This window comes from Phaenicophaeus curvirostris, chromosome 27 (genome assembly GCF_032191515.1).
Source record: "Phaenicophaeus curvirostris isolate KB17595 chromosome 27, BPBGC_Pcur_1.0, whole genome shotgun sequence".
NCBI lineage: Eukaryota > Metazoa > Chordata > Aves > Cuculiformes > Cuculidae > Phaenicophaeus > Phaenicophaeus curvirostris.
Window position 1 is genome coordinate 1,493,969 of NC_091418.1, and position 54,353 is coordinate 1,548,321.

The 54,353-nt window shown below is 51.5% G+C and overlaps 6 protein-coding genes and 1 non-coding gene across 11 annotated transcripts; 4 read left to right on the forward strand and 3 right to left on the reverse strand.

Moving 5' to 3' along the window:
• Positions 1–5,516: 5,516 nt before the first annotated feature.
• Positions 5,517–9,804, forward strand: DUSP26 (dual specificity phosphatase 26). Of its 2 annotated transcripts, XM_069877520.1 has the most exons (5): positions 5,517–5,759; positions 7,304–7,618; positions 7,716–7,988; positions 8,372–8,580; positions 9,045–9,804. In XM_069877520.1, the coding sequence occupies exons 3-5, from the start codon at positions 7,810–7,812 to the stop codon at positions 9,242–9,244; spliced, it is 588 nt and encodes a 195-aa protein (XP_069733621.1). In that variant the 5' UTR covers positions 5,517–5,759; positions 7,304–7,618; positions 7,716–7,809; the 3' UTR covers positions 9,245–9,804. The 2 variants fall into 2 exon arrangements, with proteins under 2 accessions (XP_069733621.1, XP_069733620.1); XM_069877519.1 differs by lacking the exon at positions 7,304–7,618 and having other exon boundaries at positions 5,518–5,759.
• Positions 9,805–12,000: 2,196 nt separating this feature from the next.
• RNF122 (ring finger protein 122) lies at positions 12,001–18,100 on the forward strand. Its single transcript, XM_069877658.1, has 7 exons — positions 12,001–12,074; positions 12,704–12,755; positions 15,138–15,294; positions 16,156–16,201; positions 16,513–16,554; positions 17,146–17,228; positions 17,307–18,100. The coding sequence occupies exons 3-7, from the start codon at positions 15,185–15,187 to the stop codon at positions 17,419–17,421; spliced, it is 396 nt and encodes a 131-aa protein (XP_069733759.1). The 5' UTR covers positions 12,001–12,074; positions 12,704–12,755; positions 15,138–15,184; the 3' UTR covers positions 17,422–18,100.
• An 808-nt stretch (positions 18,101–18,908) lies between these two features.
• LOC138731663 (small nucleolar RNA U13) lies at positions 18,909–19,005 on the reverse strand. Its single transcript, XR_011339186.1, has one exon. It is a non-coding gene; the product is annotated as a small nucleolar RNA U13 (small nucleolar RNA).
• A 342-nt stretch (positions 19,006–19,347) lies between these two features.
• TTI2 (TELO2 interacting protein 2) lies at positions 19,348–23,459 on the forward strand. Of its 2 annotated transcripts, XM_069877604.1 has the most exons (7): positions 19,353–20,124; positions 20,679–20,865; positions 21,341–21,433; positions 22,119–22,303; positions 22,377–22,520; positions 22,957–23,119; positions 23,305–23,459. In XM_069877604.1, the coding sequence occupies exons 1-7, from the start codon at positions 19,430–19,432 to the stop codon at positions 23,383–23,385; spliced, it is 1,548 nt and encodes a 515-aa protein (XP_069733705.1). In that variant the 5' UTR covers positions 19,353–19,429; the 3' UTR covers positions 23,386–23,459. The 2 variants fall into 2 exon arrangements, 1 of the variants encoding a protein (XP_069733705.1); XR_011339177.1 differs by lacking the exon at positions 23,305–23,459 and having other exon boundaries at positions 19,348–20,124; positions 22,358–22,520; positions 22,957–23,094.
• Positions 23,394–27,472, reverse strand: MAK16 (MAK16 homolog). Its single transcript, XM_069877635.1, has 10 exons — positions 27,406–27,472; positions 26,479–26,528; positions 26,212–26,321; positions 26,044–26,108; positions 25,773–25,924; positions 25,286–25,340; positions 25,120–25,194; positions 24,642–24,752; positions 24,302–24,358; positions 23,394–24,033 (listed from the first exon to the last, which is right to left on the reverse strand). The coding sequence occupies exons 1-10, from the start codon at positions 27,418–27,420 to the stop codon at positions 23,851–23,853; spliced, it is 873 nt and encodes a 290-aa protein (XP_069733736.1). The 5' UTR covers positions 27,421–27,472; the 3' UTR covers positions 23,394–23,850.
• A 1,379-nt stretch (positions 27,473–28,851) lies between these two features.
• Positions 28,852–38,890, reverse strand: SLC18A1 (solute carrier family 18 member A1). Of its 3 annotated transcripts, none has more exons than XM_069877596.1 (16): positions 38,685–38,889; positions 37,541–37,736; positions 36,945–37,305; positions 36,228–36,286; positions 35,904–35,987; positions 35,531–35,623; positions 35,136–35,225; positions 33,858–33,901; positions 33,687–33,747; positions 33,454–33,549; positions 31,237–31,315; positions 30,881–30,932; positions 30,630–30,693; positions 30,424–30,543; positions 30,120–30,253; positions 28,852–29,808 (listed from the first exon to the last, which is right to left on the reverse strand). In XM_069877596.1, the coding sequence occupies exons 2-16, from the start codon at positions 37,662–37,664 to the stop codon at positions 29,695–29,697; spliced, it is 1,575 nt and encodes a 524-aa protein (XP_069733697.1). In that variant the 5' UTR covers positions 37,665–37,736; positions 38,685–38,889; the 3' UTR covers positions 28,852–29,694. The 3 variants fall into 3 exon arrangements, with proteins under 3 accessions (XP_069733697.1, XP_069733698.1, XP_069733699.1); XM_069877597.1 differs by lacking the exon at positions 38,685–38,889 and adding an exon at positions 37,968–38,029; XM_069877598.1 differs by lacking the exon at positions 35,531–35,623 and having other exon boundaries at positions 38,685–38,890.
• A 3,909-nt stretch (positions 38,891–42,799) lies between these two features.
• On the forward strand, positions 42,800–51,582 carry ATP6V1B2 (ATPase H+ transporting V1 subunit B2). The gene is made up of 14 exons (XM_069877605.1): positions 42,800–42,952; positions 45,554–45,609; positions 46,302–46,400; positions 47,009–47,102; positions 47,197–47,274; positions 47,789–47,928; positions 48,059–48,160; positions 48,466–48,563; positions 48,814–48,937; positions 49,373–49,523; positions 49,883–49,965; positions 50,061–50,165; positions 50,308–50,437; positions 50,545–51,582. The coding sequence occupies exons 1-14, from the start codon at positions 42,853–42,855 to the stop codon at positions 50,685–50,687; spliced, it is 1,503 nt and encodes a 500-aa protein (XP_069733706.1). The 5' UTR covers positions 42,800–42,852; the 3' UTR covers positions 50,688–51,582.
• The last annotated feature ends 2,771 nt before the right edge of the window (positions 51,583–54,353 follow it).

Below are 54,353 nucleotides of genomic sequence, written 5' to 3' on the forward strand. Positions count from 1 at the left end.
GTACTAGCCACTGTTTGAGAGCAAACCCTGAGCTCAGAAGGAAAAGGAGGAGCTGATTTTGATTCATTTCACTTGCAAATTTAATGCTTTGCCATTGTTACATCTTTAGGAGCCCTATAGCCTGTATGGGATTTTAAAAGCTCTCTGTATTATCTCTCTCTCCCTTGTCCCATTCCTGCTCCCTCTGAGCCTCCTCATTCCCTATTCAAGGCGCCTTTGTGCTCCGAATGCCCGGCAGTCGCAGTTGCATCTCTCTTCATCAACAAAGAGAAACCTTATCTTCTGATGGACACCTACAGCACATTCTCTGTGACATTTAAATCTCCCTTTGTAGCCAACTCAGATATTTTTGCTGTTAAAAGAAGACCGTGTGGCCGGGTGATTTCATTACTGCAAATGTTATTGCAGTGAAAGCCTGTTTAAGACATAATGTCACTGAAGGGAAAATAGGATCGAGCAGCAAGTGTGGCCTGATGGAGGGTGCTGGGATTCATCACAGGCTGAAAGAAACCTCTCAAATATCAGACCTGCTAATGGAGCAGCTTTTTTCTTCATCAAATCAAACCAGCCACTTCCTCAAAGCCCCTAGGCTAGGAATTAGAAAGAAGATTGAAAAGCATTAGGCACCCAACTCTCACTGACTTTATATTTGAGCTCCTAAGCTGTTCTTGCTGCTTTAGAAATTACAGCTGGGCTGCTGGGGTTCTTAGTGACAGAGACCTGATGAATAGAAATGCATTGTGTTAACAGCAGACCCAGACCTCAGAAAGACATCACTGCTGCGCATCCATGTTCATAATGATTAGTTCTTGATCCAAGAACATTCAGGAAGAGAAATAATCACAGACAGGTCCCAGCCTCCCTGAAGCCAGGGGGAATTTGCTAGGGACCTGGCCCCCGTTTCCACCCCAGCGCAGATATAATTCCTTTTTTTTATTTTTTCCTCCCAAGTAGATTTCCCTAAGGCTTTTTGGATTTGCAAGAGCAATATGTTGAGCTCCTAGAGTCAGAGGTGATTGGCACTCAGCTCCCTGAGTGCGTGGCTTTGCACACGTGGATTTGAACCACGTTGTGCAGATGTGGTTGTTCGTTAGAGAGCAGAGCCCTCTAAATGGACCTACACTGCACCCCCAACCCTGTCCTTGAGGCACTGGACATGGAGTGATAGGACGAGGGGCAGCGGCTTTGAAATGAAAGGGGGAAGGTTTAGACTAGACATTAGGAAGAAATTCTCCATGATGAGGGTGAGGAGGCCCTGGCCCAGTTGCCCAGAGCAGTGGTGGCTGCCCCATCCGTGGGAGTGTTCAAAACCAGATTGGAGCAACCTGATCTAGTGGGAGGTAGCCTTGGGGTTGGGACTGGATGGTCTTTGAGGTTCCTTCCAGCTCAAACCATTCTATGATTCTATACTGGTTTCTAGTGTGCATTGGCTTTTAGTGTGCTTTTAAAGATTGCTTTGCTAGGCAAGATAGACGTGCCCTTCATCTTAGCCTTTAAGAGGTGTGAGTAGCTCGCGCTCCCTGTTAATGGTGATCCTGAACGTTGACTGTTCTCCCTTCTGGGGGTCTGGATAGTTCTCTTCCATTTGACATCTTCCCAAGCTCTGCAACACGATGAGTGTCAGGTCAACAGTGAACTTCCCACCAGCTTCAAGAAGGTTTGGACCGTGCCCCAGCCTGCTCTGCTAACGAGATATGACAAGCTGGAGTGAACAGTTAGGGAGCATCAGGATTTCACAGCCTATTTTGCCAGCAACTGATTGTTTTTTTTCAGCTGGTTTTTTTCCTCTGATATTTTTTCATCCTTGTGCTGTAGCATCTCAAATCCATCCCAGTCTGATTCTGACATTAACAAGAGAGTGGATGACAGGCAAAATGCATCCATGAGCAATTCAGAGTCTCCCCGCTAAGTAATCATAAACACTGTAAGTTTGCAATGAAGCCAGCAGCTGCCTTTCTCCCCCTGGACAAGGGCTGCTTCCTTACAAATTGAGCTGCTGCAGGTTTTACAGCTGTCGGACAATGAGTTTGGTGCCTGTTATTTCCTCCTATTTGTGGGTTTTTTCTCTCCTTTTTCTTTCTTTTAATGGAAAATATCTCTGCATTGCCAGAACGCCAGTGGTTCCTCCAGCAGTGAATCAATGTAGCCAAGCGCTGAAGCTTGAACTTTCTGGCTGGTGCTACTGGAATGGGCACAGAGGGGTTGTGTTGCTTGCACATCCTCTCTTCCCAGGGTTTATTGCCTTTGATCCCATCTCTTCTAGGGAAGCAGGTATTTCTTTGGAGGCTAGGAGGGGATTCAACAGCATGGAACTTCTGTCCCAGAGGTGCTGAGGGTCAACTGGCTGGGGAGGGTGGGCTGGACCTGGGGGGAGCCCCCAGCAGGGTGCTCCTCTTAAGCTTTCCAGTTGCTTTTCAGACTGTTAGATCGTGTACAGAGCCCCAAAAGACATCTTTAATGTAAGGTAGGCAGGTAAAGAGAAAAGATTAATCTTTATTACTTCATTACTTTGGTAGAGCATTGATCCTGCCCTGGCCTGACTTTTCGCACGATCTTAGCCTTTTCAGATACATTTTCTATGATAGATTCCAAGGCAGCCTGCATTGAACTCCACCTTTACAGTGCTTCATCCATGGTGTGGTTAGGGAAGAGCCTGGATCTGCCTCCCCAGCTGTAGTTCTTGCCCCCTCAGATGAGCACACAGTTCCTCCTGGATGGTTTCAGTGCCAAGTAAATCACATTTGCTCAAACCCCTTTTGGTAGGTGGCGGTAACGCTGCTCTGTCATCCTGTGCCATCCAGGTGGCTTTTGGACATGCAGAGTTTAGTGTGCAAAGTGATTGATCTCTGATCTTTAAAACAGAGCTGTGAAAACCACACTGCATTTGCATGCGTGGGGAGTATGAAGGCAGGAAACGGCAGCTCTGAAACTTCCTAACCCCTGCCCTTTATTTCCTTGTGTTGAGTTTTCCGTGCCTGACAATGCACGCAGTGGTGATTTATGCATAACCAGAGCAGCCTCCAGTGGCTGGATCTGTGAACTTTTCCAAGCAGGTCTTTATCTTAGCTCATGTGTGGGTTTTGCAGACCCCAACCTTGATTCCTCCCTGCTCCAAGCTCAGCCTAGGAGAGGGGGGAGAGCTGAGAGCTGCGGGTGCCCTGCTTATTCTGCTGGGAGCCAATTTCATCCCTAATTGAGCTGAAAACAGCTGCTCCGTCCTCGCTGCCGCAGGCCTGCTGTGCACAGCAGTTTTTGACAATAGCTGAGATCTAGAGCTCTCAGAGCTGCCTGTGCCAGCATCCCACCCTGTTGGAACAGTAGCTCCCCCACAGCAGGCAAGTTTTCCAGCCAGGGGATATAAGAAGTCTTTGCCAGCTCCATCCTTCAACTATCCAGCCCTACAGGTGCTCCCTGCTGGTGCCCGTGCCTGGGGGAAGACAGACCCTACCCCTCTGTGTCTGTAGCCAAGCTCCCGTGTAATCGTTATCTCCAAGGACTTTCTCAGTTAGTGGGTTTGGGCATCATGGAGTGATAAAGCTTACAGAGAAGTGAGATTGCAGAACACCTTTGTGTCCTAGCCTGCAGCTGGATGCTGCCCAGAGAGAACAGCTTTGAGAAAATCGGTGCCAGGAGGAGAAAGAGGTTTGGGGTTAGAACCGTCCAGAACAGAATGCAGGGTTCCAGGTGGGGCCTCACCAGAGCGGAGCAGAGGGACAGAGCCCCCTCCTCTGCTGGTCCCACTGCTCCAGGGTTTGTCTTTTAAATTCTCTCCCCGTACTTTGGTGATGAGTTCTCAGAGTGGTTCTTCCTTCTCGGGGCCCATCAGGGCAAAGCAAGCGAGAGAGGACTCTGAGCTAGGGGTGGTTGGGAGGTGGGGAAACTGAGCCAAGATGTTTGTGAAAATCCCAACAAAGCCCAAGTGCTGTTTATGCCCCCACCAAGCCCCCAGCCCCAGTGTTCCAAGTGGCCTCTCGTCTCTGAGGGCAGGAGCTTCAGGAGCAACGGTCTGAGTTATAAATCCTACCAGGGAGCAAGGAGCAACTCTCTGTCTGCTACAGCACTGATGTTTATGGAAAACGAGGGGAGGAGGTGAGGCACAGAGGTCTGGTTTGTGTCTAAGAGACTTCTTTTATAAGAAGACAGATTGCTGACACTTTTCCTTGATGCAGCTGCCCAGGCATTTCAAAGCATCTGAGATTTCATTATCTAAGAAGCAGTCACTGCCTTTGTTGGGGACTTCTGGCTGCTTTACGAAGCAATTCCAGTATTATTGTTGGAATAAAAACATCACAACTACTAATCCTCTGTTTAAATGACCAGTAAGTTCCCTGCAGGCAATGCTCTGCCAAAACATTTATCCACCTAATTTTATTTCATGTTATTCTTTTAAATTCCGATTTATCCTTTTGTGATGGGCTTTGTAGGCACATTTTGTAGAAGCACATTTTATGGACTCCTGGGAAGGTAATTCCTTGGTGAGAGAAGGGTAAAGCATTTCTTCTTAAGATCTTATCTCAGTCTCCCATCCTCGAGCATCAAACCCTATCCCTGCCCACCCTGATCCAGAGCCCCTCCCCAGCTTTCCTGGAGCCCCTTTCAGCACTGGAAGCTGCTCTAAGGTCTCTCTGGAGCTTTCTCTTCTCCAGGCTGAACAACCCCAACTCTCTGCTTAGCCTCCTATGGGAGGTTCTCCAGCCCTTGGATCATCTCCGTGGCCTCCTCTGCACTTGCTCCAACAGCTCCGTGTCCTTCCTGTGCTGAGGACTCCAGAACTGGACCCACGGCTCCAGGTGGGGGTCCCACTAGAGAGGAGCGGAGGGGCAGAATCCCTTGCCCTGCTGGTCCCACTGCTTTGGATGCAGTCCGGGATGCGATTTCATCTTCTCAGGGCCTGTGTTGTTTGGCCTGGAACAGCATGTTTCGATTCCTAGGCTGTTTTTCCCACCACCCTCCTACTTTCTCATCTGATTAAAACTTTTAAATTGAAAGCCGCCACTTCAAAAGGCGAATATTCTGTCCGGAAAATGTTTAACTGACATATTGCAGCGTTTCTGAAATGAACGGTGTCGTTTAGAAAATGTCAAAACAAAAAGCTTCAATCTCTTGAGTTTCATGGAGTTTTTTTTTAATCCTCACAGAAGAATGTACTTGCTGCCTTTGACAGGGATTTGTCTAGTTTTGAATAGGATTTGAATAGTTTGGCATCTTACTATGTGCATCCCCTCTCACCCCCCAGGCTTAAATGCAGAAACTGCCATGAAGCCCTGGCTCTGCCAAGGAGACCCTGGCAAGGGGGGAGGACGAGGTCAACTGTAATAAAGCAATCATGAAGAAACATCCTCCAGAACAAGACGTACGATGGGGTAACCGTGTCATCGGCACCACTTTATTGTCTTTTTCTTCTCTCCTCTGCGCGTCTGTGGCTTTGGGTTTGCTGGAGGAGGAGTGTAAAGAGCTGGCAGGAGAATTTTGATGTTATTGTTGCTGTTGTTTTTGTCTGCGTAGTAATGGACATTGATGTGCGGCTCTGTGCATGCCTGCATGCGATCTCTGTGTTTGTGCCTGTCTCCCTCATTCCTCCTTTATCCATCCATGCACAGCATGATATAAACAAACCTGCCTCTGGACATGTCATGGCTTAAAATAGATGTTCATACATCAGCCTTTCTCCAGCAGCGGCGGCAGCAGCAGGAAGACATGGCCGACTGGATCTGACTACACCACTTGCTTCGAGCTGAGAAATCTCAGCCCTCGCAAAGGTAGAGTAACGGGGTGGGCGTCTCCTCCCTCCTGCCTGTCTGTCTGTCTGTCTCTGCGGGGCTGAGCAGCCTGCGCTGCTTCAGCGATGCCTCTCTGCATCCTGGCAGGCTCCGGCTGCTTCTCCCCTCCCTCTGAGCGTGGCACGACTGGCCGAGGGGCTCCAGAGGCAGCCAGGAGTGGGGGATGAGCCCCCAGGCTTGGCTGCCAAAAGAGGGGGTACAGACGATGTCTGTGAAGGTTCTGGGTGCCAGGGGTGCTTTGGGGGTCCGTCCTGAGGTTTTGGATGTTGGGCACTTTCTCTTCCCCTCCAGTGCTTTGTAGGGGCTGGCGTGGTGCTGGGCTGGGGGTGGGATGCTGGAAGCCACCTTCGGGATGGGTGTGGGTTGCTGTTTTTCCAGCCAGTGGCAGCAATAAGAGGGTCTGCTCTTTGGCAGGTTCCAGCCTCAGACTTGCTTTTTACAGCCCCTTCTGCTGTTTGTTCCCTAATGCTTCCCGGGGCTGATGGCATGTGGCTGTGCTGCAGCCAAGGTCACACAAGGTTTAAAGGCCCCAGCGCACGGCCATGTTGAATACCTTTTCCAGGTTGGATTTGCCAAGTCTGAATTCCCAGCATTGAAGGAGTCCAAAATCCATCAGGGCAGATGAGTTGAGAATCTGGCCCGTACCCTGCATGCTGGGGGAACGTGGTGTGCTTGGTGCCGGGCAGGGCTGACCTCTCCTGTGCCAGGAAGGTTCTGAACTGCCCCCCTGGAGCAGGGAGTGGGGGAGGAGACATCCAGGAGTCTCTCTGGACTCCTCCATGCCCTTGCCATGTTTTCCTCCTCTGCACATTGCTAAGAAATGGCTGGAGGCTTCTTCCTTCTGCACCGTTGGCTGCTGGATGCTGCCTTAGGCAAAATGTCAAAGCAGCTGGACATCAGACACGCTCTGATCCAGCCTGGCCAGCCTAAAGTCGCTGCGATTCCTCCCCTGAGTCCCAGAGGCAACTAGCCCTTACTGAGCTGCCAAGGGAGCTGTGATGGGATGCTCCTTGGACACCTTCCAGGGCAGGAGCAAATGATGGTGGGAGAGAGAACTGTATTCTCCTGGGGTGGGGGGTTCTGTCAGTGGGGTAGCAGCAAACGAGCAAAAAAAGGCAGCTCTGAGGAGCGACCGGCCGCTCTGCATGGATGTGGCTGTCTAGGGAGGCTTCTTGCAGCTGTGTACAAGTATCAGCATCATCTAAAGGTTTGAGAGCCCGGCTTTCATCCTAGAGGATACGCTCTGTAAAATGAGCTTTCTCATCCCCTGATGTTAACTCTTCCCACCCCAAACCAGTCCTTGATGTTCAAATGCAGCGGCAGGGCTGCTCTTCTTGGAAGGGTTAATCCTGCCTTTCCCTCCCTACAGGCTTTTGTGCCTGGTCTGAAGGAACCTGGGTGCTGGCCAGACTCTGTGTGGTGCCATATGGAATCCTCCACCTGTTTTTGGGGGGGGTGGGGGGTCCTCCCCAATCCTGGTGGCTTGCCCAGACCTGGCCGCCTTTCCTTGCTTCTGCTCGCAGGTTGGCAGCAGCAGTTGTTGAGCTGGCATTGTCCCGCTGGCACGGCAAAGCCCCAGAGCCAGCGCAGAAGGAAGGTGGTCCTGTGTACAACATCTCTTGCCAACGTGGCCTCAACCCAAAGTCGTGGGGCTGGAGCAAAACCTCAGCCTGTGGAGACTCAGTAATCTGGCTGCATCTCTGGCTTCCCTCGCCAGCCCTGGCATCATAAACTTCTCCCCAGCAGTGTGGCTTCTCGGAAGGGAGCGTAGGCGAGACTCTTGTCTCACGCTGGGAACTGCTGGGTGGCTGATTTGACACAGCCCAATCCTCAGGAAGGTGAGAATTGGCTGCTTCGGGGCAGAATGGCTCCAAAAAGGGATGGAACGAGAGGTCCCCAGTTCTTCTAATGGCATCTCCACTGCTTCCCTGACAGGACCGTGGGTGGCAGCAGCAGCAGAAGCGACCTCCGGGCCACTCTCCGGCCTTCACGAACCCACAGGTATGCCTTGTGGGTCTCGGCAGCCCCAATGGCTTTCTTGTCCAGGTTCTCCAGGAATGGCACCAGGTCGCCGAGCCGAGGCTCGCGGGAAGAGCGCAGCAACCACCCCATCCTCAGCGTCTTCGAGCTTGAAAGGTTGTTGTACACAGGAAAGACGGCTTGTAACCATGCCGATGAGGTTTGGCCAGGACTCTACCTGGGAGATCAGTACGTATCCAAAGGGGACAAGAACCAGGGGGGGTCAGGGCTGGTTTTGTGACATAGAGAAATCTGGGAGGAGGAGGCTGGGAAGCGCGAGGGAGAGAAGGGCACGATGGGTGTGGTGCATTGGGACAAAGGGAGGGGAAGGACATACGGCTGGGCGAGGGTGTTCAGAGCGCTGTTGTGATGAGGTAGGAGGAGATGATGAACCCGTGGAGTGAAGGACTGTGAGGCTGACTTAACGTTCCAGAATCTTGAGTCTAGTATTTTTCCTTTGCATCAGTCTTTCTCAGATGTTAATGTTTGTCCAGGGCAGCCCTTATGCTCTCCTTGGAAACTTGTCTTTAATGAGTCTTACGGATTTCAGCACCATTTGTTACTGCCCGCAGAGATATAGCGGCCAACCGTCGTGAGCTGGCTCACCTGCGCATCACCCACATCCTCAACGCCTCTCACAGCAAGTGGAGGGGGGGTGCTGAGTACTACGAGGGCACAGGCATCCGCTACCTGGGCATCGAGGCCCATGACTCGCCTTCCTTTGACATGAGCCCCTACTTTTACCCTGCAGCTGACTTCATCCACCAAGCGCTGAATGAAGGTGGGTGGTAAAGATTTCTGGGAGAGAAGTGGGGAGCAGGGATGGGAAGAAGCTGTTCTGGGGCAGGTGGGAAGCTGGATTGACATCCTATTGCTAAGCATCCTAGAAAACAAAACTATTTCTATTATGAGGTGGTGTCTTCTGCACTGGGTCACCTTCTCCAAAGAGCAAACAGGCTTGATGAGAGCTCTGGCCTCCCAGGCCACAGCCTGAACCTGTGTCCTGAGCTGTGGCTGATCCTTTTCGGCTGGTTTTGGGAGATAATGATACTCTGATATATTTTGCCAAGAGGGAAACCTCAATACATCATATTCACACCATAACTTGGACCCTTCATCTAACTCCAGAGGCTGCTGACCTGAGCCACAGCTCCAGGATGCTCCACGACAAACAGTTGGTTCGGCAATATTGTTTTAACTGGGATATTTGCTCTGCTGTGACGCAGGCCTGTGTTTCACCCGCAGGAAGGATCCTTGTGCACTGTGCTGTTGGGGTCAGCAGGTCAGCCACCTTGGTCCTCGCCTACCTCATGATCCGCCACCACATGCCCCTTGTAGAAGCCATAAAGACGGTCAAGGACCACCGTGGTATCATCCCCAACCGGGGTTTCTTGCGCCAGCTGGTTGCCCTGGACAATGCCCTGAGGCTGAAGAGGAGTGCTTGAAGGAGGACGAGATGGGTTGTGTGGTGGGAGCATCATGGGTGAGGTGCTCACCTGGCCCTGGTGCCTGCTGAGCAGCAGAGATAAGGCTTTCCTCGTGGTGCAGCTGCTTGGGTAGATAATGGGTTACACACAACTGGCCCCTCAGCAGAGGTCCCCAGACACGCGAGCTATTCCTAGAGGTAAAGCATAGGCCCTCAACTTGCAATCTTGCCACCTAGGTAGACCTAACGTATAGCCTCCTTCGCAGCCTGCTCGCTCCAAGATGCCTCCAGAGGGTCTCAGCCCCATGTTTCAGGTCACTCTATCCCTGTTGACTCCAGGAAGGCTTCAAGGCTTCTTTCTCCCAGGTGACAGCTGCATTTGCCAAGCCAGTCCTGTCCCTCCCTCCCAGGAGACTGAAGCTCTGTGTGTTCTTTGTTTCCCATTCATTTTTGGTCTGTGTAGCGATGTGATGTAGGTCTGGTGTGTGGGCTCTGGCAAACAGCCCCTCTGTCGTAGTGTTTGGATGTCCTCCATGCCTAGTGTCAACCTGTACAAATAAAGACAGTGCTAAGGACAGTCTGCCCCCCTTTGTGTGCTTTGGGACAGAATTTGTGTTCAGGCTGGGACCGGGGAGAGCATCACCTGGAATGCTCTGGGTTGAGGTGCACCCACGTCCTCCCAGATCCTCAGTCCAGGGCTGAACCTCTCGGCCCTCACCAGTGCCTGTGCTGGGCCTCCCCACTTTTTTTCTGGCAGTAGTAGGGACAGGAAGGGAGGCTTCTGGTGGAAAGCAGAGCCGGGCTGGCAGTCACCAAGGTCCTTCTCCAAAAGGCAGCGCAGGCACCCAGCACACACCCAGGCTTGCAGAAGGGCTGGCTTTCTGCTGGGGCTTGTGGAAAACACCTTCTCTGCTTGCAGAGCCAAGCCCCAGGGGGGTGGCCAGGGCCAGGAGTGAATGTCCGTGGTGGCACTGGCCCCACAGGTGCCAGGCTGCTCCTGCAGCTGCCAGCGCCCATTGTCTGCCTGCTCTTATTATAGCCCCATTCTTCCTCCGCTTCCTGAGAGCGCATGGAGCACCACTTGGTTCCCGGCTATATGTTGTGCTGACATCATGTAAACAGGCCCCAGGAGGAGCCCGGAGGCTGAGCTGCTTGGCTTGGGTCACGCTGAGACCTGTGGTCTTGCATCCTCTGCCTTGGTAGCACCAAGCGGCCCTGCTCCAGGAAGCCCAGCGTGCAGTGAAGTGGGAACTCCACTGTGATGCCCAGTTCCTGGGCTGCGGACTCTGCTCTTACAGGTCCCTGAGGTGCCCCGGGGTGCTCAGGGCATGGCACCATCCCAGAAAGGCACCGGGAGGAAGAACGAGAGACCTGGGGCCAAGCCCTCTGCAAGGGCTGCAGCTGTGGGGGCAAGGAGGAGCTGGCACTGGGCGATGCGCTGGGGCTTGTGCTGTGTGGCAGTGCTGGGGGTGCTAAACGTGCCAGAGGCTTCCACAGAGCAGGGACTGCAGCTTGACAAGGTCCTAGGGGGGTGTAAAATGCCTCCTGTCTGATGTTGTAATTCTTTGCAGCTCCCTTTGTGCCTCTGGCTGCTCATCAGCCCCCGAATACCGAGCGTGGCTGTTTGACAAAGCCAGGATCAGGAAGGCTCAGAGCACGGGGGCAGATCGTGTTTGGAGGATCAGTGAGCTAATCCAGGGAGGAAAACCACCAAGAGAGCTAGTGATGTGCTGTGCCTTACTGGGCTCCTGTGTTGGGAGATGGAAGTGTAGCGTGGGAAAGCAGCCTGCTTTCAGGAGAGCTGTCAGCACAGCAACAGCCACCGGCAGCAGGAACCTGCCTGATCACCGGGCCTGTTGGTGGAGGAGGACACAGAGGTGCTGCCATCCCTGACCCACAGGCTCTGTAGTTTGGATGGAGACACTGAGCACATCCAAACCCGCCCCCTGCACAAGGCTGGGAGCCACCAGGAGCTCCGTGTGTTCCGGGATGTTCCTCCAAAGGGCTGGTGTGTACACAAGGAACAGGCTGGGTGCCAGCCAGGTAGGATGTTGGGCAGGGAATCCAAATATGGGACGTGTGCAGAGCATTTCTGCCAGAGGATAGGGCCGTATTTGAGCAGAGCCCCTTGCTTGTGTAGTTCTTCATGGGAACAGGCACCCCAGGGATGCGTGTGGCAGGGATGAGGATAATGAAAATTGTGGACCTCAAGGTCCATCCAATTCCACCCCCTGCCATGGGCAGGGACATCTCCCACGGGATCGGGTTGCTCAAAAGCCCATCCAGCCTGGCCTTGAACATCTCCAGGGATGGAGCAGCCACCACTTCTCCAGGTTGAACAATTCCAACTCTCTCGGCACAGGAGGTGCCCCAGCCCTCAGATTATCTCCGTGGCCTCCTCTGGACCTATTCCAGCAGCTCCGTGTCCTTGAGGACTCCAGAACTGGACGCAGGGCTCCAGGTGGCATCTCACCCCTCCCTCCCCTGCCGGTCCCACTGCTCTGGATGCAGCCTAGGATTGATTCCTGGGCTGTGAGTGCACGTTGATGGTTCCTTGTTGAGCTTCTCCTCCCCCAGCACCCAAGTCCTTCTCCTCGGGGCTGCTCATTCCATTCTCTGCGTTTGCGCTGGGCTTGCAGGGCTGGGAGCGGAGCATCCCTGCTCGGGTCCCGGGATGCGGTGCCGGGTGGCCGTGTCCCAGCCCGGGTTCCCCCGGTGCTGGGCGGCTCCGGGGCGGGGTTTGCGGGCGGGCAGAGCCTTTCCCGGCCGCCCACCCCATCCCATCCCAGCCCTGCTGCTGGCCATGGCCCGGAGGAGCCGCTCCTGGATGCCCTCCCAGCGGTGCCGCGGTGAGAGCGGGGTCCGGGGGGGAAATCTGGGGAGGAGGCGGCTGGGATGGGGTCCAGCTCCCCTTCTTCCTTCCCATGGCACATCCCTTCAGCCTCTCCGCAGGGCTTGGGAAGGCTTCTCCTCCCAGCCGGTCCCTGCTCTTTCCATCCAGCATCTCCTGCTGGGGAAGGAGGGAGCAGGACCCCATCCCTGGGATGGAGAGAGGGGAGCCCAGGGCTTGGTCGAGCTCTGCTTCCAGCAACAAAACCAATTCCTAAGCGAGTTTACTCTCCTTCCTCTTCGTTGCAATGAACCCCTCTTCCACGGGTCCATAGAAGTGCAATAAACTTCATTTTAAAGGACCCCAGACCGAGCCCTGGCTCCACGCTCTCCCATTTGCCGTAAGGAATTCTCGGGAATGCGGAACCGAGTTTGTTCATGTGAAGGGTTTGGGGCTAAATGAGAAGTGGTTTATTTTTATGACTAAGTAGTCGAGAAGCTGTGCTGGGAATTCCACCCTCAAAGCCCTGCCTGAGCAACAAAGACTGGGTTGGCTGAATTTATGAAAGGGTTACAGCCTTTGAAGCTAAATATAATGCAAGCAGTGGCTTCCTCTGCCCTAACGCATACCTCGTGTGTTCTTGTGCAGCTCTTGGGAGGAGAAGCCGCTGCTCCTGCAGACACTCGGCCCTGGACGTGTGGTGAGTTCCATCAGGTGGGGTGCAAGAAGCTGCTCCTCATTTCTTTAACCCGGCTGCATTAAAAAAAAAAAACATCCTAAATAAGAGAGACTTTGCCCTTGGAGGCTCTGAGCAGCCACAGCTTCCCAAGGAACTGAGAACAGAGTCTGTCCTTGTTCAAAGGCCAGGACGTGGGTTCAGGAGAGGAGCCATGGGCATCGGACTTGTACATTTTGGCTTTAAGTCCCAAGCTCACAAATATTTAAATCAGCAGAGTCCTGCAAAATTGCTGTTAGAACTGAATTGGTGTGAATAAGTCTGAGACCCAGTAAAGAAATCATATTTGCAACCTAAATACCTTCACGGACAGCAGATACCATATTGCCTTGGCATTCCAGCTCCTCTCTTGCATCAGATTTTCCTCCTGTCACTCAGGAGGTTCAGGGGATTGGCAGTCACCAGGTATGAGCCAGGTAACTTTATCTGGAGGGGAGCTGGTTATTCCCCAGGGAAAATGCTTGGCTCGGGGGCAGCTTCTGCAGGAAGCCTGTTCCAGCATCACAGCAAAAATTATATGGAAGCTGCATTCAATTTTCTGATGCAAAGCCCACCACTTTTGTGGGGGAGGAGAAAGAATGGTTTTATTTAATGACCTGTTGAGTTTTCCATTTGTTTTACTGCACTAGAATTGGGGTGCGGGAGAAGCTCCGCTCAGCAAAAAACCCAGTGCCTGCACAGTACGGGTGGAATCTTGTGTTTATCCTGACTTGAAATACTAGAGAATACTGCAAACTCACTGGGAAATACTGCAAATTGCTGATTCCAGAGAGCCAAACCGTGCCGTGTTGCTGGAGCAGGAGGCTTTGCATTCACTGAGGTGTCGGCCAGGTTGCATAGAGGGGTTGTGATGTTTAAATCATGGTGAAGGGTTTGGGGCGAGGGGAGCAGGGCTGGGATCAGCCTATTTGCTATCTCAACCGTGTCTGTCTGCAGCTTCCAGCATGGGGGTTTAGGCCAGCTCAGCATTTAAATCTGCCAGGGAACTGTCTGGGTTGGAAGGGGAGGAAAAAAAACTCTTAGCCCCAGTGGGCTGATTGCATCTTTGCTGCTTCTGCTTGGAGAAGGGAGGTTGGAGCCATGTGGCCCCAAGAGACTGGCCTCCAACACTCCCTCTCCCAGCCCTGTGCTGGCCATACCAGGATTGCTCAGTCATTTGAAGCTTGGAAGAGCGCTGAGCTCTCTGACAGCGTAATATCACTTTTGTCAGGCAAGGTCTGCTCAGCCTCCTGCATTCACCACGCTGGAAATGCTGCTTTGTTAGACAGGGAGGAAACCAGACAGACCAGACCTGGGATCTCACCATTTGTGCAGAGGTTTCTGCTGCTCGCTCTCTTCATTTCTGTGATGGAGGGCAAATTCCATCCTCTCATGAGAAACAGGCGGAGGAGTTTAGTGGGCTGTAATTAAACCCAGAAGTGTTCCTGTGGGAGCTTTGTGATGAGGAACAGAGCGCAGGAACAGAGGGCGCTGAGGGGAAGGGGCAGGGGGAGACACCCCATGGAGCACAGATGGGGTTGGGGGCTGCTCTCCTTTGAAGTCCCATCTGAGTGAGAGCTGTGAGGAATCAAAACTCCAGCTCTTGTGGGGTCATCACAATTTCAAGACGCAAGACTTGTGGTTTAGAGCCAGAGCCTGACTTTGCATCAGCGCCCAGCAGAGGCAGCTGCACTGGGTCTGGGATTTCCCTGCCTTCCCCTCCTTGGTTTGGTGGGGATGTCCTGAGGTGTCATCAGCTCTGTGTGACACCCTTCTCCTCGTTCCCTCCGTGCTGTCAGCTGCACCGTGGCCCAGGTGTGCTGACGTGTGGCTGATGTGTGCTGGCATCCACGGTTTCACTGGGAAAAGGGATTCAGCCTCTATGGTGCCAAACGTGCTCCTGCACAGCTTCTCAGCGTTGAGGACTAACCAGCTGCTTGCCACTTCTGGCTCCCACACAGCAATGACAGATGCCAACTGTTCTTGTTTTTTCAAGCTCTTCTTTTGCTCTGTCCTTCCCTAAATCCCCTTCCAGCCTCCATGTGTTTCTCTGGAGATGGAAGCACAGGGCCTCCTTTTCTCCCAGGCTGGGACTCTGCCTGGGGTGCGTTTGTGCTGATGGAGAAGGATTTCACGGCTGTAGAAACGCAGCGGTGTCTGCTGCCTGACCACACTGAGCTGCTTTAAGAGGGAATCTCCAACTTACAGGCCAGGAAATGGTGTCTTGGCGTTGGTTTCTGCCCACTCTGCAAACTCCAGAGGGCATGGAGTCAGCCCAGGCTCTCTCTGCTCCCACAGCACATCTTCTTCACCTCTTTTTCCCCCTTCTTCCATTCAAACTGCTGACTTTTCTCCTCCTCCCTGAAGGGTTCTCCTGCAGTCTGGGGTGGATTTACATCACTAAACCCTGCACGATGCCTCCTATCACATTCCAGGATCTGCCACTGAACATCTACATGGTCATTTTTGGCACTGGCATCTTTGTCTTTGTGCTCAGCCTCATCTTCTGCTGCTACTTCATCAGGTGAGCAGGGGGACGTGGTGATAGGTTAGCATCCCCAGGGCAGCCCCTGCCCTTCCCAGCACCCTGTTCTTTTGTCCCACAACATGGGAGCCCCAAGGAGCTGCCCTGAGGATCTGGGGTCGGGCGCAATCACGGTCCTTGTGGCTGGAGCAGGGCAGGAAGCGCAGGAAGGGGCTCTTGTTTTTCAGGGGACCAGGCAGAGGGATGCATTGTGTTGGGCAGGGAAGGAGCGGTGCTGCACGGGAAAGGATGTGTCTTTACATTACACTCACCATTCAGGGAGGGCTATTTTTAAACCCAAAGCCAAGGCAGCAGCTGGCGTTCCTGCAGGGCGGCTCAGTTGTTCCCTGTGGGATGCTCTGGCTCCGCCAATGTCCCATGCGTCTCTCAGCCACTTTTGGAATGACAGAAGCGGCCTCAGTGCCTGGGCTGGGGGAGAAGCTCTATACGAGTTGTCCCCATCTCCCCATCCATGTCTTGCTGGGTTGCTATGCTCTTTCTTGGACTCTTCATTCACCCGAGCCAAGGTCACAGTGGGGCTGGGAGCTGCCGACAGGCGAGTGCTGGAAATACAACACTTCCTGCACCGAGAACAACTTCCTAAGGCAAACAATCGGGGCGGCCGGCTCTTATCGCTCCCCGCTGCCAATTCCTGCCGGCACTGGCGGCAACGCGGGGCCCCGTGGTACGGCTCTGTCTGGGGCACGGCCTTGTGGTGCTCCTGCTTATCATCAAATCCTGGTTGAGAACGGTGCATTCCCCTTATTTTAAGTGCATGCTGAATATTTGTGGCCACACCGTTTAGATATGACCTTTGAGGATGCTGTAAAACTGACCGTGCCTTCTTCTCTCCCTCTCCAGCAAACTGCGGCACCAGGCTCAGAGCGAGAGGTTTGGGTACAAGGAGGTAAAATCCGTGGTTGTTCCCTGCATGGATCCACAGTGGGAAATGGGAATAGGTGGGTGGGGATACAGTGAGGGCTGATGCTGCTCCTCTCAGCTGGGTGCCTCCTGTATCCCTGGTTTCAGAGCAGTGGTGGCTGCCCCATCCCTGGAGGGGTTCAAGGCCAGGTTGGATGGGGCTTGGAGCCCCTGATCCAGTGGGAGGTGTCCCTGCCCATGGCAGGGGGTGGAATTGGATGGGCTTTGAGGTCCTTTCCTACCCAAATCATTCTATGATTCTGTGCTGTTAATCCTTTGCCTCTTTTTCTCTGTCAGGTGGTTTTGAAAGGTGATGCCCGAAGGCTGAACGTGCACGGGGTGAGTGGTACCTCCTCAGGGTTGGGATGGAGTTGGGATGGAGCTAATGGGAATGATGCTCTGGGGCACGTCCCCTCTGCTCCACGCAGTGGAAGGTGGCTCCAATCTGTTGGAGCAAATCCAGAGGAGGCCACGGAGATGAGCCAAGGGCTGGAGCACCTCCCATAAGAGGCCAGGCTGAGAGAGTTGGGATTGTTCAGCCTGGAGAAAAGAAGGCTCCAGGGAGACCTTAGAGCAGCTTCCAGTGCTGAAAGGGGCTCCAGGGAAGCTGGGGGAGGGGCTCTGGATCAGGGAGGGCAGGGATAGAATGAGGGGGAATGGATTTTAGCTGTGAGAGGGGAGATTGAGATGAGAATTTAGGCAGGAATGTTATGCTGTGAGGGTGGGGAGGCCCTGGCCCAGGTTGCCCAGAGCAGGGGTGGCTGCCCCATCCCTGGAGGGGTTCAAGGCCAGGCTGGATGGGGTTTGGAGCCCCTGATCCAGTGGGAGGTGTCCCTGCCCATGGAAGGGGGTGGAATTGGATGGGCTTTGAGGTCGCGCTGGGGTTCCGTGCACCCGTCCTCACCCCCCGTCTCCCTCCCCACCCTGCAGCAGACCTGTGCCGTTTGCCTGGAGGATTTTAAAGTGAAGGAGGAGCTGGGGGTGCTGCCGTGCCAGCACGGCTTCCACAGAAAGTGAGTACAGCTCCCAGGCGCGGAGAGGGGGATTTTCCAGACGTAGGTGTGCATCCCACCCATCTCCCTGCCCCGCAGGTGCCTGGTGAAGTGGCTGGAGGTGCGCTGCGTCTGCCCCATGTGCAACAAACCCATGGCAGGTCCGGCACAGTCCCGTGCCGGCATCGGCATGCTGCTGGATGAGCTGGTGTGAGCATCCCTGCTGCTCCCCGGAGAGATCCTGCCTGAGCCATCGCTGGACCGTGGCTCCCTGGCGATGCCCAAGCCCGGCATCACCTGAATCCGTGCATCCCAGGAGATCAAGCAGTTCCCTGTGTCGCTTGGACTTGCGCATCCTAGGTGACTGAATGGTCCCTGGCATCGCCTGGGCCTGCACATCCTGGGGCATCAAACACGCCTGGCATCACCTGGATCCACACATCCCGTGGGGTCAAACAGTTCCCAGTGTGACCCGTGCGTTGTGGGGGAATCAAACAATTCAGCATCACCCGGACTCGCACATCTCAGGGGATCAAATAGTCCTGGCATCGCCTCGACTCATGCATCCCAGGGATTGGGCAGTGCCTGGTATTGCTTGGACCCACACATCCCGGGGGTTGAACAGCTCATCCCAAAGGACACCATTTTAAAGGATTTGGGATTTCCAAGTTGGGATTTTCAACTTGCTTCGCTCTGGGGGTTTATGGGGGTTTTTACGCTCCCGGCTGGCAACCAGACAACTGGGAATGCTGCAGCCCCCAGGTGGGTGCTGTGTCCCCACCCCTTTCCTTCCTCCTCTTTTGCCACACAGAGTATTTTTGTACCTGATTCCCACAAGGAATGGGAAGCAGGCATACGGTTTGGTGTAAAACAACAATTAAACGGACAACATATTCAGAGAGTAGTGGTCAATGGCTCAAAGTCCAAGATCCGTGACAAGTGATGTCCCTCAGGGGTCCATACTGGGACCAGTGCTGGTTAAATATCTTCATCAACGATAGAGACAGCGAGATCGAGGGCAGCCTCAGCAAGTTTGCAGATGACACCAAGCTGAGTGGGGCAGTTGGCACACCAGGAGGATGGGGTGTCATCCAGAGGGACCTGGACAGGCTGGAGAAGTGGGGATGGGAGAACCTCATGAGGTTCAACAAGGCCAAGGTCCTACAGCTGGGTCAGGGCAATCTGCGGTCTAAGTAAGGATAGGGGATGATGTGATGGGAGCAGCCCTGAGGAGAAGGACTTGGGGTGCTGGTCGATGAGAAGCTCAACATGAGCCGGCAACGTGTGCTCACAGCCCAGAAACCCAACTGTGTCCTGGGCTGCATCCAGAGCAGCGTGAACAGCAGGGAGGGAGGGGATTGTCCCCTCTGCTCCTCTCTTGGGAGATTTCAGCTGGAGGGTTGTGTCCAGTTCTGGAATCCTCAACATGAGAAGGAGATGGAGTGTTGGAACGGGTCCAGAGGAGGCTACAAGGATGATCTGAGGGCTGGAGAACCTCCTGTGTGAGGACAGGCTGGGAGAGTTGGGGTTGTTGAGCCTAGAGAAGAGAAGGCTCTGAGGAGACTTTACAGCGACCTCCCAGTGACTGGAAAAACGTTACATGAAACTAAAAAACCCCTTCTCATCGACACCTAATGCCAATTTTTTTTCGTTATGCTTTCATAAACGGGACGCAGGGCGGCTATCACCGACCTCCCGGGCGCTCAGAAGGGATGAGGCGCCATGTCGTAACTGAGGGCGCACCCGTCACGCAGCCGCGTGAAACCCCACTCATCATGCGCTATTGAACCGGAAGGATCAAGAGCTATTTTGGGCGGGCTCGAACCCCACCCTGTGCCACATATCTCTAGGTCAGGGAGATGACAAAAACCATTACACTTTTTCCAATCTATCATCATAATATATTTTTCACCAACGTATCCCGCTCTCACAACTACTTTTTATCCATCTCCGCGCGCAAAATCGCTCTTTCTTTCCCCCAGCCGGAGCTCATTACTAATGCTAATTTATTCGCGTTTAGCCACGCCCCGGTCTGCGGCTGCCTTTACGGCAAGGGCGGAGTTTTGCGACAGCGGCGCGGCCAGTGCGGAAGTGGTGGAGAAAGAGGAGCTGCGTGGGTGTTTGTCCTCGTCCAGCGGCGCCGCCACAGAGCGGAGCGGGAGTCGCGGGGTGCGAGGGGGAATTCGGAGCCGGGGAGGCGGCCCTGAGGACGGGGAGCGGCCATGAAGGCGGCTGGGGGCCCTGAGGGAGACGGGGTCGGCCCTGGAGCGGCCACGGAGCTCAGCGGCCTCGTGCGGGCCCTGAGGCTGGAGGGGCCTGGAGAGGGGGAGCAGCCGCCCCTCGCGGTGCCCCCAGCCGAGCGAGTCCTCCTGCAGCTCCGGCAGCTCCTCTGCGAGGGGCCCGGCTCACCAGGCATCGTCCGAGACCTGGGAGCGCTGGTGGAGGCTGCGAGCTGCCAGTGGCTCCTCGGAGGGCTGAGCCCCAGCACGCTGGGGGGGTTGGTGGCGGCGCTGAACGCGTATGCAGCACCCCCAAAGCAGGAGCAGGACTCGGTGGATCTCCCCGCTAAGGACAGTGCGAATGCTGCTGCGGCTGAGAGAGCGGGGGATGTTGGCTCCGTGTTCCTGCACCTCCTTGTGAAGCTGGAAGCTGCCAAGAGCCAGGAGTCTCTGGGTGTCCCCGTGGTAGGTCCAGTCCTGTGCCGTGTGGTGGCACACGTCTATATCTTTGCTGCCACGCACATTGCAGAGAGGCCCTGGACGAACGCGAGGTCACGGGCAGTGGCACAGGAGGTGCTGGCGTTGCTGGTTCAGGCTGCAGATTGTGAGTCAGAGGCTGAATTCCTTCGGGGAAAGAGTGAAGATGAGGAGGGAAGATTTGCAGTAGTGATGGGGCTCCTGAAACAGGAGCTGACCAAGTGAGTAGGAAGGGGAGGGCAAGGATGGAGAGGGTGGTGTGTTTGACTGGTCTTTGTCTAGGAAAACCTGGAAACTGGGGCAGCCACCACTTACGTGGGCAACCTGGGCCAGGGCCTCCCCACCCTCAGCAAAAAGTTTCTGCCCAAGATCTCATCTCAATCTCCCCTCTTTCAGCTGAAAACCATTCCTCCTCATCCTGTCCCTGTCCTCCCTGATCCAGAGTCCCTCCTCAGCTTTCCTGGAGCCCCTTTCCGTGCTGGAAGTTGCTCTAAGGTCTCCCTGGAGCCTTCTTTTCTCCAGGCTGAACAACCCCAACTCTCTCAGCCTGTCCTTGTATGGGAGGTGCTCCAGCTCTCATATCATCTCCGTGATCTCTGGAATTGCTCCAGCAGATCCATGTCCTTCCTGTCCTGAGATCTCTAGAACTGAACGCTGTATCCCCAGTGATAGAAGGGGAGGAATTGATCAGAACTCACTGTCATGCTGAGACCCAAATATGTAGATGAGCATTCCTTGGTTCCAGCATTTGCTGAGCCTACGTTTGTGTTCCTAGAGACAATTGGAAGCGCAACCCTGCCACGAAGTTCGTGTTCTCCTGGACGCTGCTTCGAGTCACACGACCCTGGCTCAGCCATTACCTGGAGCGTGTCCTCCCACCGTCACTGCTCATCTCTGACGACTACAGGGAGGAGAACAAAATCCTCGGTGTGCGCTGCCTCCATCATATCATCCTCAACGTGGTAAGGGATTTGAGAAATTGGATCCCTTTCTGGGTGTTGTTTGAAGGAAGGGTGGACTGGACACCTGCTAGGATTCCTGACATCCTGCTTCTGCTGCTAACCTCACAGTTCTGCTGTGTTCTCCAAACTATCCCTGTGTGTTTAAATATTATTCATGTGAGGCAAAGAATGGCTTTGCCTCCTTTTGAACTCAGCTGATTCGCAGAGTGGCTCAACAGCAGTTTGCAGAGCAGATTGTTAAAGTTAATGCCAGTGGAACAGGAAAACAGCAGCTGGAGAGGTGAAGGGAATTGGCTGCTTCTGTGTGTGTGACAGGGTTTAACCTGTGCTTACTCCAACACCTGCTCCCACTTTCTTCTCAGCAGCGTTCCTAATGCTGGTGTGGGTGGGGCTTGTTTTAATAAGACCTGAGGTTATGCAGGCTGTTCTTTTTTATGAAGTTACACAGCAATAACATTCTGTTTTGTTGTTGCAGCCAGCTGCGGACCTGTGCCAGTTCAACAGGGCTCAGGTTGTGTACCATGCCCTGTACAACCACCTCTATTCACGGGAGGCCCCACTCATCCAGGTAAGAACTTATGTTTGATCTGCTACGTGGTATTGCGTATCACCTGCGTGAGGGATGGCAGCTTAAGGCATGGGGAGGCAGAACCTGTTTCCTTGCAGACCGTCCGCTCAGGCTGTTATTCTGTGATGGTTTTGCCAAGACACTGAGCAACTCAGTAGATTTGGGGAAAATAGCAAAAAACATGTCCCAGAGTGCCATGTCTACACGTTCTCTGATCCCCTCCGGGAGTGGAGACTCCACTGCCCTGGGCAGCCTGGTCCAGTGCTTCACCACTCTGTCAGTAAAGAAGTTTTTCTCAACATCCAGTCTAAACCTCCCCTGATGCAACTTGAGATCATTTCCTCTCATCCCATCCCGTGTTACTTGGGAAAGGAGCCCAGCATCCACCTCACCACAAGCTCCTTTCCAGGAGCTGCAGAGAGCGATGAGGTCTCCCCTCAGTCTCCTCTTCTCCAGGCTGAACAGCCCCAGGTCCCTCAGTGGCTCCCAGAACCCCTGGACTCCAGCCCTGTTGCCCCCCTCTGGACACACTTCCAGCCCCTCATTGTCTGTTTTGTACTGCAGAAGCAGCTGGGTCTGTCAGGTGAACTGCAGCAGCTCTGGGTGGTCAGAGGGTTGGAGTTCTTGGTTTTTTGAAGAGAACACCAGCAGGCTTGCCCAGATTTGCTGTCTCTCTCCAAACCAGGCTGTACTGCTGTGCCTGCTGGACTTGCTGCCAATCCTGGAGAAGGCCCAGCGGCAGCAGAAGCAGCCCAGGCCAACCTCCTCCTGTGACGCGGTGCTGCAGCTCGTGCTGACCCACATGGAGGCAGAGCATCGCCTCGCGCTGCGCAGGGTGTACGCCAGGACCCTGCCTGCCTTTGTGCAGAGGTGGGAGCAGAGACCACAGCCCTGCAGGCTCCTGCTCTGTATCTCCTTCCTCAGTATTTCTTTGTGTCAGCAGGCTTGGCATCCTGATCGTGCGGCACCTGAAGAGGCTGGAGCGAGTTATCCTGGGCTATCTGGAAGTCTGTGATGGCCCAGAGGAAGAAGCTCGGCTGGGAATCCTGGAGACACTGCAATGCACCATAGAGCACGCTTGGCCCAGGTACAGGTCTGGGAGTGAAAGATGCTGTAGAGGGCATATCCTGAATGCTGTTCCTCTCCCAGAGCCAAAGTTACTGTTCCTTGAGGAACAGGCCCTGAAATCTCAAGGGAGAATCTGTCACAGGAGGGAATCACTGGCATTACTGCTTTGCTGAAACACCTGCTACAAAATCTAAGCCAGGTGCTCATTTTGACCTGATTTCTGCCTGTTTTAGGAGCATCAGCTGGGCTAAAAACTAAACCATGTGAACAAGGCAGCTTCCTCAGCCTCATCACTGAAGCTGTTGCTGCCTTATGCCAGCTACAGCCCTGCTCCCCACATCAGTGGCAACAGGCAGCTCCTCCCTGGCTTCCAGAAACTGTCACGCGGGGCTGTGCTTTCCCCTGGCTTGCAAAGAGGGTTTAGAGGAAGGCACAGTTGTCATTTCCCTTTGCAGGATGCCGTGTAGACTCCCTGTGCTCCTCAAAGCCCTCCTGAAGATGATCTGGGATGTACACACTGGCCAAGGTCCAACGCCTGAGCCGGTAAAAGCTGCCTTGCTCCAGGGGGCCACAGACTGCCTCATCCTGCTGGATCGCTGCTCGGAAGGGCAAGTGAAGGTGAGCTGGGGACCCTACCCTGCTTCATCTCCCATCCCTTCCCCCTCGGTCAAGGAACCAAAGAGCTTCATTGGTTCAAAAGTATTTTGAAAGCACCATTTTTCATCACCTTCAAATTACGGCTTGACTTAATTGATAAGGGACATGATGCATATTGACAGGTGTCCATGCTTTTCTCATTCTAGGTCCTGCTGGAAGGTGTCTACAGCAGTTGTGAGGAGAACCGTGTCCGAGAATGCATCAGGAAAGTGCAAGAGAACACGTGAGCCATGACTGACCAATTCTCACTGTGCATTTTGTACCATAAAACTTTTTTATAAAACTTTTTTATTTATTTAAAGTTACTGTCTCTCTTATCCCATCCCTATTAGACCAGCACATCCCCAAAACAAGATGTGCGCTCACCTAGCCACCTGTGGGCTTCTCCAGCTTTTGAAGCAAGTGACACTGCTGCCCAGTCCAGGTTCCTTCCTGGAGCGTGGTCGGAGCCGAGCCTGGTTGGGTAGAGAAGGTGGGGAGTCTTCTTGCTTCTCACTGCACTTCCTGCAGGAGTTGTACAAACCTGCTGCAATTGCCTGGGGTTGGGCCAGGAAGCCTTCTTATCTTAACAAAAATTATTAGTCTGGAGTACGGAAAGGAGTAATTATTCAGGGTCCTACACAGAGTGGCAGAAGCTGGAAGGAGTTTTGGTGGTGGATCTGAAGTCCTGTCATTTGGTACAAAATGGCAGTTCAGGTTGCTTTTGTTTTGGTGGCTGGCTCTGTTTCTTTTTCGTACTCTATCTCGATGTAGGGACGTTTTTTTCTGGCTGGTCCTTTCAGGGGAGTTTTCCCTTTAGATTTGGAGTGAGAGGCTTTCTTCTCTACTTCTTCTTCCTGCTCCTCTTCACTACTTGTCTCCATCTTATCCATGTCCTGGGAAAGATAAGAGGGATGTCAAAGCACGCTGGGTAACCAAACCACCCGTTTCTGCAGAATTCTCTCATGTATCCAATTCCATTTTATCATTCCTAGCCCCCAGCTGTGTATCCAGAGGAGCTGGGGTGTGGATGCAGTGCAGCCTGGCTGTATCCTATTCCACAAACATGATTCCATGGCCTCATCCCATCATAGAAATACCACAAGAGTGGGGGTTACTTTCAAACATCTTAACCTGACGGGTCATTCTTGGTGCTTCACCTACCTCAAAGTCACTGAGGTCACTGTCATCTGCTTCCACAAACTCCCTTTTATCTGCGTCCTGTAAGGAACAAAGTCAGAAATTGGTAGGCGTACACTGAGCACAACGCAGCATCACAGCTTGTGATGAAAGGGCCCTCGAGGCCACCGCTGCTCACACACACTGTGTTCACTCAAGGGTATTTAGCCTGAGGGAACCTTTACAACCCTTTAAATACCTTTTCTTGGGTCATAACAACCTCTCCTCATCTCTTCTCACTCTGATATTCACTGCCCCGAGCGTGGGTGACTTGGAGCTACCACACCAGGTCAGAGAAGTGTGGTGCTGGGGCTGAAAGCATTACCTCCCCGTCGTCTTCTTCCTTCTCTGCATCGGACTCGCTCTCGCTGTCGACTTCTTGCTGCTGCAGGGCTTTGTCAAAGGCATGAATGGGGAAGTTGTAAATGTCTCCATACTGGAAGGGAAGATGTGGATTTCTGATCAGTCACAGGAGAAAGGCAGGGCCACCTGAAGCCTGTGAGTGGCACAGGGGCAGCATGAAACCAGCCTTGAACTCTGTGGCTTGGCCCCTTCCCTATTTCAGAAGTAGGTGCTGCTACACAGAAAACAAGGGACTCTATATTTGGGGAAATAAATTCTCCAGTCCATTATATATAAAAATTATATATATATATAAAGCTGGTAAAGAAGGGCAGTATGCAGTCACCCCTGACCCCTCCTACATGGCTGGTGCTTCTATTCCACACCAATGCCCATGTCTCTCCCTGGAGAATCAGCAGGATGCAGTTTTCCCACTATGCTCTGAAGACAGGGATCCTTACTGTATCCTGTTTCAGTCTTTCCAGTAATTCCTTCTCGATGGCGTTATCCAGCTGAGCGGCAATCAGGGCTTTCTCCTAACGGAGTAGAGAGGAGCTGTGTCAGTGGTTTGAAGGATGCGTGGGACAGAAGCAACAGACAGGAGATGACATGAAAGAGCGGTCTTACCTCTCTCCTCTTCTCTCGCCTTTCAATCTTCCTTCGTAAAGGAACAATCTTCCTCCTGCAGGAACAACAAGCACTCACTAGTGAATCTGTCAGCACTCAGGCAGCAGACAAGCAAACACTCATTTGGGGCAACAGCCAGCAGTTGTGTCATTAGGAATGTGCCTGCAATTAGCTAAGTGCATTTATAATGCTGCAGTTAAATCCATCACAGCCATGTTTATTTACAAGCCTGCCAAAGCCTTGGGAAAACAGCTAGAGGCACTGGAGCTGCAGAAAGGCTCTGTGTAAAGCCAGTGAGCATGGCTTTGATGCTTGGAAGGTTTGGGTTGGAAAGGACCTCAAAGCCCATCCAGTTCCAACACCCTGTTTTGGGCAGGGACACTTCCCACTGGATCAGGGGCTCCAAGTCCCATCCAGCCTGGCCTGGAACACCTCCAGGGTGGACAGACAGAGGCCCGAGGGAGCTGCTCCTGGTCCTGTCACTCACTGTCGCTTCAGCGTCAGCTTCCGGATGCGGATGAGGTACTGTGTGATCTTGGTAAACCGCTGCTTGCACTTGTGTCTGATGAAGCGTGGCCAGTAGATGAGGTTCTCATCTATCTGCTCCAGGGCTTTCTCATAGTTCTTGTTTAGCAGGACCTGGGAGGGCAGGAAGGGGAAAGGGCTGAGCTAAGGAGCAGCAGGAAAGTGGGAGCAAATCCGTCCCGTCACTCCCTGCCTCTGGCTGCAGTAAGAGTAGTCTGCTGTCCTTAACTCACCCGCTCCCAGAGCCGACGGGGGAAAGGTGCCCGCTCGATTGTCTTCATGTACAGGTAACACCGACCTAAAGAGAGGAATGCAATCCAGGAGAAGGGTAGGAGCATGTCGCCAAGAGTGGGGAAGCACTGGGAGCCAGGATGCCTTCCAGCAGGGCTTGTAGCTCTCACCCTTCTCCTCCCTGATGGTGGCGTACTGGCTGTTGGCCAGCGGGCAGGAGGAACGGTTGCACAAACCCGTCAGGTTGTACTCATTGCGGCAGAAGTTCTGGGTTTTTGTCCTGGAAAGACAAGAGGTGAGATGGAAGGGGAAGGGCAGGAGCACCCTCCTGTATCCTCTGCCCATCCCACCCCATCCCCTGTAGCCCCATGAGCACCCACATCCCTCCCTCCCGCTCCTCTCCCTGTGGAAGCAGCCCAAACATCCCTGAAACTCACGTTATCTTGTAGGAGCAGAACTGCCGGTTCCCCAGTGTGTCCCAGACAACCTGTGGGGACAAAGACTGGGTGATGTGGCCCAGGGTCCCCCCCCTTTAGCAGATCTAGTCCTCCCCCCGGCTCCCCGCCTAGAGGCAGATGCTGACATGCTCTAATGGGGGTGAGGGTCCCCCCCAAACACGGGAGTCCCCTGTCCAGTATCTCTGGTGCCTGCCCAGGGGACAGGCTCTAGCGGGTGTGGGAGTCCCCACAAAGCTTAGGATTCCCCTCTGGCACAGCTGGTTCCCCCCAGGATGGTGACAGGCTCTAAGGGGGGTGAGGGTCTCCCCACAAAGCTTGGGGTCTACCCTCCTTGTTCTGCATCCCTCCCCCTGGGACTGGGGGCGAGCTCCGTAAGGGGTGAGGATCACCCCAAAGCTTGGTGTCCCTGGGCCTGTCTGCCCTCCCAGGATACTGATGATAATGGGGGTAAGGGTCTCCCCCAAAAGATTGCTCCCCCTTCTGCCTGCCCCCCTGGGGCTGGTGACAAGCTCTAACGCGGGTGTGGGGACACCCCAAAAGCTTGGGGTCACCCCTCCTTGTTCTGCATCCCTCCCCGCTGCTGATAACAAGCTCTATAAGGGGAGAGTGTCACCCCTCAGCTTGGTGTCCCTGGGTCTGTCCACGCCCTCCCCAGACACTGACGGGCTCCAGGGGGGGTGAAGGTCCCCCCAGCCCGTCCTTCCCACCCCCGGGGCTGGGGACAAGGCCACACGCCCCCCTCCACCCCCAGCCACGTGCTGGGGATGCGCCGCGCCCCGTGCGGAGTGCGAGGGGCGGGCAGCGACTGGCTGCGGGGATGGAGGGTGAGAGGAGGGGGCGAGGGGGGGGATCGGGGGCTCCCGTCGCTGCGGCGCGGGCCGGACCGAGCCCGCGGGGGGAACTCACATCGTCCGAGTGCATCGTGAGGGGAGCGCTGAGGCCGCGGCCATAGCAGGAAGGGGCGGGGCCGGCGCCAGATCTCGCGAGAGTTGGGCGGGGCGGGGTCTGCGCGGATCTCGCGAGAGTTTCGTGAGACGAGGCGGGGCCGGCGAGGATCTCGCGAGAGTTGGGGGGCGGGAAGGGGAGGGGTGGCAGGGAGACAAGATGGAGGAGGTTTGAAGGGACCTCAAAGGCGCTGTAGTTCCACCTCCCTTTGCTAAGGGCAGGCACACCTCCCACTGGGTCAGAGTGCCACGTGTGCACCCATTCAGCGCTTCCTAAAAACAATTTGTTAAGCTTAAGGCAGGAAGGGGGCTTTTCTTAATGAGAAGAAGCACAAAACCCCTGATATTGGGAAATAGTCTTTTCGTTTAGAATGATACCTAGAATCATAGAATCACTAGGTTGGAAAAGCCCTCGTAGAGCATAGAATCCAACTCCAAGCCATGACCCTGAGCACCTCGTCTACCCATCTTTTAAACACCTCCAGGGATGGTGACTCCACCATCTCCCTGGGAGCCTCTGCCAGCAGTACAAGAGATTATTCCATCCATCTGGCAGGGCCGAATCGGGACTGGTTGTAACTGAACCATAGAGTCATGGAATGGTTTGGGTGGAAGAGACCTTAAAGATCATCCAGTTCCAACCCCTGCCATGAGCAGGGACACCTCCCACTGGATCAGGGGCTCCAAGCCCCATCCAACCTGGCCTTGAACCCCTCCAGGGATGGGGCAGCCACAGGTTCTCAGGACAACCTGGGCCAGGGCCTCCCCACCCTCACAGGAGAATGTTTCTGCCTAAGATCTCATCTCAATCTCCCCTCTTTCAGCTGAAAACCATTCCCCCTTGTCCGATCTCTACACTCCCTGGTAAATACTGCCCCGACAGCTTTTATGTTGCTCTTTATTTCCCTGGGTCCAAGCCGGGGGATGCTGCTTCCCCCACACCTACCAACACCCACCTTGTCCCCTGCTGCCTCCTCAAGCCGCAGCGCTGGTGATACCTGTGTGCATTACTGATAATACACTAAAGAATTAGATTAATTCTTTTTTTCAGCAGGGTGGATAAAACAATGGAGTTGTTTGATGCAAAGATTATATCCTAATTGTTCGCTTAGAGCAGAGAAGCTCCATCAATGTCATTGGCACTGCAGCTAATAGTCTGAGCTGCCAGGGCTGGAGGGAAGAGTGAGCAGCGTTGCTGATGGAACAGCTGAGGGCTGGATGGTGAGGAGCCTTCCCTGTAGGATCTGAAGGCTCCTCTACCTTCCTGATGCTCTCAGGGACTGTGTTTCTGGAGAAACCTGCTGCCGGGCACACAGAGGGCTTCAGAGTAAATATTTACCTGTGGTGGTGTGGGTAGATCTCAAAATGGAAAGGTTTGATTTTTTTCCTTCTATCACAGAAAGCAAACACATTTTTCCTTTTATTCTTGGCAAAACAGGGAAACAGGTGGGAGATAAAAATAACGCGGGTTTGAGAATGGGCTGAGCATTAGTCACTTCCAGCCAGCCTACGAAACACAATTTCATCTTGTATGAGCAGAGCAAGGGGCGACAGCCCCGCCGTGGGTGTGGGGTTGCCTGATGAGAGCCATTTTGTGCCCGTTGCTAATGAGTCATCAGGTACCAGATCTTGATGAATTGTTATTATCCTCTTGTTTCCCTGCTGGCGAGTGCATCTGCATTGTGGGTCTCAGGCTGCAGAGCAGGGAATCATCTGTTCTGTCTGGCAAGAGAGGCAGCTGCGCTTTACACAACTGCTCGCTCAAGACAGAAATGAATTTATGTGAAGAGAGAAGTTTTAAGTTTGAGGTTTCACTGGGAAAAAGGAGATCACAGGATTTTTCACTGATTCATAATTACTTTGGACCTCTAACAAATGTCACTGGGTCTGGGAGAGATGTTGATTTGATTCCCTACTGCATGGGCAGGCTGTGCCTGAGACAATCTTGTTCTGCAGGGTAGGATGGTACAGTTCTCCTAATCTCTATAACCTTTTTTTTTGGCAGATGAGGTGTAGTGAGTTTGGGTGCCTCGCCTGGAAGTCACACAGCACACGAGAGGCTTAACTGAGCAGACAGAGCCTGCAAATCCTGTGTCTTTGCTCCTTGCTGTGGATTGCATGGCTGAGAGAACAGGTCAGTGTCCACTCTGTGTCCGCAAGTCTTGGGGGAGGCTGGATTATTGGGAGCTAATACATCCATGTTCGGTACACATAATGCAGCTTCAAAACAGAGCACACGTCCTTAGGCTTGCTATTCTGCATTTTCTACCTCCACATCGCTGTCATCTGTGAGGGGGAAATCGCGCAGAGTTTTTGGAGTGGTGTAGCTTTTGGTTTGCATGGCGCATTCGTGGTTTAGGATTGCCTGGGTAAAGGAGAGAAGGAATCATGTGTTAGTAAAAATGATTAATTTAAATAGTTAATGGGAGCGTTGCCACTTGGAGAGAAAGTCAAAGCAGGCAACGGCTCTTCCCCACAGAGTATAAACTGTGAATTAGCAGAAAGATGGAAGCTCCAGACCTTTCTAGGTTTATTATCTGAGGTTTTGCCCCTTTTTTGAGGGCAGAGCCCCAGAAAGGAGACACAATCCGTGGAAAATGTATTCTAGTCCACCCAAAAAATCTCTGGACTATCAATTCCTCATAATTTAAGAGAATAAAGTACAATCAGACTCACAATCTTCTCCTCTTTAGCGGGAGGGTTACGCAGGTACCAACAGAGAGGAGCATAAGCAATGTTGATAACTCCGATGATGATTGTCAGCCAGGGAAACCCGATAGCTTGTACAATTGCACCACCCGTTGACGGGCCTGTGAACATAATTAATAACGGCTGAGATGCCAGGGAGCAAATAGTGCCTTTCCAGTTTGGAGGAATCTACAGGGAGTGGGTTGCAGACTGTGCCAGGAGAAAATGGCATGATAAACTGGGTAAGGTACAGACTATGTTTGTCTTGCCATGAGTAAGAGCTCCTCCATACCGATTGCAAAGCCCATGCAGAAGGCAACGTCAGCGATGGCGTAGACGTTGCCGTAGACAGAGGTGTGGCGAAGGTCCACCAGGTAACCCATGATGGGCATCATTGATGAGTCAACCATTCCTGCCCAAAGCAAGAAGGACCAGATCAGTCATCTCATCATTGCTGAGGGCAGTGGCGAGAGCTGCATTTGAGCTCCAACTACTTACCTATGGCGAAGCCAAGCCCGCTGTTTGGGCCAATCAGCCCATAAATATTTTTGGCCAGGGGTACCTTTGGGAGGAGAGAGAGGATTTCTGAGTGAGGTCAGAAAAGCTGGGTGAGGTGTGAAACCAATACACGGGTGCAAGCACTGAATATCTAGTGGCTGCCAGGCATGTAACCCTTCTCAGTCCTGTCAGCTGAACTGCTCTAGCTGGTTCTTCTACAGAAAAGTCTCAAATTGTCTTGTGCTACTTACGCAGAGGAGACTGATTCCCACCACGACCATGCCAATCAGGGAGCACAGCCACCTGCAAGGACACTGCGGTTAGGAAAAGGCAGATGGTAGAATCATGGAATGGTTTGGGTTGGAGGGGACTTTTATAGGTCATCCAGTCCAACTGCCTCACAGGAGAAGGGCCATCTTTAACCAGATCAGGTTGCTCAGAGCCCCATCCAACCTAACATTGAATGTTTCCAGGGATGGAGCCTCCACCCCCTCCCTAGGCAACCTGTGCCAGTGCTTCCCCACCCTCATTGTAAAAAAATTCTTCCTTGTATTCAGTCTAAGTCTGCACGTCCTTGGTTTAAAACCATCTCTTGTGTTCCACTTACCGGCCCATTTTGTTAGCCAGAATCCCAAAGAGGTTGGTGCCGATGAGGTAGGAAATACTGGCAGGGAGGAATGCCATCCCTGAGAGGGGAAAAAAAAAAAAAGTGTGTCATACCTAAAAAAATACAGGGAATTTTCAAAACTATTTGTTTCATTGACTGGCTCTCTCATCTGGAGAATGTTGTGAGCCAGGCAAGGCCAGCACATGCCCAGCACCCACTCTGGGTGCCTTTCTGTGCTGTGCTGCTTCCCTGCCTCCTCTGCTGCCTTCCTCTCCAGCTGCACTCCATACCCTATGGAAGGATATGGGTCCCTCTGTGAAGGGTGGTGTAGAAAATGTGTTTGCTTTTCATGGGGAGAGGTGCAGTGGTTCACCCAGAGGAGCTGTGAGACAGCCAGGACCCAACGCTGAACCTTTTTGTCCCTACTGCTTTAATGAACCCATCTTCCTTTCCTGCCACAGATTCTTCCTCTCTCTCCTTTTGTTTGGCTCACTAAATGGAGAGGAAAAAAATCACTGCTTATGTATAAAGCTTGGGGATCACTGTGCAGTCAAAATTAAATATTTGCTCCGTTTGCTGATTTGTTTATTTTTAATATACTTGGCTACTGAATATAAATTAAACTGGGCAGCTCTGTTTCGCTGCGACAACTTCCTTATTGAAACAACTCGATTCATATTTAATTTTCTTTCCTCTCTTTAACACCTACAGAACATGGTTAATCCTGGAGGTTCAGTCCAAGCCCTTCTAGGTTTTTTTGTTCCAGAATTATGGGAGTGGGCAAAGTGAAGCGTACAAATGAAGAAGCCCCTTGAGTACATAGAAGCTTGTGAGATGGATGGGTTGCAGTTGAATGGTCTCTAAATCCAAACTGTTCTCAAATCTCAGGAACCTGAAAAATCTAGTGAGTATATTTGGGGTTTTCTTTGCTGGCTGCTGACTTCTGGGTCCTGCTAAGTCACCTCAAAGGTTCTCTCTGAGTTCAGCAGTGACTGGAGCAACCCTGAGTGCCTTTCTCAGTCTGTGACACTTGTAGTTACCAGGCAGCTGTGCTGTCCCTTCTCCCATTGCCATAAGCCTCAGGACACTGCCTTACCCTCTCCCATCCTTGCTCAGTCACTCATGAGCAGCATCCTTGGTTCTTATCAGGACGGATGCTCCTGTCCAACCAGCAGATAACTCGATTAGGAGCTCTCCCAGCCCTCCTGCTCCCAGATGCAATTCGATTTGGGGTCTAAGTGTAGCCCATGGCACACCCAGGTCATCCCTCAGCCAACTGGGTTTTATAACAATTAGTTTTTATTTTCGTAGCACACACAGACATCGTTATCTCCAGATCCCATTTTCTAGGCAGCTGGTAATTAGCACATAGCATCCTGTCCTGACTGAGACTCTCTAAATGGCCTTGTTTGACTCAGAGCTGCCTCTGCAGAACCCATCTGGCTGCCACCATTCCAGCCCAGTAAGATGCCATTATCTGCCCTGCAGAAGACGGGGATTTGACAGGCTTCCCCTGCATGAAAACTGCCTTTCTTCCACCATTATTGCTCTTGTGGGGAGTCTGATTCCATACAATTTTTTCAATAATAGAGAAAAGCACATTGTAAAGCAACTGCTAAGGACAATTCCAGCTGAAATTGGAGCAACACACAGCCTGGTATCACTCACTCTGTGTGGGTGAGGAGATGTGTTTTCTTCTTTTTTAGAATGATACAAGAGATTATTTAATCCATCCTGCAGTGCCAAAGTGGGACCAGTTGTAACTGAACCATAGAATCATGGAATGGTTTGGGTTGGAAGGGACCTCAAAGCTCATCAAGCTCCCCCCGCTGCCATGGGCAGGGACACCTCCCACTGGATCTGGTTGCTCCAAGCCTCATCCAGCCTGGCCTTGAACCCCTCCAGGGATGGGGCAGCCACCACTGCTCTAGACAACCTGGATCAGGGCCTCTCACCATCACAGCAAAACATTTCTGCCTAAGATCTTTTCTCAATCTCCCCTTTTTCAGGTGAAAACCATTTCCCCTCTCCCTGTCTCTGCACCCCCTGATCCAGAGCCCCTCCCCAGCTTTCCTGGAGCCCCCTTCAGCACTGGAAGCTGCTCTAAGGTCTCCCTGGAGCCTTCTCTTTTCTGGGCTGAACAACCCCACTTCTCTCAGCCTGTCAGATACCTCAAGCAACTGTTCAGGTGTGAAGGTTGGAAATCACAGCACCTACCCAGCTGCCATTTCGGAGAGCACATGGTTTGCATCATCCAGATGGGCAGGGTGGGCTCGAGCATGGCTACTCCCATGTTGGAGAAGCAGAGGGCTCCTGATGGGGAGAAAAGGGAGAAATGCTCTGTTTTAATCACCACCTGCTGTGGTTTTCAGCAGGTGTGAGTGAATCTCTTCTACTGGGTGACACCAGTGCACAAAGAAGAGCACAGCGCATGCTGATGTCCACCTTACCTGCAGCAATCAGGATGAAGGGGTCTCGCAGCAAGGTAAACACCGGTGTGCCCTTGGTGCTCTGTGGGAGGGCAAAGCGGGTTATGTTGGCCAAGAGTCACGTGTGCCCTCAGCTCGGTGCCCACCCAGCCCTCCTCCCTGGAGGACGGAAGCACACACATCTGTACTCACCTCAGGGGAGATCTTAGAGGGTTGCAGGATGCAGAGCTGCAAAGCTGGGAAGAAAACACTGATGTTAGTTTATTTCTGGGATGGCATTGCTTCAATGTGCGTTTCCCTCCAGCTTTTCCTTTGGCTGGACCCCTTTCTTGTGCAGAGGCCCTGGGGATGCAGTAACTGTGTTTGGGCTCCAGGAAAGCTGGAGAGGGACTCTTGATCAGGGAGGGCAGGGATAGGATGAGGGGGAATGGTTTTCAGCTGCAGGAGGGGAGATTGAGATGAGATCTTGGGAAGAAATGCTCTCCTGTGAGGATGGGGAGGCTCTGGCTCAGGTTGCCCAGAGCAGTGGTGGCTGCCCCATCCCTGGAGGGGTTCAAGGCCAGGTTAGATGGGGCTTGGAGCCCCTGATCCAGTGGGAGGTGTCCCTGCCCATGGCAGGGGGCAGAACTGGGTGATATTTAAGGTCTCTTCCAACCCAGCCCATGATTCTATGATCCTATGACATCGTTTAAGCAGGCACAGGGAGAGGTGGATCCCAGCCCTGCTACCTGAAGTGGACTGGGTTAGAAGTGTTTTGTTGAACTATGAAGCAGTTAAACATGCAAACGCTCTCCATCTGTCTGCCTGCTGGGAGCCACAACTAGAGCATGACAGAGATTAGATGTGGAAAAGAATAGGGTTGAAAAAGAAAGTTTCATGTGTATGGACCTACATTTAATTTTCCAAAAGCTCTTACATGCTTCATTAAAGCTGTCTTGCAGTACATCCAAGTAAAGATGGTAACTATGACTATAATTTAATTAGCTTAATGCTTCCTGCTGAAAATGCACATTTCTGCTCTCCCTGACTTTGCCGTTATGCTCTGCAGGCCCTCCTGGCCTGCATCTGTAACACAGCTGTCGGGGAAAGAACAAGGATTGCCATTCCTGCTGGCAAAGTCTTATTGCTCCGTGGTGTGGTGAAGAGGCTGCAGACGAGTGTGCCTTTTACAATGAATCCACAGTTCAAAAAGCTGCACTGAATGCGCTATTCAAGCCATTAAAGCAATCAAGGGGTTTATTAAGTAATGAGAGACTAATTCTTACTGTATTGCAATGTCAATCATCTGGTGGTAGAAAACATGCGATTTAGCAATAACAGAATAACCAGTGCTGATGATATTACCAGGCTGGTATTAGTCTGCCTCTTCCTTCACACACACACCCCCTGTGAGGTTCTCCCCCAAACAACTGTGTTGAAATCCTTCCCCGTGCTTTATTTTTGATTGGCCTAAACCATGTGGTTTCTTACCTCCATCGAAGAGGGCTAGGAAGGCCAGGACCAGAAAGGGAGATGATTTCCCCGCGAATTCGTACATCACGCTCCCAAAGGGGGCTCCGACTGCAAGGGAAAGGCCGTGTCACCACACAGTGGCACTGTCACCATCCCCTATGCTCAGGTTGTTGTGGTTTTCTTGGCATGCCCTGCTGGGTGTTTGGGGATGGGTTGCATGGGAGAAGGTGTCAGGTCCTGCAGGCAGTGACCATGGAGAGGGAACAGGGGGAAGGAGGAGGACAGGCCAGTCATACCCACGGAATGCTGCTGGGAAGGGGCACAGCCTAGAAAGTGGAAGCCATAGGTGATGGCCACCAACGCTCTGGAAGATGCTACTGATGTAAACCCTGTTGGGAGCAAGGTTTCCTTACTCAGCACACCCAAGGCCAAGCCTCCAAGAGCGATCCCCATCGCGTTGCCCCTCTCGAAGTCATCTGTGTACACACTGGCCAGCATGCCCAAGCCTGGGAGTAGAGAGAAAGCAGAGGCCACGTGAGGCTGGCTGGGACTGTGGTGGTGGGGCTTTGCTCTGAGAGCAGCCTGGGCTTTGGGGGAGATTTATCTGCTTGCCGGCTGGGCTGTGTGGGTGCACCCTCTGCATTAGCCAGGCAGGAGCAGCGAGGAGGAGGAGTCTGGAGCCGAGGAAGGCACTTGGTGTCTGTGCTGCTGATCATTCCCGAGGCGATAATTGAGCCCAGACAAGGGGAATTAACGCAGGGACTGAAGTGTAGCTAAAACATTTACCTGCGACAGATGAGAAAGATGACCCAATGCCTTGGAGGGCTCGGGCGATGAAAAGCAGGGTGTAGGTGCCTGAGAAAGCAAACACTGTGGGGGAAGGAGAGAGACAGCGTCAGGCAGAACTGCAGACTGAGAGGCTAACAGCAGTCCCAGCTTGCACCAGTTTGGGTGCTGGGTGCTGCTCGTCCTTTCTTGTCACTGATTTCTGAGACTGGTTGCTCTGCTTTCACTCCTTTCTCCTGCACAGGGACAGCGGTGCAAGCACAGACCAAAGTGTTGTCTCCTGTGCTGCTCTGCGTGAAGGGCAGAGCGAGGAACAATACTTACTGACTGTGGAGATGAACATGATGATGAATCCGATGAACATGGGGATGTGGTATCCTATCCTGGAAAGCAAAGAAAGGGGCACCATCTCAGGGAGGATCCTTCATTCCAGGTTGAGATCTGGTCTTGATGTCCAGCCTTAACACACACAGACACATCTTGTGGGCTAGTGACCATCTCCTGAACATGCGGATGTGAGTGCTGTTCAAGGAAGGCTCCAGTGCGTAAGTGCCCCCCAACAACACTGCAAAGCACAACTCTCTTGCCAACCCATCTGCCCACCCCAACCATTTGGAGATGAGCCCAGCACCCCCACCACGTGTCTGCTAGAGACAAAGGTGATTTAAAACTCCGGGGCAGAAAATCTGAACAACATTAAATCCATGATGGGATGAGAATCTTTGTTTGTTTATTTGATAGTTACTGGCATTAAACAGCATCTGTCTGCACCTGAGGAGAGCATTAGTGAGGCTTATGTTGTAATATAAACTTGCAAGCTATTTATAGGCTCTTAGGAAAGGTAAAATTCGTGCTTATTTTGTTGAGTATATTCTTCCCCCTGCTATCTATCCCACTGGTTCCTGTAATTCTGTGTCTGCAGGGGCTGCATACATGCAGCACAGACCTTTACTGCTCAGCTAATAGTGATTTCATCCACAGGCAGGAGCTGCCTGTCCCTGAAGGGCTACACCCTGCTACAAACCCAGCTCTCTGACCTACCTGTTGGTCAGGAGACCCACGGAAGGGTTGACCACCAGCTGTACGAGAGCCTTGGAGGCAAACAGGAGCCCCACGCGGACATTTTCCTTGGTGAGGAACTCCTTGCCCTCTGGGCAGCTGCTTGGCAGGGGTGGGTTGCTGGTGTGGGGCTGTGGTGAGGGGCTGCTCCCCATCCCATTCACCAAGCCTATAGCACTTGTGGAGCCCAAAACAGGCACTGTGGTGTTGTCAAAATAGGAGAACGTGGAGAAGAAAGGAGGAGCCTTCAAGCCTGAAGGGGCCAGCTCAGTCCAGGCTGGGGCAACAGAGCTGTTGGTGCCTTCGTATTCTGTTGTATAAAGGAAGGTGGGGACAATCGGTACTGGAAGAAAAGCCAGACAAGGGATTAGTTACTGATTTTACTCCTTTTTCGGGCTTGACATGCAGCTGAACAGAATGCTGCTGGCTAAATATTGGTGTCCTGCAGGCACCCCGTGCCCAGCCATCCCCGTGGCTCTCCCTGTGCAAGGACCCTGCAGGCATCATCTGGAGACTGACCGAGGAGGCAAACCTCCCAGGCAGCACCCGAAGAGCCCAGCATGAACCCCATATCATACCCACGACTGTCAGCAACATGTTGTCCAGCAGCAGCGCGACGAACACCACCACCAGCACCAGCCTGCGTGACGCCCTGCCTGCTGCCAGCCAGCGCCAGGGTGTGTGTTCAGCAGCCGCAGACATGGCCAAGAACCTGGAGCTCACAGCACGGGTCCCGCTGGTCCCTGCTCTTCAGGACTGGAGGTCTCCTATGAGCTTTAAAGAAAACAGTGCTGGTTACAACCTCCCATCGCTCATGACTTCTCTCTTGAGAAGGCAACTTCTGAGGTCATTCGATGGCTGTGTCCTCCAGGAGCTAAGTGCTCTTCCCTAGGAGCTGGGACCACCAGCTTTGCAGTCAAAGACTGGGTTTTTATCAAGCTTGCATTTAAAGTCACAGATGGAGTGCGCTGTAACCCAATTCCACTCTCCTGAGACATCTTGTACCTGCTTCAAGGCATCATTTAAGTCTTCTTCCAGAGACTCAAAGCACTGATCAAGCCAGCCGCTTATCTGGGGTAATCTCTACATCTTTTATTCCACATTTGTTCTTTGGAGATTAAATTAGGTCTCAAAGGAAATTAATTTACCTTACATGTCTTTTCATTTGACCTAATTGAAATGTCAAGGCAAGATACAAGACTTAAAAGCCTAACATAGGTAATCAAGATCAGGGCTTCAGAGGGATGGAGAGAAGATTGCTTGCTCACTCACACTGAAAATATCAATCAGAAATTTGCACTAAAACAACCAAACAATTAGTCATTTGCATTCTTGAAGCTCATAGGCACTTCAGAGACAAAGTGGCAAAATGAATGGAGCCAAGTCCAAACTATCGCTCTTTCCAATAATCCTGTAGTTTCCTGAAATCCCAGGCAATGATATTTATCAGTTTTTAATTAAATGAAAAGCAAATGCTCTATCATCGCATATGAGTCACGAAGTTGGGAAACAGGGATTGTTTCTCACTGTAGCACTAGGAAATGCCAAATAATAGAATTCATGCAAGAGAAGAGATATCTGATAGATATAAATTAAAGAGAGAGAACGAGTAAGGAAGAATAGACAATAAAAATATATAGAGTAATGTAGCCTCTACATCTCAAGACTCGCCCTCAATGTAAACCTGTTGCATGGAACAGAGGAAAGCAAACGAACTCTTACCCTGGAGCTCATCTCAGTGCGAGGAGGTGGCTGATGCTGCGGGAGGCAGTGTGGTCGGCAGGCGCTGCTCCCAGAGGATTTATGATTACCTTTTATCACAAGAGGATATGAGTGTCCCTCTTCCGTGGAGATTTAATTGGAACCTCAAACAAATTTCATTCAGCCCTGCAGCTCCCTCTGCGTCAGAGCAGGACTGAGGGGTGGGCTGAGGGGGATGGGGAGGAGAGGCAGGAGTGTTTATGTGCAGCAGAAGCACCTGCTTTCCAGGCTTTCATCAATGCCTGTCTTTCTCTGAGCACCTTAACTCTTGCCTGGGTCTGTGAACACTGAACGTGCTGCCCTAAGACTGAATTTCCATGGGGGAATCCCACTCTGCCCCATTGGTGGGTAGATACGAGGGGCAGTGAACAGTTTCATCACTGGGAGGCAAGGCTGGCATCGATAAATGGCCCTGGGAAATGCATTTATAAAATACACAATAGTCTAGGTCGTGGACTACCCTCCAGTGACTGGTGGCTGTTCTCTCACTGCCTTTTTAAGTTGAAAGAGAAGAGATTTAAGTTAGATGTTAGGAAGAAAGCCCCTCCCCAGCTTTCCTGTAGGCCCCCTTTAAGAAGGATGCTGGCAGTGGGTGTCTGTCCAGAGCTGGTCCCTAAGCTATTTTGTGCCTGCTCTCTCTCCAGGGACAAAGAGATATCTCTTGGACTAACAAGGCTGGATGGAAAACTATATCTACGCTTGGGTGAGGTACTGCAAATACCATTGAAAATGTGATCTTCTCTTCCATCATTTCTGTTTTCTTAAACTTTTGACACTTTGCTCCATGATTTCCCTTTAAACCCAAAGCGATACCATCATTCATTCAGGATACAGAGATTTGCTGCCAAGAAAGAAAATAAATCCTAAACATATTCAACTTTTCTCTGTTGGCACATAAAAATCTGCCAGGGAGGCTGTTTATCTGGCTTCTGCATAGCCCAAAACTATTGCTGATGATGTGAGATGAGTGCATCCTACCAAGGAATTCCCGGGGTGTGCATTAGAGCAGAAGTTGAAGCCTTTAAATATGTTTCACAAGCTGAAAATTGAATGTCTAGGCCTAGAAACAACTTTCTAAACAGCTGCAGAGCAGGCAGAGGATGAACAGTACAGCACTACCATCTGCTGAGGGAGCTCGGGATTGCTCGGCTGTGCCTGAGGCTTCAACTAGGAAATCATTCGGGGTCTCCTTCAGGTGAGGAGGGGCATGTGGAGACAGTGATGGTGATGACAGTGATTATCTCTTTTTTTTTTTTTTTTTTGTAGTCTTCAAGGTCAGGACTCCATCACAGTTGGCAGCCGTAAGCATTTGAGGGAGTCTGGAGTGTCACGTCATTTGTTTCACTGAGACAATGGGAAAGCTTACTCACAGGTGATTTGGAAGCATTTCCATGTGTCCATCAGCTTTTTCCAGGCAGTTCTCTTCTATATATACATTTTTTAAACCATTATAAATATTTGCCATGAATTTAAGTCCTCTCAATACTAAAAGGAGGCTCCAGGAAAGCTGGAGAGGGGCTCTTGATCAGGGAGTGCAGGGAGAGGATGTGGGGGAACAGTTTTCAGCTGAAAGAGGGGAGATTGAGATGAGATCTTAGGCAGAAATGTTTTGCTGTGAGGGTGGGGAGGCCCTGGCCCAGGCTGCCCAGAGCAGGGGTGGCTGCCCCATCCCTGGAGGGGTTCAAGGCCAGGCTGGATGGGGCTTGGAGCCCCTGATCCAGTGGGAGGTGTCCCTGCCCATGGCAGGGGTGGGACTGGATGGGCTTTGAGGTCCTTTCCAGCCCAAACTATTCTATGGTTCTTTTTTTCTGCTCAGTAACACTATAGGAAAAAAAAAAAGGCTAGCATTTTCTTCCTGGCCAGACTGAGACAGAGAAGTATGGTGAACATTTCTGCTGTAAGAAAAGAAAAGTACAAGAGAATTTATGGGCTGTTTTGAGGCCCGGCATAGGGCCTGAAACATCACTGGCAGCAGACGTCACGCCGGCTCTGCAGGTGATTGCAATTCCGGTGCATTCAGCTGACAGCAGGCTTCTCTCGGCGAGATTGCTCTCTGCTGCTGCCTCGCCTCGAAGGCGCCGTGAAATACATCCTCTGCACAGCCAGGGCTCCTGCCTGCTGCGGCAAAGCAGCATTTTACAAAGCGGCGTGACACTAATGGCTTATAGATGTAACACCGCCTGACTGGGGTTGGGAGAACACAGCGGCACAGACGCAGATTGGAACAGTAAACCCATCCTTTTCTTTAGAGACACTCTCTGCTAATATTTCCTTTACTAGAAGGTTTCTATTCCCTGGCACTGGACCCACTGCCCCGGCGTGGCCGCTGCCCTGTACTTCCTGCAGGCACATTCGCATTGTCCTCTATAACGCTATGAATTAATACAAACATTTAGACCACAAAAAGGGTCTGTTTTGGGCAACTGGGGTTTGCATTCCTGGGCCACCTCCTAGCCAGGCTTTGAACGCCGTTGGAAACTGTTTGTAAAGCGGTGTCAGTTGAAGGAACCCTCAAGGCTGCCATTCAGCGAGCCCGGCTGGCTTGGATTTTGTGAAGTCCTTAACAAAGAGGAGACCTGGATAATTTGCTCAAGGTCACGTTGAGCTAGAAGGAGAGCTGAAACCTGGCCAAAGCCTTCCAGTTTTGTATTTAATCCACTTGACGTCATTGTCCCTTTTGTCTGGGGATTATTTACTGTGTTCACTCCTTAGCGAAACAGCTCATCGTGCAGTTGTTCAGTTTTTTCCTATCAGTCTCAACCATCCCTGGTACTTTGCTGCCTCTCTGGCTACGCACAGAATTGCCAATAGTTCTTTGAAAACATGTTCCTCTGAGATATTTCTGGGTTTAATGTAGAAGAAAATAGAATATTGGTTTATAACATCAAATAATTCTATCTCAGTGCTAAGCTAGGATGAGAACAAAGAGCAACTAATAGAATTTAACTTGTATAAAGAGACAGGTAACCCATAAGGAAGTAGAGAGCTGACAGATGAATGGCTTAGCTGTTTACCAATAACCCACTGTCTTTTTTCATGACATTAAAGGTTTAGGGGATAAAGCAGGTCTTACTCTGTCCCTTACATGGCTGTACCAGTCAGCCTTTGCTGTCTGAGTACGCGGCATCAGTGCACGCAGGGTGTTTCCACCGACAGCCCTGCCTCCTTGCCAGGTTTGTATTTGCTTTCTCCCATCTCCCCAAAGATGTAGTGCTACACTCTTAGACCAAAGCACTGGTTTAGATGAAGCCTGGCTGAGCCATAGGGGCACCATGGAGCCAATGAGACCCCAAACTCCCCCACCAGAGCCCTGCTGAGCTGGGCCAGTGAGGCAGAGAGGGTCAAACTCCTCCTCGCACCCCTGGCCTGGGGTGGGGGCTGGCTGTGCTGGGGTTGCTGCGGTGGGATGCTGAGGCTCTGCTTTCCTCTTACAGTGGAACTGCTCCATTTTTTGTCCTGTCCGCCATCCAACCCTGCTGTCAGTTCAGTAATTATCTTCCTTCCTCTTTTCCTTCTTTCCTCTCTTCCCCCTTCTTCCTTCTCCTTTTTCTGTTTTTCTATTTTGTTTGAGCTGCCCAGGGAGGGGGTTGAGTTCCCTTCCCTGGAGGGGTTTAAGGGACGGGTGGACGAGGTGCTGAGGGACATGGGTTAGTGATTGATGGGAATGGTTGGACTCGATGATCCGATGGGTCTCTTCCAAACTGGTGATTCTGTGATTCCCTTCTCTTCATCTTTCCTTGGTTTTTTTACTTTTCATTTTCCCTCTTTCTTCTCCTCCCTCTTTCTCTTTCCCTCTCTCCGTCTCCCTCCCCTCCCCTCTCCCTTTTTCCCTTTCCCTCTCTGACCCCGCCTCTCCTTGTTTCCCTTTTACTTGTTCCCATTTCCCTCTTCCTTTCCCCCCCTTCCCTCCCCTTCCCTCTCTCTTTTCTTTTTCCTTTCCCTTTGCATTCTCCGTTCCCCTTTTCCCCTTCCCACCGTCCTTTTCCCCTCTCTTCCTTTTTCCCTCCTCTCCCTTCCCTTTCCCTCTTCCTCTCTCCCCCCGCCCCCCTCAGCACCCTGGACAGCTCCGCCCCCCGCCGTTTCCGCTCCCTCGCGAGGCGGTTCCGGTTCCGGTTCCGCTGAGGGGAAGATGGCGGCGGTGCTGGCGGCCAGGGCGATGCTGAACGGCGCGGGCCCCGCGGAGCAGGCGGCGGCTCTCCTCCGCGATTACCGCTCCCAGCCGCGGCTCAGTGAGTGCGGGGCGGCCCGGGGCACGCGTCCCGACCCTCATCCGGATCCTAATCCGGATCCCGGGGGGGGAGGCGAGCGCGGGGGCGGGCGGGGAGGCGCCGCTCTGGGTCCTGATCCCGATCCTGATCAGGATCCTGCCCCTCATTCGGATCCTGATCCATATCCCGGCCGCTCCTTTGGGCTCTGGGCTGCCTGGGGCTGCGGGATGGGGCCCCTTGATACAATATCCAGTTATTAGGAAGGATTTCTTTACCAAGAGGGTGATGAAGCCCCGGACCGGGCTGCCCAGGGCAGTGGGGGAGTCTCCATCCCTGGAAGGGTTCAAAGAATGTGTAGACGTTGCGCTTTGGGACATGGTTTCGCAGGCACGGTGGGGCTGGGCTGACGGTTGAACTGGATGATCTTGGAGGGCTTTTCCAGCCTTTATCATTCTATGATTCTGAAAACTTAAGGTTTAGCAGGAACTGGAAATTACTTTGTGGGAGGTGGCCGGCGGCCTGTTCCTTTAAAATGAAGTTGAGAAATCTAATGTAAAAGAGGAAATAAAACAGTCTTGCGGCAAACTGTTTATTGCACGGTGGCAGGGGAAGGTCGGAGTTGTTTGAAGATGTGTGGTTTTTTGCTGTTTTTTTAGTCTATGTAGCAATGACCCAAGTGACTCACCCTGTGCACAGAAACAGTGTGGAATACAGACAGGGTCATGGCCAGGGTTCTCTGTGGTGGCTTCCTTGAAAATGTTAGTGTGGTTTGAAAGCCAAATCCATCATTATGATTTCTGCTTTGCTTTGCTCTGGAGCGGAGGCTTCTGTCAAGGTTGGTGCCAAGGTGACTTCATGTTTGGTTCATCTTTTCTCATGTGGATTTTGGCTTTTGCCCAAACTGACATCACTTGCAAGCTGGGTATGAAAAACATTTCAGTTGCTTTTGGTTTGCCATAGAATCTCAGTGGAAACAGGAGTTGTGAATCAGCAGGGAGCCGCTTCTTAGGGGAATCGGTGCTGATTGATGTCAAGGAAGTGTTTTCTCATGGACCAAGGCAAGGAGTGTCAGCCCTTTCCCACTGACCTAGAAGGAAGTGCTCATGAGGCAGTCATGAGATTAAGTGCTTCACTCAAGATAATGTTTTCCACTTCTTGGTGCAAAGCCTTGTGGTCTGAGCTGAGTCCTCCTCGCAGTATGATAATTAGGGTGATTGTCCATGCCAGGAGCCGGCCAGCTTCTGCTTTTAATTCAGACTGCTTCATGACACATGTCATGGCTTGGGGTGTCAAGCAGGATTTTGGCAAGAGTTAAAACTGAGATAAAGGGAGTCCCAGCCTTGGATGCTCTCCCACACCCAGTGACCCTCAAACCTTATCTAACACAGCCTCAATTATTGCTGTTTAAGAAATTACACTGTAGCAGTTCAGGCTGTTTGCTCAGGTGGCGATAACTGCGTTGCTGACAGCCCAGACAATGCAGGGTTAACTGTGCCTGATTGGAGTGGCCAGGGCAGGTGATTCGCTGTGGCCTGGTGCTGGTGGAGTTGGTGATCTCTCATGATCTCTCCTAGTGCCAGGATCCGAGTTTCCTCCACTTTGTAGTGTGACCAGATGTGCTGATGTCCCTTCTGCTCTGCAAATGGCTCAAATTGCTCATTTTTCCATGATTAACAGTCACTGTCTTGGTCAGTGTGCCTTGTGACCCTGATCAAGCTTTGACTCATTGTTACCTTTATCTGCCTGGCGAAGAGAAGACTCTGGGGAGGCCTTAGAGCAGCTTCCAGTGCTGAAAGGGGCTCCAGGAAAGCTGGGTGGGGCTCTTGATCAGGGAGGGCAGGGATAAGATGAGGACGAATGGTTTTCAGCTAGAAGAGATTGAGATGAGATCTTAGGGAGAAATGTTTTGCTGTGAGGGTGGGGAGGCTCTGGCCCAGGTTGCCCAGAGCAGGGGTGACTGCCCCATCCCTGGAGGGGTTCAAGGCCAGGTTGGGTGGGGCTTGGAACAACCAGATCCTGGGCACATGATACTTCAAAGTTGTGTGTAGTGTGAACACTTGAGCTGCTAATGTGTAAGACATGAGCTGTCTGGCTGTGGCCTTCTATCTGCTGCCAGTCCTTAAGCCAGGATCACCCCAGAGTAGGAATTTGCCTACAGTGAAATTCAGCCTTTTATAGCATCTACCTTTTCTCAGCAGGCCGGAAAGGTGCTATAAGGTTTCCTTTTAGAAGTGTGCCAAACTCACACCTTGCTGCAGCAACTCTGCTCATCAGCTTTTGAGCAGAGATCTGCTTTGCCAAGTCCAGGTTTTCCCATGGGCAGTTCCAACACTGTGGAGCAGGAAGCTTCTGTGGTTAAAGAAACAAAAGCCTTGAAGCCGAGTTCTATGACAGATAAGAAAACAGCAATGTTATACATCCTAATGTGACCTCAGAGGCATTGATGTAGCTGGCAACACAATCAAGTACCTAATCCTTCTTGTAGGATTCATAATAAACAGAGAACTGAGCCCAGAATCTGCAAACCAGAGACTGGTGGTAGGAGTGAAGCCCGGAAAGGTTGGCATAGGATATTCCTGGTGGCCTGAGGAAGTACCTGACTTGTGGTTTGCTTTCTTTCAGCTTACAGAACAGTATCGGGTGTGAATGGTCCCCTGGTTATCTTGGATCAAGTAAAGGTAAAGATTCAGTTTCTGAATGAGTGAAGCTTCTTGAGGAAGAGTTTATGGGAAAAGCTGTGATGGGTTAAATTGTTGTGAAATTCATGGGGTCAATTTTAATGCAAGATAAATGAGAATACAGGAATTGCTGTGAAGGTCAGAGTTGTCCATGTCCTGAAAGAAGGGGAGAGTAGTTGAGACTGTTGGGAGAAACAGAGGAAACACTGTTTCAGTTTTACCAAAAGCCCCATACGTATTCACTTGACCTGTGTTCTTGACCTGTTTGTCACCAAAGCAGGAGTGTTCTCTAAAAGGCGACTGTACACAGTGTGAGTTTGTCTTCGCGTTCCCGGGAAGGTACTGTTGAAGGCAACAGCTAGTGCCATGTGCTGGCAAAATCCAGCTTGTTCTCATTGTCAGACACAGCACTGGGGCGTTGTGTTGGTGCGTCAGGACAACTGCTGCATAGGACTGCTGGGGGTTTAGAGCAGGGTCTTCCTGCTGCCTGCAACTCTGAGTAAATGGTGTTTAGTCCCTGTAAAAATACTTCAGTTAATTGTCTTAGGACGAATTTTGTTCTGATATTAAAATTATACTTTAAATAAATGAGTAGTTGCTAAGCTTGAGCTTGCTCAAAATAGGTTATGTTGACTTCATGGCTTTTCTTTGTGATTTTAGTGTTTTCTGTCTCCTTTCCTGCCAATCCTCAGTTCCCCAGGTACGCTGAGATTGTACATTTGACTCTTCCCGATGGCACAAGAAGAAGCGGGCAGGTTCTGGAAGTCAGCGGCTCCAAAGCAGTAGTCCAGGTATGATCGGGGCCAGGAGCGTCTCTTGTTGCAACAAAGAAATATTGTATTAATCAGCATGTGCCATGTCCTGTGATAGGTTCCTTTGGTACTGTAAATGAAAAATCACCTACTTATTCCACATGCCAAAAGCACAAATAACTTTAGAAGAGGGAAAACTGAAGTACAGTATGTTTATTTGCATCCCCCGTGGATATCTTTGCTGCTGGATTAAAGGCATCGGAGTGTAATTGTGCAGTATTAGATTTGAGATCAGGTCCTGTGCTCCGTGGCTGCAGGTATTTCTTCCAAGCAGCTGTTTCTTGTTAATATTAATTCTCCTTATCTGAAGAACTTTACTCTGTTGGCAAATGGAAGTGCTTGAGATCAAAGGGAAGGCACTGGGTTTGTTGGTTGCTGCTGATACGCTTCATGAATTCTGCTTAAAGCAGGTTTTGATGTTTTGTACGAGTGAGCTGCTCTCGAAACCCTTTGACTGCCACGCTTTTCTGCCCTGTGGCTAATGGAGTTTTCAAGCTGTGAAGTAGCGTTCTTGCGTGTGATTTTGTAACGCACAATACTGACTCCTTTCTTTTGTGGGTTTCTTTTTTATTCTGCTGTATTCAAAGGTATTTGAAGGAACTTCAGGTATTGATGCCAAGAAAACCTCTTGTGAGTTCACTGGGGATATTCTCCGCACCCCCGTCTCTGAGGATATGCTCGGTGAGTGCTTGCGTCTGCTTTGAAGAATGGACAGAAATATCACAGCTGATTTTCACAGCTGCTTACATTTGGGTTTTATTACTGTTCCTTGTAGGCAGAGTATTTAATGGATCAGGAAAACCCATCGACAGAGGCCCCATTGTTTTGGCTGAAGATTTCCTTGACATAATGGGTATGTTCTTAATCCATTTCCGGGAGGGAGTTAGAAACGAATCTGGTGGTTCTGATTTCTGAATGTTACAATGGATTTGGTTTTGAACATAAGGTGTAATTGTTAGGGGGAGTTTAATCTTATTTTTAAGTATGTGTGTAGCATCAAACCCAAATCGAATTTACACAAGTGGAGGATGATGAGATAGCAGAAAATAACTGCTTTCGATGATATACTCGGAATTCTTGGAATTATTTGTAAATATCTTAATGATACAGCCTGCAAAAATAAAACACAAATAACCTGGTGGCCTTTTCTTCAGAGCACTTGTACCATTTACATGAATGAAGAATGCCAGAGTCTTGGGATCTACACAGGGGTCAGGTTTGACCAGGTGCATCTAAAGATTTGTAGGCCTGAAGGTGGGGTTTGCACCTTTTGACAGGAGGCTTGGATCTGTGCTCAGGATCAGTGCTAGCTTGATTGAGCTTCAGACATGTACATGGAATAACATGTTCTCTTAAAAATACAACAGGTCAGCCAATCAATCCCCAGTGTCGAATCTATCCAGAAGAAATGATTCAGACCGGCATTTCTGCTATTGACGGTATGAACAGTATCGCCAGAGGGCAGAAAATCCCCATCTTCTCAGCTGCTGGCTTGCCCCACAATGAGGTGAGTGCTCGGAGCTGCTCTCTAAGCAGTGACTTGTGCTTCGCTGGGGTTTACAAAGTACAGCAAATTAAATCTTGGTCTGTGTAATAACATCAAGTCAACAGATGGACTGAAACATTTTGTTCCCTAGATTGCAGCTCAGATATGTCGCCAAGCTGGCTTGGTGAAGAAATCCAAAGATGTGATGGACTACAGTGAAGAAAACTTTGCCATCGTGTTTGCTGCTATGGGTGTAAGTTGCTAATTGGAGGAAATTGATGGTCGAGTAATAAGTAAGACAATGTTGAGAGTAGCTGAATGTTACTTTTTTAAGTATTCCAAGTCAATCTTATGTATGTAACAGTGCTAAAATTGGCTGGCTGAGGTCCCAGATGGGCAGAAGTACTGTGACAAAGTGCATCTGCTCAGGATAAAGTATCTTAAACTTAGTCTCTAGCCTAGAATTCTGGAAATAACTCATTCTGTTGAGAAGTCCTTGTGATAGCATTGCTTATGGTGCTTATGGTCTGGAACTGATGTGTTAATACTGTGACTTAGGTGAACATGGAAACTGCTCGCTTCTTCAAATCTGACTTTGAGGAAAACGGGTCCATGGACAATGTGTGTCTGTTCTTGAATTTGGCCAATGATCCAACGTAAGTAGTTTCGCTGTATTGGTTGGGAAAGGCAGGGGAGAACAAGTAAACTGGAAGCTGAAGCTGCACTGATGTCACTTAGTTTGACGTTTTGCGGCAGAGTTGGATGTGAAATGCTGGCACTGCTGAATACAAAATGTTGGTGCAAGTAGCAGATGTTCAGAGGGTTTCAAAACATTGCTAACGTGAAACTGTTACCTTGAAGCCTTAAAGCAGCTGTCGTAAATAATGCCATACGGTTCTGTTTCAGCATCGAGCGCATTATCACACCTCGTCTGGCTTTAACAACAGCAGAGTTCCTGGCATATCAGTGCGAGAAGCACGTGCTGGTCATTCTGACAGACATGAGCTCCTATGCGGAAGCTCTGCGAGAGGTACACGTTTGTTCACTCACATGCTGCTGGGCATTGGCAGAAAGGGCTTGTAGGACAGAGAATGGAAACTCCTGCTCAAGCTGTTACAATTAGCATTCATCATGATGTTCTTAAATAGCCGGTGAGGCTTTTATCTGTTGATTGTCTACGATTATGGTCAGCAGCCAAACAGCTATTGCTTCTGTGATAGTTCAGCTTACCTGACTGGTGGCATTCCGCAGGTTGATATCATAGCTTTGGATTTGCCGTGGCATCTTCTCTTGCTGTATCTGATTATGGTGACAGAATTCTCTAACAGGGGTTTGTATGGCTGTATTTTGGTATCGCCTGCCGTAAGAGGTACTTTTCAAGTCGCTGGTGTAGCTTAATGAGGGGAGAGAGCAGCACTGTGTGAGGGATCTGATTTCTTGGAAACGTGTTTCTGGATCACCTCAGGTGTCAGCAGCCAGAGAGGAGGTGCCTGGCCGCCGTGGCTTCCCGGGTTACATGTACACCGACTTGGCTACCATATATGAGCGCGCTGGGCGTGTGGAAGGCAGAAATGGTTCCATTACCCAGATTCCTATTCTTACCATGCCAAATGATGGTGAGTTATTTTCAGGTGGTTTTAATTAATAGCACTTTGAAGAGCTCCTTTGGAGCAACCTGTCTTGTTTTGGACGCAGCAGCATAGGAGATCCTGTGGCCTTTAGGATTCCATTTGAATATTGCGGTTCTTGGCTGCTCTGTCTGTATGGCTTGTACAAATGCATTTCAGACTTGAGGCCTGTTCTCCAGCCCTCTATCAGGAGTGTTTACAGCACTAATCCTTGTATAAGAGCACTTAGTGATATAGGAGGGTGATAACTGATGAACTTCAGAAGTCATTTATTGTAAAAAGCTGCTACATCAGAGCTAGAATGGATTTAAAAGGTCTGAAAACTGTCGAACCATTTTTCCCCGCAGATATTACTCATCCTATCCCTGACTTGACTGGATACATCACTGAGGGACAAATCTATGTGGACAGGCAGCTACATAACAGACAGGTGTGTGCCACACTGGTTGGAACGTATCGGAGGTGTTACATCTCTTATTTCTGAAGTGTTAATGTTGAAACTCCTTAATGTCTCTCTTCCTGCAGGTTTACCCTCCTATCAACGTCTTGCCCTCTTTGTCTCGACTGATGAAGTCGGCTATTGGGGAAGGGATGACGAGGAAGGATCATGCAGATGTGTCCAACCAACTGGTATGTACAAAAGCAGCGACGTATTTCAAATATACCCCTCGCTAACAGCCTCTGAAGGGCACAGCTGCAATCCAGAGAGCTCCTGGTGCTGCTTTAAGTTGTTGTGTGGGTAATCAAGTAAAAGCACTTCTGTTCCTTCCAGTATGCCTGCTACGCTATTGGAAAGGATGTGCAGGCTATGAAAGCCGTAGTTGGTGAGGAAGCTCTCACCTCAGATGATCTTCTATATCTGGAGTTCCTGCAGAAGTTTGAGAAGAACTTCATTGCTCAGGGTAGGTGATTGTTCCACAACACGTTAACACCTTGAAGGTCTTGGTCTCAGCACTGCCTGCTGGCCAGATGCTTTCCTGCCCCTTCAACCTGTGGTTGCTTCCTGCAGGTCCTTACGAAAATCGCACTGTTTACGAGACCTTGGACATCGGATGGCAGCTTTTGCGAATCTTCCCCAAGGAGATGCTGAAGAGAATTCCTCAGACAACTCTGGCTGAGTTCTATCCTCGGGATTCCACAGCCAAACACTAGCCACAGCTTCCTCTCAACTCCTTGCTCTGTGAAATGCTGTTTGTTTTCTTTTTTTTCATGTGTTGGTGTTTACTTGTCGCCCTTACAGTTAAAACCGAGAGTAGGTGACAGTCGTGCCAGTGTTACAATGTGCACTGCTACCAGTTTTTAAAATATCCCTTCTTCCAAAGCCTGGATCTTCAGGAAACTCTTTAGGCCAGCTCTTACAAATGTGCAATAGCTTTCCTGAAACTTGAGTTTTTTTGAACTGGATGTTTTGTAGGCATTTCAAGGGAGTCTGAGGATTACCAGCCATTGCAAATCCTTACTTGCAAGCCGGGAGCATGTGGTTTAGAAAACATGAAAGAGCAAACGTGACTTCCTTTGTGCAGAGCATCTGCTCCAGGTGATCAGACGTGGTTGCTGTGCTGCTGGGTAGAACAGATGGCTCTGCTGTCCTGATGGGGTGCCTGAAGCCCAGGCTAACGTGAGAAGCATGGTGCATGACAAGTACCTTTCTAAAAAGTGCAAGTCACTGGTTTTGAACTATAGACGCCGATTCCTGAAGGTGTGCGTGATCTAAGGACGCCAGTAAGGCACCCCGGGTGTTTTCTCCACCTTTTTAAAGGTCACAAGCCAGTGGGTTGCTACCTGATAAGGCTTAATTACTGAATTAAGAGTTTGAGGTTTGCAGAGTAAATTTCCTACTTACCCTCTTTTTCCTTTGAATTCTGGAAATGCCAGGGGCACAAACCAGCAGCTAAAAGCATTCCAAGATCGGTGGCGTCCCAGAGGGTGTAACTGTTGAGAATTCGAGGCTTTGTGCTGCGGATGAAGGGGATGACGCAAGATGTTCAAAACTTCTTCCAGCTGACACAGTTGTGCTGGTGAGAGGTTGGCGTTTCAAGTGTGTCTGGTACAACAGGATGCAGCGGGAGAAAGCAAGGAAGGTACATGAATGGGTATTTTGAATTCTGTTACAGCACAAGCTTCACGTGGCACTGGGTCCCAAGCCATGTTTGGAGCTGTTGTGGTTTGCACTCCAGGCACAGATTCAGCAACCAGGAGAGCTCAGCATTCCCAAACACTGCAAACTTGGCTACTCAATTCCATGTTGGTTTTGCTGAACGGGTTCAGATGAGGCTCCGAGCTTGGTGCTGGCAGGCTTTCTCACTCTTTTCCCAGGCTTAATGTAGTCTAAGCTCTGGTCTCGCTAACCAAAGCATGTTGCACCTCTCTGAACGCCCTCGGTGCTTGTCTGGGAAGGTGCTAACATGACGTGAATGGCAGTGTACTAATTCCAGCTTTCCCTGACGTCTCCTCTGTGCTGTTCTTTCTATAGTTTGTTCAGTGTTCTCTGTACCTTGAGCGCAATAGCAACTTCATCCGGTGCATTCCACCCTAAAGCTGTGTCAAGTCTGTTTCTCTGGAGGTGGGGATGGGCGGTTGGAAGTGTTGGCATGAGAGTACTTTAATGTAGAGACTATCTAAATAAATTAAATATGGAAAGTGTTAAACAAAACGGAAGCTTTTGTGATTCGGTGGTTAAGAACAACTCAGCAGGGCCAAAAAAAAGGTTTGGGATGAATGGTGGCTCTATCCTGGGATAAGATAGCAGACGGGAGCTGTGTGCTCAGCCTGCGTGGTCGGGAGAAGCTGGCTGGGATCTCGTGAGCATAGCAGCCGTGCAGCAGCTCTGTAGGAGTGAGCAGAGAGGCAACAGAGCGAGCTGCTGCATGTCAGCTCCTGAAGCAGCCGTGTTGCTGCAGGACAAGGCTGTTTCAGATCCTGGATCACCTGGAAATAACTGTTTTTTTACCCATTAAATACTTAGGCAGCAGTGCAAGAGCTGCTTCAGAGATTATCAGACCCACTGGATGTGGCAGTGCACACAGGGATGATGCTTTGCTTGCTTGGATGCTGCTGACTGCAAATGCACTGAGTTTTTGAACGGTGTTTCTGGGCACCAGGGATTTCTTTGCTTAGCTTTGCAAGGTCAACCAGGAATGTTGTGCTTAGAGGCGCAAAACCAACCCCCACTGAGGCTTTTCAGCTCCTCCCTCGGGAAGTTAATTCAGGCTTACTTGGTGTTTAAACCTCTAGGACCTCTGGTTGAATGAGTTGTTTGCATCTGGCAGGGTTTGGAGCCCAATCCAGCTCTGACCCTGTCCCTCTGCTCCTTGGCTGCACACACACAAGCGGCTGCAGCGGCTGCACTGCCGGTGTCACGCTGCTCCTCGCCGGGCACGCCTGAGCCTGCTTCTCTCCAGCTCCTGAGACTCAGATTGGGGCAGAAATCCCTGTCTTCCCTCCTGGCTCTGCTCCCTTGCTGCTGGAGGGAACGCGCCTGCCAGCACGGGCAGAGCATCGCTGTCCCCCCACAAGTCCCTGGGTTGCAACAGAGCCTGGAACTGGAAGCTGCCAGGCAGCGACCAGCCTGGCACAGCGCCCTGCAAGGGAGGAACGACAAAAATAGCTTCAGCTCCCATCAGCCGGCGGCCTGGGGAGCAGGCTGGGGCTTGCAGCACAGCTATTTTAGCACCGAGAATATTGCTTTCCCACTTCGTTTTCCTAGTGAAGTGCTACGGGGCACTGGGAGGCAGGGGTGCCCATCTGTGTGGCACTGGGTTCATCGGGCACCTCCTGGCACGGCGCTTTGTTGGATGCTAAACAAACAGCCCGATATTTCATGGCGTGGAGACAGCAGGTACCGTGCTAAATGGGACGTGCTGATCTCCCAGCTGCTGCCTGAGCGCATTTACACGCTGTTTGCTTTTTTTTTTTTTCCCCTTTATTTTTTTAAGCAATGAGAGCTGCCTAGGGGTCTGATCCCCCTTCGCCAACTGATGTCAGCCAGTCAGGGCCCTCCGAGGAGCACACGCCAGCTGTCGGCTCTTTGAGGAGGGGAGGAGAGCAAATATTGGACACGCTCCCCGCCAGCCCTGCCCCTTGGGTTTTCGGTTGGGACTGGCAGATGTAAGGCCGGTGGTGGGGAGAGCTGCTGCAGGTTATTTGCACATCAAAAGCAGCTTTGCCTCCGACCCTCTCTCACCCTGTGAGCAGAGAGGTGGCTTGGTTTAATTGCTCTTTCAAAGGCAGCCCTGGTCTTGTCCCTGCTGAGATTTTTAGGGCTGACTCTGCCCCCCTCCAATAGCCAGAAACTGGTGTAGTGGCACCAGGGTGTTAAAAGAAGATGCAAATCAGCTTTTCTCTGCCTTGAAGCTTATTTGCATCTGCTGATTAGTTCAACAGCTAATTCAAACTCCTTCTGTTTGAGACGGTTGGCGCTCGGGCAGCTGGAGCTGAGCTAACGCAAAGCTCAGACAAGGCAGAGAACCTCATCAAATGTCCTGAGTTGGAAGGACCCACGAGGACCATCGAGTCCAACTCCTGTCCCTGCACAGGACACCCCAACATTCACACCATGGGGCTGAGGGCCCATATGGGTACCATGAAGAAATGGCTTTACCCCAGTATTATCAGGTCCTTCTGCTCCCTCCTTTCAGGGCAACTGGGACTAGGCTGTCCTGGCTGAGGATGTCTTCTGCTGTTCATCATGCCTCAGAGCCTCACAGCGTGCTAATGCCTCCCTTCAAGGCCTCCTCCTGGCACACAACGGCCATGCGAGGGCCAGGTGGTGCCCAGCACCTGATTTTGGGGAGGACACAGCTTTTTCCCATCACTCGC

Excerpts from the sequence above, each read along its gene's own strand:
- DUSP26 (XM_069877520.1), top strand. The coding sequence starts at position 7,810 with ATGGCTTTCTTGTCCAGGTTCTCCAGGAATGGCACCAGGTCGCCGAGC. Across the intron at positions 7,989-8,371 it reads GGACTCTACCTGGGAGATCA|AGATATAGCGGCCAACCGTC; the intron begins GTACGTATCCAA and ends TACTGCCCGCAG. Across the intron at positions 8,581-9,044 it reads CCACCAAGCGCTGAATGAAG|GAAGGATCCTTGTGCACTGT; the intron begins GTGGGTGGTAAA and ends TTTCACCCGCAG.
- RNF122 (XM_069877658.1), top strand. The coding sequence starts at position 15,185 with ATGCCTCCTATCACATTCCAGGATCTGCCACTGAACATCTACATGGTC. Across the intron at positions 16,202-16,512 it reads AGAGGTTTGGGTACAAGGAG|GTGGTTTTGAAAGGTGATGC; the intron begins GTAAAATCCGTG and ends TTTCTCTGTCAG. Across the intron at positions 17,229-17,306 it reads CAGCACGGCTTCCACAGAAA|GTGCCTGGTGAAGTGGCTGG; the intron begins GTGAGTACAGCT and ends CCTGCCCCGCAG.
- TTI2 (XM_069877604.1), top strand. The coding sequence starts at position 19,430 with ATGAAGGCGGCTGGGGGCCCTGAGGGAGACGGGGTCGGCCCTGGAGCG. Across the intron at positions 20,866-21,340 it reads ATCATATCATCCTCAACGTG|CCAGCTGCGGACCTGTGCCA; the intron begins GTAAGGGATTTG and ends TTGTTGTTGCAG. Across the intron at positions 22,521-22,956 it reads ATAGAGCACGCTTGGCCCAG|GATGCCGTGTAGACTCCCTG; the intron begins GTACAGGTCTGG and ends TTCCCTTTGCAG.
- MAK16 (XM_069877635.1), bottom strand. Across the intron at positions 26,322-26,478 it reads TTCTGCTCCTACAAGATAAC|GACAAAAACCCAGAACTTCT; the intron begins GTGAGTTTCAGG and ends TTGTCTTTCCAG. Across the intron at positions 24,753-25,119 it reads AAAGACTGAAACAGGATACA|TATGGAGACATTTACAACTT; the intron begins GTAAGGATCCCT and ends CTTCCCTTCCAG.
- SLC18A1 (XM_069877596.1), bottom strand. The coding sequence starts at position 37,664 with ATGTCTGCGGCTGCTGAACACACACCCTGGCGCTGGCTGGCAGCAGGC. Across the intron at positions 30,694-30,880 it reads TGGGAATCAGTCTCCTCTGC|GTACCCCTGGCCAAAAATAT; the intron begins GTAAGTAGCACA and ends CTCCTCCCAAAG. Across the intron at positions 30,254-30,423 it reads CTGCATGGGCTTTGCAATCG|GCCCGTCAACGGGTGGTGCA; the intron begins GTATGGAGGAGC and ends TTATGTTCACAG.
- ATP6V1B2 (XM_069877605.1), top strand. The coding sequence starts at position 42,853 with ATGGCGGCGGTGCTGGCGGCCAGGGCGATGCTGAACGGCGCGGGCCCC. Across the intron at positions 42,953-45,553 it reads CCGCTCCCAGCCGCGGCTCA|CTTACAGAACAGTATCGGGT; the intron begins GTGAGTGCGGGG and ends GCTTTCTTTCAG. Across the intron at positions 47,275-47,788 it reads AGATTTCCTTGACATAATGG|GTCAGCCAATCAATCCCCAG; the intron begins GTATGTTCTTAA and ends AAAATACAACAG.